Source organism: Numenius arquata, chromosome 9 (assembly GCF_964106895.1).
Source record: "Numenius arquata chromosome 9, bNumArq3.hap1.1, whole genome shotgun sequence".
NCBI classification, from domain to species: Eukaryota; Metazoa; Chordata; class Aves; order Charadriiformes; family Scolopacidae; genus Numenius; species Numenius arquata.
The window spans coordinates 28,014,154-28,084,160 of NC_133584.1; the positions used below are offsets into that span (position 1 = coordinate 28,014,154).

A 70,007-nucleotide genomic window follows, 5' to 3' on the forward strand; every position below is an offset into this window, starting at 1 on the left:
CACCTCGGTGGAATTATCACACATTCCTAGTAATCTCTCTTGTAGTCTCCCACCCGTTTTCATCCTGCACTTGAAATACTGAAATTGCCCGGAGAAAAGAAATATCTTTACAAGATGGGCCATCAAGCCAGCATGCCGTCTGCTGCATCCAGAAAAGCAGCCCACTCAGCAGGGTAATCTATTCAATGGCTGGGATTTATTTTTAACATTTTGGTTCTGCAGTCCTTTTAACTTGAGCAGGGAAGTGAACATTTTGATAACAGCAGCCTCCAGGTCAAATGTGATGAGAATTCATAACTCGCCACAGAGGGGTTTTGGAAAACCAACCAAGCAAAACAATTTCCCAGAATGAGACGATGAAGATTCACGTTTCTCTTCACAATGTCATACACAGAGACAGTATCTGTTGGAGTGTCTACTTATTCTCTCTCCACAATTTGCAAATAAAATGCCTCCCGGACTATTTTAAATTTGAACGGCTATTGCGAGCACGGCTTTGCTAGGCTGCTCGTAAAGATCCGAGACATCGGATCTTTAGGCCATCAAAGAAGAAATATTAATCCGGTAATGGGAATGTCCTGATGGTCCCAATTCTAATCAAAGCAAAGCCCGAGTTTTCTCCTTCGAGCAAAGGGAGTAGCATCAAGATTTAAAAAAATTGCAAGGAGGGAGCTCCAGTCCCTGGACTGCAGTGGAGCAGCAGAGAAACAGCAGCAGGCAGGGGTTAGGTCAGAGCTGGGGCTGGGGAAAAAAACCAAAGAAAAAGCCTGAAAATCTGGCCAAGCTGAGATTGGTGAGGGAGCTGCTAGGAGGCAACTTTTTCTTTCTGCTTTATTTCCACATGGCTGGAGTAAGTCAGAAGAATGCATCTGAGGAAGAGGCAGGAGGGGGAACGTGGAAGGAAGTTTTGTAGTTTGAGTAATGTAGTTTGTTTGAATCTTGCTTCGGCTGGCGTTTCCTGAGCCCTCTCGTGTGGGGCTGCATGCGGTTCACGCTGCACCTGGGCATTGCGGGGGCTGCAGGGCTCTGCAGCACAGGCTGCTTTATGGGCAGGCTTGGGAGAAAGTAATTTCCAAACCTCTTGTATTTGCTCTCCCTTCCCTGCCTTCCGTCCAAACTCGTTATCTGCAGGGAGGCCCTGGGCATGGGGTGCTGCCGCTCACAGCGGGGGCTCCTCTGCAGAGTGCTGGGGCAACCAGAGAAAGTGGGAAAACGAAAGGAAAAATAATAATAATAATAACCAAAAACAGGAGCATTCATAGAATTATGGAATGGTTTCCTCCTCTGCAGGCTGCAGACCTGCTGGTTTCGTCCAGCACATTGGTGCCTGGTGGCTATAGCATCGTCACCCACTTCCACGCCTGGCATCTTCTTCCACCGTGTCGTGGGAATCCAGGGTGTAATGAGAAACTGTGTGCAGCGGCAATGGAAAGCAACAAAATTTGCTGTGCGGCACGGAAGGCTGTACTGTTGGGAGCAGTCACTGCTTTAATATTTAATTCGATGAGATCTAGCTCTGAGAAATGGATCGGGAGCTGCTACAGCTTCAAGCGCGTGCCCAGCGCTTGCAGGGGAATTTCCACAGGCTTTGCTACGCTGCAAACTTATCTATATTCTGGCTGGGTGACATGGTAATGTGTCTCATTAATTAACCGAGCACACAGAGCCATATTTCCTCCCATTCCCTTTAATTAATCAAGATTTAAACACTTCCAGGGGTCACTTGGACATTGGGTTGTCATTCAAGGCGTCTCCCGTCCATTGGACCCTGGCTCGTGGTCTCTGCAGAGCAAATGTGGGCTGCTCAGGTGGCATTTCAGGAGGGAATTTCCTTGCGTCATGAGCCTGTCAAACAGGACAATGCAGATAAGATTCCACCTTGCCTCTCACTGGCAGGAATTCCCCGGTGCTGTACAGGCTCATGTCGTGGCAAGACCAGGAACGAGGAGCTGGGGTGGGCTGAAGTAGGTGTGAGATGGGTCTCACCTGAAACCTATCCCTTCTTTGTCCTTTTAGGTGGGTTCTATCAGCCCCAGACTGTTTCTGGGACTGAGATTCAGCCTGCAGCAGAGCCAGTTTTCCTCCGTGCATCAGTCTCCTGTCTTCACAAATCCCTTTGCATGCTCCAGACAGTTTGGGTGTCTTTACCAGGGAGCTGGGCTTTAAGGGAGCCTGCTTGCCACCGTGGTGGCAAACAAACAAGCTGGAAATGTAGATTTGTCAGAACTATAATCCAGGTAGGTGCTGGTTCTTCACTTGTACAAACCCATCCATTTTCTATCCTTACATCTGTCTCTCTCCAGTCCTTCTGCAGCCCCCATCCCTGAAGGACCCAAGTCCCTCATGCCTTTGGGGCTGAGGTGTGAGCAGAAGGGGTGAATTAGGAAAAAGGCTTCGGTGCCTACATGCTGATGATTTTAGCTTTTGCTGACACATCCCAAACTGTAATCAGGACCTTCCCCTCGCTGGGACTCACAGCCCCCTTGGCCACCTAATTCACTGGGTTTGCTCCTCAGATCCCCTGGACATCTCCTGCTTGTGGACAAGGCCATGTTGGCATGATGCCACAGTGTTTGGGAACAGTTTGGACCCCAAGGGTGGGCTTGGGAGTCCTTGCCATGGCATGGGGTGACATGATGCTTCTTGCTGTGCTCTCCCTGCTCTCTGCCTTGGTCTTTCCATCTCTTGCCAACCCAATGACTGTGTAGCTGTGTCATGAGATGCAGCTGCATGTCCCTTCTCCAAGACCTCCGCCTGCCTGCCTGGGGGTGAGGAGGTGGGACCCCAGCACTTCACCCCCCAGGGCAGAGCCCTCTGCACCATGGACATCTTGTCAGACTTGTCCTGGGGGAAAGGCATGAGCTTCACCAAACTGCCTTCATGCTACGCTGCTCAAAGCCACATCCTCCTACTATTTCCCGGTCCTGCTAAGTAATAACACTGGCACATATTTTTGCTGTTCCTTGTCTTTCCTTAGCGTCCATGTCTAAGGCATGACACCAAACGCCCAGGGAGAACAAGAATGTTGAAAAAAATCCATATATGCCTCTGCTTCTTCTTTGTCTCGGGCATTTTGTACGAGATCTCCCTGCTGTCCGGCTGCTTCTCCTATGTGCCTATGTCCAAACACTTCCTGACACCTGAGCAAGTCTTGAACCTCGGCAAAAGTATCATCTTTCTGGAGACGACGGAGCGCCTGGAGCCGCCCCCGCTGGTGTCCTGCTCTGTGGAGTCTGCTGCCAGGATTTACCAGGACCGGCCCATCATCCTCTTCATGAAGGGACTCACAAATGACACGGCGTTGGACATGAACTCCAGCTATGCAGCCTTCTCCCTTTTGTCTTCTATGAAGAATGTCTTCATTTTTCCTCTGCAGATGGAAACTGTCTTCCAGGAGACCCCTCTGCTCCAGTGGTACAACCAGGTGAGCATTATAATAAGGGGAAAATAGGGAAATAGGAAAATAGTTATAAATAAGGGGGGGGGAGGTCTCAAGTAGGCTTAAAACGAATGGAGGAACGCAGGGCTGGCTATGTGAAAACAGTCACTTTTATTTTTTTGGTTCGGAATAGATTCATTTTGGCCGTGTTTTGCAGTGTATTCATCTATCTGTTTATTGAACACATAATCAGAATTTTTCCCCCCTATCTGGAGAATCAGATTTTTTGGCAAATGGAACATTGGTAAAAATAGATCGCATACATGTGTTTTGATACAACATCGCTTAATAAGCTTTCTCAACAGAAACTGGTTGAACAAAACGTGCTGCCTGAGTGCCTGTTAATGTTGCCACACACCAACAGAGCCTGCAACAGATAAGATGTGGGGGCTATTTCAGATTTTGTAACAGCAATATGCAAAACCAAGGTGGCATCTTGCAAGGTCCACCCTGGAGAGAAGTTCCTGGCAAACTGCTTGCAAGTCACTTTTGTCAAACTCGTTTGGTTCTGTCTCTGTGCAGGGCAGGCGTATTTCCTCCAAAGTCTTCCTTCTGAGGAAAAAGTTACTCCAAATACCACAAATGTCAATGAAAACCCTTCCAGCCTGTTTCAAAGAGCTGGGAGTGATCAGGGAGTGTGTTAAGTGGGTTGTGTCCCACTGAAATAGCAGGCAATGATTCATGGTGTCATTGATTTAACATTGTAGGTTCCATCAAAACACCCGTGAAATGTTCCTGCGTTCATTTATATTAACAACGCATTGCTCTGCACTGCCCCCCTTATCTTATTCCAATAAAACTCAATAGCTGGAGGAAGAAAAGGCGGGCAGTGACATTTGCAGGCACGCAGGTGGAGTTTTATGGTGCCATTAGCAGCCCAATGGATGGATGTGGTCTGTTCTCTGCCGGTGGCATCACTGTCTCGCCTTTCCAACTCTGCAGGTAGTACCAGAGCAGGAGAAGAACTGGGTCCACGTCAGCTCTGATGCCAGCCGACTGGCACTCATTTGGAAGTATGGGGGCATCTACATGGACACAGATGTCATCTCCATCAGGCCCATCCCTGAGGAAAGCTTCTTAGCGGCACAGAAGTCACGGTTCTCCAGCAACGGGATCTTTGGCTTCCCTGCCCACCACAAATTTATTTGGGACTGCATGGAGAACTTTGTTCTCAAGTACAATGGAAACATCTGGGGCAACCAGGGGCCCTTTTTAATGACAAGGATGCTCAAAACCATCTGCAATCTCACAGATTTCAAAGGCACTGAGGACCACAGCTGCCAGAACATCTCCTTCCTCAATCCCCAGCGTTTCTACCCCATACCGTACCCGGCCTGGGGCCGGTACTACCAGGTGTGGGACAAAAGCCCCAATTTCAACCATTCCTACGCGCTGCACTTGTGGAACTTCATGAACCACAACCGGAAAGCCGTGGTCGCGGGCAGCAATACGCTGGCTGAAAAACTGTACAAAGCCTACTGTCCCACCACATACGAGGACCTGATTAAAAATGCAAAGCTGAGGGATTTCACACACACTGAGGATGTGGCATGACACAGAGTAAGGAGGAGGGGGGTGATCCTTCCCGTCCTGGGGCCAAAACACAATCACCGTTGGTGTCAGTAACTGGCTTTGTAGGAGAAAGACAGACCTTTTCATAACCATCATCCCTACTTCCTTGGGACACTAAGGAGCATGTGCAGAATGGTGGTGGGTATCCATCGGATGTAGCCTCCAGTGACACTAAGGACACCTTTGCTTCAGTTCTGTTTCCTATAAAGGTGCTCATGAACTAAACCGTCCTGAATCGAAAGGACTTGTGGGCCTTACTAGTGAGCTTTTCCAAGGGAAAAGTTCTGAAAGAGATGCATGGTCTCCTGGGAGGAATTTCAGATGCACCTCTTGGCAATATTGGCAGCTACCCATGTCAGAAAAATTGCAGACACAACGGGCTTTGGACTGGGCTGAGGCCTCTGAGGCAAGTGTAATGCAAATGTATAGCAGAGGGTGGATGACAGTAATTGCTAATGAAGAGAAGCCCAAACCCCTGTATTTTCATTAATCTGTGTTTTTGTCACATGAACTTTACACCCTACGTTTTTGAGAGGGACTTTATCAGTGCAAGTGAAAATAAAATGGTTAATAAACCACCACTCCTCTGAGCTTGCTTTCCCCTGCATACCCCTGGAAAATGAATCCCATTTTTCAAATATTTGTGCTCCTGCACTTCTACTTTGGCTCCTTACAGGAAGGGGCTGCACTGCCCCATCCTCAGAGGTCACTTCTGGCTGCAGAGTCACACTTTCCCTGGAGAGGAGGAGCTGAGGCACCAAGAAATGATGGGAACACCCCTCCAGGGCTCCCAAATACCTTTGAAATAAATTCACCTAAACTACTCTGCAAATGAGGTGCAGCAGCTCTAGAAAGGCCCTGGTCACCTTTGTCCAGCTGTGCCATCTATTTTTGACTTTTTATCTCCATTTCGGGTTTCCATGTTGCGTTTTTTTGGTTTCTTTCCCTCACTCTTGCATCCTACTCACCCTGAAGGTTCTGGTTCTTGCAGGGTTTGCTGCTGCCAGCACCCAGGACCTGCCATTCCCGTGGGCCACGACCTCCCACATAGAGTCATCATGGAACCATAGAATGTTGGAGTTGGAAGGGACCTTGAAGATCATTTTCATGGGCAGGGACACCTCCCACCAGACCAGGTTGCTCAAAGCCCCCTCCAACCTGGCCTTGAACCCCTCCAGGGATGGGGCAGCCACAGCTTCTCTGGGTAACCTGGGCCAGGGTCTCACCACCATCCTCTCTGAACTCCCCCTGGGGCTGCTCCATTTTTGGAGCCAGCCAGCCATCATCCGGAAGGGGACAGAGCAAGAAAAGAAAACCCCATTTAACCCCAGCAGGGCACCCAGAGACATTTTTTCTGCCAGAGGGCAATGCATCCCCTTGCATTTACTTTTTTTTCCCAGGGTAATGCCAACCCACCCAACCCCCTGAAAAGAAGCCCAGCTTTGCAAATATTCTCGGAATCTGTCTGAACAGCTGTTTTTAACTCGGGAGCAGAAAGGCGGGGGCGGATCGGTTGCCCGTCATCGAATGTTTGCCATCTGCACAATGCTATCTCCTGCAAACACAGCCGCTAATGAGCATGCTGCAATCGGCAGCCCGGTTTCTGCAGAGGGAAATCGCAACTGGGATTAATCGGGAAAAGAAAGCCGGGTTTTATGTGCACTTCGTGCTGTGTTCGGGCACGGGGCTCGAGCCTCCTTCCAGCCCTGCGTGTCCCCCCCAGTAGCTGCTGAAGCTGGTCGAGCTGCAGGGCTATAAGGGCAGGCAGTGCCAAACTGAGTGCTGCGGGTTGCCAGAGCGGCAACGTGGCATGGGGGAATATTTGCCACCCCCTTTCCCAGGGCAAAACTCTCGTGGCTCAGCCCGGGGCCATGAGTTTCACGCCCCAGTGCCGTCCACACTGGTTTAGCTTTGCTCCCTGCTCCGCCACAGCAGGTTTTTCCTGCCTACGGCATCGGGAGCTGCTTTTCCTCTATGACTTTAACTTTCCCGGGCGGTGAGGATGCAGGGGAGGAGTGTAGAGTTACAGCTCAGAAAGTCCTCCCTGTTTCCTTCTCGGCTTTGGACGGGCCCCCTGACTGCTCCCAGCCACCTCTTACCACCCACCTTCATCACCCCTCCACTCCTGCCCTCCTCCCCCCTCTTCAGTTTGTCTGTCTCTGGCAACAAGTGAGTATTTGCCTTTTTCTGCCCCGTGGCTCGACTCTCCAGGCAATGGCTGTGTTGGTAGAAGGGGGGGGACGGGCAGACCCATTTTTGCAGATGAGCTCAGGCGAGAAACATTTCCGAGGCTCTTGCTGGGTTACGTGGCGGCTCCTCTGCAGATGAGGTCCAGCCTCCTCTCCCTTCTCTCTCCTGCCTGTTGTTTGCTCTCAGGACTTCTAGCACCGCAGGGCTGATGGCAGGAACCACGGCTGACCTCAGCAAAGGTCCTCCATTGGGGGTGGGGGTGGGGGGGGTGGGAAGTTTCTCCTGCAGCCGCCTAAGCGAGCTGCTGCGGCTTGGCATGAGTCCCAAAAGATCACATTTTTGGCGAGAGGAGAAGCTGAGAAAGGGAGGGAGGTGATGGCTGCTTTTGGGAAGGATCTGGAGGAGGTGGGGAAGCTGCTCGAGTAGGTCATGAGCAAAGTCTGGGTCTCCTGGTGCCTCTCTACTTCATAGTAAGGCATCTCCCAAAGTTTGCAGCCTCCTTAATTGGCAGGGGAGCAGAGGGATGCAGAGGGGTGCTGGCACCCAGGGCACATTTAGGCTTGCAGGGAGCAAAGAAGCCTCAAGGAGTTCAGGAGGGTGAGGAAGGCCCCAAGGTGGTGGTGGAGAAGGAAACAAAGAAGGATTTCCCTACCAAAGGCTGAGGATTGCAGACAAATGGACCATGCAACAGCTTGATCCAGCAACTGTGAGCTGGGACAGCAAACACACTGCCTTCTGGCCTGGAAAATGAAAGCCCATCACACTTTCTGAGACCCAGCTCTACCAGCACTGGTGGAGTTGTTTTCTTCACAGCAGAGTGGAAATGGTGCTGGTGACCGCCTTCAGCTCGATGCTCTGCTGGGTGGTGCTAGCTGCTGCCTCTATGACAGCCCCTTGAGGCCAATGTTTTCATCACCCAGTGGGCAAAATCTCACTCCTAGTGAAGGAAAACCAACATTTCCCTTGTGGGTGATGAAGATGGCTTTTGCCGGCAGCTCTGTCGCATCAGCTGATGTTGAATTACATTGCAGTGTGGAAGTCAAAATACTTTTTCTCCTTTTTACACCAGCTGAGGATCCATCCTAGGCAAATGCAAGTAAGAACTGAAGAGAAGAAATAAATCTTCAGGGCTGGATTCTCAGGTTGCCTAACGCAGTGGTTTTACCGTACTATCATCCTGCTGAAGCCTTGGTTGCGTTGTCTGAGACATTATATAGAGCATTTTGTAGGAAATGGAGAAGAAACAGGTTGCCCAGAGAAGCTGTGGCTGCCCCATCCCTGGAGGGGTTCAAGGCCAGGTTGGAGGGGGCTTTGAGCAACCTGGTCTGGTGGGAGGTGTCCCTGCCCAGGGCAGGGGGGGGTGGAACTGGATGGTCTTTAAAGTCCCTTCCAACCCAAACCATTCTATGACAAAACCTCACAGGCTCCAGCACCCACTGGCACGCCTGGGGCAGAACATGGGGCAATCCCAACCATGCCGGCATTGATGGCCAGGTGAACCATGGCTGGCTTTGCTACGTGAAGGCCTTGTTAATATTAACGAGGTTATGCAACACAGCCTACCCCTTGGGGCATGCGGTAGATCGTTAGGGGAATTTTAATTAGTGGTCCCTGAAAGCCCTCCTCCTTAGGAGTAGTTAATTCATGCAGCAAAATGTCACCTGCAGGGACCACGCAGGTCTATATAACATGCAGCTATGGGTCAGGGCTATATTTTTACTGGTATATACACATATGTATATATATGTACCCTTCCCTTTTCCCCATGCAGTGAATTGGGTTGTTTGACATCGCAGTGCTGCTACCAGTATATATTTCCCAGCAGTTACAACAAGAATGATCTTTGCTGGCCATACAAGCCCGGAAGGGAAGGGGCTGGCTGATCTGGTCTTTTCAGGTATACACCAAAAAAATTAAAAATGGGCAAACCCTAGCAGGAAACTATGATTAACTACAATGTCACGCTGATCCGAAGCCATTCCCAGAGGCCGTGTCTGCAGCAGTGTGTGACCTCTTCCTAGGTTAGCTACAGCCCTGAATCCAGGCTTTCCTGTCTCCTCCTGTATTCAGGCAGTGGAACAAGAGGGGAAAGGGTGAGAATGAAGAGAGGGTCAGGTAAAATTGATGTAGAGCTAAAAAGTGCCTAAAAGAGCTGCCCAGGTTGATCCAGGTGGGTTCAGAGCAGTCGTTGACACTTACTGTTTACATGCAACAGGGAGAGGCCCTGGTGGGAGGTGGGACTAGAGGCAAAAAGGTATTTGGGTGCTTGATGAGCTAATTAAACAGACTAAAGGGAGGCACAGATGTAAAGGTGCTTATGCAGGGTAGGTATCAGCAGGGGAGGAGCAGAGCTTCTGCCTCTGAGAAGAAGAGGGCACTTTGCAGAGTTTTCAATAGATTTGAACGCTGCTGAGCTGGACTTGGGGCAAACCAGCCTTGGGATGCAAGAAGCGCCCTGCAGATGAAGCAACCTCGGCAGTGGAGGTAGCAGAGATCCTGGGGTGGGGATGGAAAGTGCTCGCGGGCTTGGGGGATGTCGCTGGCTGCAGTATCAGCATTACTGGCTCCACCCTGTGCAACCCCAGATAACTCCTGGGGACCCCTGTGATTGCTCCAGCATCCAAAAAAAAAAAGAAAAAAAAGGTCATTCTATCCCAGGAGACATGCAGGCAGGACAGAAAGTGTCTCTGTGAGGTTCTCCGTTGGAAAACCCTGTGTGCAGGGCTGGCTCAGCCTGGCAGCCCCTTGCCTGTGCCACCATCACCCTGTGTGCCTGCTGGGAGCCTCCCACTTGCAAACAACATTTTGGGGGACTGAAATTGGGGCAAAAAAAGTGGATTTGGGTACTCTTTCTGCTGCAAACAGGCAGTGATAACCACTGCCAGCTTTTCTTCTGAGTTAGTAGAGGAGAGCCTAGGAAAGCTTGGCTTTCTTGTGGCCAAGAAGGCCAATGGCATCCTGGGGGGCATCAGGAAGAGCGTGACCAGCAGATGGAGGGAGGTCATCCTCCCACTCTGCTCTGCCCTGGTGAGGCCCCATCTGGAGCACGGGGTCCGGTTCTGGGCTCCCCAGTTCCAGAAGGACAGGGAACTGCTGGAGAGGGTACAGCAGAGGGCTACAAAGATGATGAGGGGCTGGAGCATCTCTCTGATGAGGAGAGGCTGAGGGACTTGGGTCTTTTTAGTCTGAAGAAGAGAAGACTGAGGGGCATCTGATCAATGCCTATAAATACTTAAAGGGTGGGTGTCAGGAGGATGGGGCCAGTCTTTTTTCAGTGGTGTCCAGGGACAGGACAAGAGGAAACGGGCACAAACCTGAACATAAGAAGTTCCACCTAAACATGAGGAGGAATTTCTTTCCTTTGAGGGTGGCAGAGCCCCGGAACAGGCTGCCCAGAGAGGTGGTGGAGTCTCCTTCTCTGGAGACATTCCAAACCCACCTGGACACGTTCCTGTGCAACCTGCTCTGGGTGGCCCTGCTCTGGCAGGGGGTTGGACTAGATGATCTCCAGAGGTCCCTTCCAACCCCATAGCATTCTGTGTGATTCTGTGATTCTTGCACCGTGCCTGCAGTTACTCGGCATCTCCCTGAGTTGCCTGACCCTGTTTGTCCCCGTCTTGGGAGACCGAAATTAGCAGCAGGCTGTGCAGGAGGCATGGGCAGGGCGGTGGGGTGGCCTGGACGTGCGTTTCCACTGTACACAGCACACCCAGCAACGCACCAGCACGGCTATGTTCTGCATCCCGGGGCCCTCAGCCTCTGCAGAGCCCCATCCAAACACATGGTAAGTGGCCTTGCAGCAAAAAGGGTTTTTTTCTTTTTAAAAAATCAAATATCTTATAAGTGGCTTGTGGGTGAAACTGTAACATGTGGAGCAGCAGCAAATCCCTAGCTAGAGACTAAGAACAACAAAGGTCTATTTCATAGATTTAAAAATATTTGAAATAGAATTGTTTAGGACACAGCCAGAAAAATGAGCAAACATCTCTCTGGACATGATCTGGGTTTAGGTCAGAGCAGGGCACCGCGGAAGGCAGCAGGATTGTGATATTAAAGTGTTTACTGTGTATTGTTTGAAAACAGGCTGAATCCGTTTCCTTAAAACAGGTATGCTCAGGAGAGATTTACAAGTTCATTCAGAGCGAGTTATTGCAAAGAGTTCTGATGTGACAGTTTTACAAGTCTCCCTTAACAAGAGCAGATGGTGAACAAACTGGCAGATTATTCTTTTTATTATTTTTTTTTTTTGGCAGAATTTGGCAAGGCAGTAGATAGCAGTTCTGGATGAGGAGGGAAAAAGAAGGGATTTTTTTTTTTTTGTTTGCTGCCACATAAGATAAGCTCTGACACACTCCCCAATGCCCACGGGCTGGTGGAGATGCCAGCAGAGCCGTGGGCTCAGCCCTAACACATCCCTTCTGCCTTCCAGCCCTTTTTGGCAGGTATTTGCCACCTGCTGAACCAGCCTGGGGTTGCGAGCATGCCGGGGGCATCCCCAGGACTCACCATCCCGGTGGACATCCCCCCTTTCCGCTTCCAGCCCCGCCGGCTCCCCGTGGACTGGCGTCGCTTCAGCGCCATTGACGTGGATCGGGTGGCCCGGGAGGTAGACCTGGCTGCCCTCCAGGACCACATCGCCGCCGTCACCTTCTGCAACCTGGATGGGGAGCGGTGCCCCCACTGTGGGCAGCCGGCTGACCCCGTCCTGCTGAAGGTGCTCAGGATGGCCCAGCTGAGCATGGAGTACCTGCTGCATTGCCAGGAGCGCCTGGGGACCAGCCTGGCCCTGCACGCCCAGCGCCTGGAAGATGCCCACGCCGAGCTGGCTTGCACCCAGCAGCAGGCAGCAGAGCAGGCGGTCCAGCTCCGAGCGGCAAAGGAGGAGAGCAGGAGGTGGAAGAAGCTGCTTGCCGTGCAGCAGATCCTCCCGCAAGCCGGCCCCAGCGCCTACTGCAAGGTGCGTGGTGGAAAAGTGTCAGGGGTATGAAAGGTGCAGGATGCTCATTGCTGTATCCTTGCCTTTGTAGACCTTGGCCCCAGGAAAAGGTGCTGGCCAGCCCTGCTGCTTTCCCTGGCGCTGGCTCATCACCTTCATGGAGGCTCCAAAGTCCATGCTCCCCTTTTCTTTGTGCTAACTACAGGTAGTCACAGCCCCACAGAGTGTGGAAGAGGGGGGTCTGTAGAGTGTTGGCTGGAGAGATCTCACAAAATCCCTGTATCCTGGGGGATTCCTTGTACCAGGGACACTTTAAACATCCTCCAGACCAGTGAAAGATTTCTGGATGCTCCTGGATTTGGTGGTGATTTTGCTCCCCCACCCCAAGCTTTTCCCAGCCTTTCAGCAAAGCCTGCTGGCTGTGCCTCTTTGCTGCTTCGCCATCACTATCAACCAGATCACTCATTCCTGGAGAGCAAAAGCCACCCAAACCAGGTGATTTAGGTTCCAACATCCCCACAAGTGCAGCTCTCCCTTCCTCCAGAGCAGGACCCTGTTATAACCAGGACCTCGCTGCTGCTTTGGCCACCTCATTGCACTGCTTTGTTGGGTTGGTTTTTTTTTCCCTGAGCAGTATCCCTGCACCATCCTGGCTTCTGCCTTCTCCTGACCCCTAAAGGGGGTCTTTGGCTTTAGACAGAAGAAATTCCTAATACCCTCCATCTACATGTCTCCATCATGACAGCCATGTCTCTTCGGGTCTCACTTTTTGCTTTAAAGCAGCAAAGCTTTGTCTGCCAGGCAGAGGATTTGGGGACCACCCTTTTCTGCAGATCCCAGTCCCTCTGCTGACTTCCCTCCCCCCTTTTTCAGTGCCACCTCTGCAACAAAACCTTCATGAACGACTCCTTCCTGCAAGCCCACGTGCAACGCCGGCACACAGAGGCCACCAAGGCAGGTGAGCACTGGGACAAAGTCACCCTTCACTTTCCAGGCTGGGTTCTCCCCTATTGGATGTTGATGATGGAAACTAGAGAGCGACTGTAGGAGTTTAAAGAGAACTTCTTATAACTTCATGCTGCTTCTGTGAATATTTACTGAATGCTTTCTGCTTGCTGCCTTTCCTTCAAGCCCAGGTAGGACACGTGGCCAAATATGAGACTGTGTGAGCATTTAAGCATCTCTGCACCTTGGTTTCCCTGAGGATCTTCTCCACCCAAAGATTCCATGGGACTGTGGGGGTGGAGCTGCACTGGGGAGTTTGTGAGAGTGTTTTGCTTGTGGGGGAGAGGGGTTCACCTTCCGCATGCCCCTTTTTTGGCAAGGAATCAATGCTCCTTTGCAAAGTACTTGGAAAGCTGCAGGTGTAACGTGCTGTGTGAGAGCCACGGAGCCTCCTTACAGCTTCAGCTGCAGCCGGCACTTGAACTTGGCGGATAAAAAAAGTGGCTTTTGCTGTTTGCTGGCAGAGTAAAACCCCAGCCCAGGGCTGATGCAATGCAACAGGCTGAGCTTTGCTCCACAGGCACCTTCCCGGGTGCAGCCTGAAATGCCCAAGCAGGGCGCTTTGGCTGCTTGGGAGAGCAAGCCCCGTGCAAAGGCACTCTGCTCCATGAGCCACTAATCTCACCAAATTTATAAAAATAATAATAATCGGAGGCCACATGGCCACGTTTGCCATGGTTTTTCCTGCAGCTTGGCTGCCTGCTTCTCCACCCTGATACCCTACAGCAGGTTTTTCTCAGTGCTTTAGCAGGATTCTCCACCCCACCCAAAGCAAAACCCCGCTCGGAGCTGGCAGGTTGTACCCTTGCTCATGGCACCCCCGTTTTCCTGGGCTTTGCAGAGAGGTGGAAGATGAAGCCGGTGGAGCAAATGGAGGATGAGGTGGAGGAGCTGAAGGCGAAGCTGCGGGAGATGCAGCAGCAGCTGGAAGCAGAGAGGGAAGCGGAGAAGATGCGCAGGGAGCAGGTATGGGATGGGGGCACTGCTGTCCATTTGCAAAACATGGGGGGAGGAGAAGTGATGAGACAGAGAACATCTTTAAAGCACAGGTGAAAAAGATGCTGAAAAATATTTTATGGTGGGGTCTGTGTTTATTTCTTTGGAAAAATCATCCCCAAAAATTCCCGTGGGAAATGTCTCATGGAAATAAGGACTGTGTAACACACCCCCCCAGGAGGCTGTGCTACCTCGACCTCCCCATGGTGTGCAGGCAGGATCTGAGTAGCTGTGGGTGTAATGAGAGCGTTGGTGCTCATCCCACTGGCACCAGGGCTGAAGCCGCAGCCCTTGGTGGTTCTGATCTGCAGACAAGACGTCTCCTGCCCTGATTTTTCTGCTCTCTCTTTAGGAAACAGAGAGAGCTCGCCAGCGAGAAGAGGAGGGCAGGAGAAATTTGGAAAGGTGGAAAGAGGAGGAGAGGACGAAGCTGCACGAAGAGATAGATGGCCTGAGGCAACTCTTCCTCACAGCATTCCAGGATGTGGCCAGCAGGAACAGTGCCATGGAGGGGGTAAGTGAGCCCCCCACATACTCCTCAAGGCAGGTGAGGGGATGTCCAAGTCTGCTGTTTCACCTGGTCCAGGTAGCATCACAGGTTCACAGTTCCAGAGGCCCCATTTCTTTCTCCTGGGACACGTGTGTTTTGTGGTTGGAAGCAGTGGCTGGCCAAGGCTGGGCTCCCCAGGAGGAAAGTAGATCCTCCTATGGGATACACCGCTCCATCCTCTCCCCGCTCCAGAAACTGCAGGAGCTTCAGGCCAGAGAGGTGGAGGTGTCCAACCTGGGGACGCTGCGGGATGATGACACTGAAGAGGCACCGTGGCAGGTCCCAAGACCAGCAGAGCTACAGGGAGAGCAGGAGAGGATGGCAGTACAGGTGAGCAGTGCAATATCCTTATCCCTACCATGCATACCAGGAGGTGCGTTTGGATGGAGGTGGACCCATTCATGCACCTCTATGTGCATCTGCTTTGTGGACATCTGGTCTCAGCTCATGCTCAGGTAGCAATGGGCTCCTGCTGGTGTAGAGAACTGACAGTCTAAGTCCAGAAATGGGACCTGGTGCATACAGAGGGCACATCATGGTCTCTGGTCAGCCCTGCTTGTTGCAGGGAAACCCATCTTCGCTAGAGCAGTGAAGATGCTCACCACATGGAAAAGCATTTAAAGTACCAAATAAACAAATTCATTTAGCCACGCATCAACTGCCTTCTCAGCATCTAAAAACATCTGAAGAAGGCTTTACCTCTGAGCATGGAGTGTGGTGGGAATGGCACCACTGTAAAGGTACCAACTGTCCTTCAGGACCCAAAGGGAAATTGAATTTCTCTGAGTATGAATACAATCAGCTGCCCATGCCCACAGGAACCCTCTACATTGCAAGGAGGGAAACTCCTGTGTGTTTAATTTGGCAGAGGGCAAAGCGGAGACAGGCACTGGGGGGAGCACTGGGCACAGGAGGTCCAGGTGGGTACCAGATGTCCTTGGCAGCTCCCAGGCACCTTGCTTAAAAAAGGCTTGGATGTTTCCCTTATGGTTTTTCTCCATTTTCAAACCCCAGAGATGTTTGGTGTCTTCAGGGAAAAAAACAGGGATGCCCTCTCTGCAGATCAGCCCGATGAGTGGTAGCCAGAAAGAGCAGGGTCATGCACTTGAAATGAGCCTTGGCTGGATGTCAAAGCCCAGGGCAACGGAGTATAGTTATGAGGTTATTGAGGGGAAAGAATAAATGAAATGCAGTGACCAAAGCTGTGTCCTGTTGCAGCTGATGAGGAGACATGAGCTTGCCACCAGCAGACTTTGAAGCTGGCCATATATTTTCTGCAAGGCCAGATCTGCCCTTTGGAGGACTTCTCAATAATGAATAAAAATCAGAAGAGCTGCCCTTGCTGGTGAAGGGAAGAGTTGGTTCCAAACCCATTTTTACCATGTTCGAGTCATCTCATTCCTTTTTTGTCCCTCTCAGTTGATGAAAGAGAACAAGACACTCCATGCTACCCCATCCCAGGACCATGTCCATCAGCAGAGGGATGCCCTCGGCACCTGGCTCAGGGAGCAACGCAAGGTCACAAAGTTTCAGGAGAAGGCAAGTGAAATTAAAAAAAAAAAAAAAAAGGGGAAGCCTCAGGTTCATCAAGAGGGTTTAAGCAGATGTTTAAGCAGCCTTGAAACATTTTCTGCGTTGAGACTAAGCCTAATTCTGCAATGCTTTGCTAGGTTTGGCTTTTTTGCACTCATTAAACACAAAGCATTACATGAATATCATCGGCACAAGCCATGGCCACCGGGGCGTAGATCACCAGAGCAACACTTCACATTACAGTTTGGAGCATTTTTTACTCATTATCCGTTCCATAAAAAGCACGTGGGGCATAACAGGATGCGTCTGATGTGGCAGTGATCATATTATGGAAAGGAAAGCCCTAAGCTGACCCCTCACAGGTATGGTCTGCTTAAGGGAAGTAGCTCTTGGGGTAGTGTATGTGCCCACTTTAGGCTCTTGCTATTTTCTGCTCCCTTTTTGAATGCATTTAGTAATAATACTCTGCAGGGAGAGGTAAAATTACCCAAAATTATAGGCAAAGAAATGATCTTTGAATGATGCCCAGTCTATTCCTTTACAGATCCAGCTGCTCTCTGCAAGCAAACCTGAAGGTAATGATTGCATTTTTAAAGCGAATCAGTTTGGGTCTCTAGATCAGTTCTTCATCGCTAACAGCCCTTCAGACCACAAAGTCTTCTCTGCCTCCCCCTACAAAAGCGTGCCGTGGAGTCCTCTCCGAGGAGCTGTCTGTGTGTCCTCTCACACTAAGCCATGGAGTGGACATCTTCCAGCCCCTTGACTATCTACTACAACAGCCTAGACCACAGCTCTGGTGACTGGCACAAAACTAACTTGTCTCTTGAGTGGGTTTTGCACTGCAGCCATACCCCAAAGGAATGAGATTTCAATCGAGGGCTCGCAGTAAACTGATGACCTTGCCTCCTCCAAAATGATGCCGGTGGTTATTTGCATAAAGATTGCATAAGGAGCTGAGGCACGATGTGGTTTCTTCTTTATGCTCTGGGTTTTCTGTAAGTGCCAGGGAAGGAAAACGGGAACTTCTCAGTTCCCTAATGCCTGTGACACAGCTGCAGACTCAGCCAGGTCCTGCTCCTCAGAAAACATAAAAGGCCACAAACCAGAGATGGCTATTAGCAAATACCCAAGGGGTACCCCAGCCCTGAGGGGTAGCAGAGGACTATTTGCCTACTGGCATCCTCCAGCTGATGGCCTTGATGGGTGAGTGCCCCAGGGTTTCCCTTGGGGATGTTCTCCAAGGGCTGGTGCCAGACCTGGGCCAGGCTTGGATCCCCAAAGGGGCAGGTGTGTCCATACTTTCTGTGTAGGAAAACCAGGTGCTGATCAGCGCTTGCTTCTGTGCTGGGGCCTCACCTCCTCTTTGAACCCTCACAGGCTCCTTTCTTCCCTGCAGTGACCCAGGAGGTGACCAAAGTGGTGGCTGTTGAAAAGTCCTCAGGTGGGTATCAGAGTTGAGACCATCCCGGTCCTGAGAGCACCAGGATGAAGCTGACGTTTGGCTTGGGGTGTTGTGCAGTGAGGATGAGGAGTCCTGGGCAAAGCTGGAGGCGGTGAGGTGGTGGGCTGGGGGCAGAGGGGATGTGCTCACTGGTCCCCTCTTGGCTGTGCAGAGTATGACGGTGCCATGACCTGCTGCCAATGCTTCACCCGGGGAAGGTGTCCCAGGCAGCTGCTGGGCTGTGGGTGGGATTTTGGAAAAGTTGTGGCCAGGAATTAATCAAATTAGAGGAGGAAGTTCCCCCTTCGTAGAGGGATGTGGTCTGCTGAGAGCAACCAGTTGCTTGCTCTGGGACTGGTGGGACCTATGTCCCCAAAGAGGAGAAGGGTCCCACCAGCCCCCTTCCCAGGGCACAGCCCCTGTGTTTCTGTACCGGTACCAGCACCCACCTTTACTCCAGATGGGGAGGAGGCTGCCCGGGGTGGGAAGCAGAGGCTGCTGGAAGCCCTGCGGAGAAACCCAAACCTCCTGAAGCAGTTTCGGCCCATCCTGGAGGAAGTGCTGGAGGAAAAGCTGGAGAGCATGGGGGTCAAGAAGGTAAGTCTGTCCTTTCAGTGTCAGCATTTGCAACGTCAGCCCTGAGTCAGTGCAGGAACTAAAAGATTTGGGGAGGGGGTAGAACTGCTGAAACACTAACAGGCAGTAAAAAAAAGAAAAAAAAAAAAATCCCCATCTGGAGCAATCACACCCTGAGAGGCAAATGGAAAGGTGGAGGCAGAATCACACAGTAGCACAGGGAATAGATGACCGTGCTTCTGTCTCTGAGGCTGGTTATTAGTATCTCTCCAGCAAATCTTTCTCACAAGCAGCCTTTCATATGCTAAATTACCCAGGGCTCCCTCTCTTCTTGGGAAGGAGGGTGTTTGAGGGCACAGCAGCCCCTGTCACGGGGATTTCAAGGGGACTTTCAGCATCCAAGTCCTTTTCCTGCCGAGCATATTAAATAGTACCTCTGAGAAGTCTTCTCGAGCTCCCGGCGATGCAACACCACCACCTAGCACCTCGCAGTGAGCAGGCAGGCAGCGGGCACAGATGCTGGGGACCCACGTTGCTCTGTCGACCTGTGTTTCTGAGCAAGGCAGCGTTTCTGTTTCGGGTCCCGAAGGCACAAAGAGAAAGCAGTGACTGAATGACTTCTCGTGTGATTTGTTTCCTGGAGGTGCTTTCAAGCCTGGGTTCATTTCACCTAGGCTGGATCCCTGGCATGTCCTCCCTTTCCCCAGCATGTTATTTGGGAACAGTGAGGTGGTGTCAAAGGCAGCAGAGGTGGCCCAAAGCCAGACCCACAGGTGTACACCTCCCTCTACTCTTCATTTCTCATCATTTTATATCTCTACAAGCCCAAGACATTCATGGTCACAAAACTACCTTAAGCTGTAAATACCTCCCAAGACAAAATGCTGCACTTACCCTGTAGCTTAGAAATTGCCCCAAATAGCTGAGACTTACTCTTCAGCAGTAATTTACCAAAGCAGATGAGGGCTTTGCGAATGTGGGCTGATTGCATGGGATATGTTTTTCTGGGGAAATGATGGGTATCAGGGCTGGTAAGATCTTCCTTGGGGTTTGGACAGGGCTTGGAGCTTGCAGGAGGCTCTTGAGACATGGGCAGTGCTGCCGAGGGCTTGTTTCACCACCCAGCGCTGTGGGAGGACCTCAGGCCCCTCAACCATCCTCTGCTTTAGGTTGTGAAGGGGATCTCCACTCGGACCTACAAAAACCTCCAGGCTCTGGTCAGGCTTCAGCAGCAACAGAAGGCTGAGAAATTTCCTGGTCTCCTCCACCTGAGGGATGACTTGGTCCAAGCAGTCATGAGGAAGGTCAGGCGATGCAAGAAGCCCAGCAGTGCTTTGCCTCGACAGCTCTCCATCATCCCAGGTAAAGTGGCCTCTTGTCCTCTCTACGTACCCACCGTGGGGACCTGTGGCCACCCATCGATGGCCATGGGATGCTGTTCCCTTCCCAGTGAGACAAGAAGACAGAAAGGGCAGGAAAGGGCATTTAAGGTGATGCAAGTCTCTGTGAGTGCTCTCTGCATATTGATCTCACATAGGTTGGCCTGACATATTCAGGAAAAAACATCAGCTGTTCCCAAAAGCCCCAGCAGAGTGAAATACCTGTTTTGCAGTGCTTGCAAATCCCCTTTCCGCCCCTTTTTCTACATAACTCCATGTTGGGTGGGCTGTGTGGCTCCTCCAAGGATGGCCCACAGGACTACCAGGACGTGGATGGTGATTCTCCTTGCTCTCAATATTGCCTTCCAGCTCAAAGCCTGAAGACCCCCAGGTCCCTTCACGGGTCACAGCCCATGGCAATACCAGCCGCAGTAGAGCCTGAAGCCTTGGTGGTACCCCAGCCTGCTCCTCGGAGGAGAGCCCACTCCACCCACAGCCCCCCAAGGACTCCCTGGGGAACCCTGCAGATGTCCAAAGCCAGTAGCCCCCACCGAGGACTTGTCCCACGGTGGAGGTGAGTCCCATCACCTCCTTTCAGTCTCCAGGCAGGTGGGCAGTGCCCAGGACCCTCAGTCATCAACCACCCCCCAAGTATTCTGGGTTCTGCCCAAATATCAGCACCTTTGGAAACTGCCAAGTGGTGGGTGATGTGGCACCCCAGAGAGGTTTGTTTGGAAAAGATCTCCCTGACCATACAGGCTGACTGAAATAATTCAGCAAAGTCAGACTTGAGGGCTTGTATCCACCATGAGGTGCTGGAGACAAACACGGGGCATTTCCCATGGGTCTTCAGCTCCTTCTTCCCCTCCCAGAACCTCTACAAGGGGATGAAGGAGTTCTCTTGGGATTTTGGGGCAAAAGTAGTAAAGATGTAAAACAAAAGCTTAGAGAAACTGTGCAGAGAAGAAATAACATGGAGAGGGTATGAGATGGCAGCAGAGAGGAAGAGGAGCTCATCTGTGACAAAGACCAGGTGAGGAAAAGGAGTTACTTGTTTGCTCCAGGAGTAAGAGAAAGCCAGATCTAGGTTTTAAACCCAAGCAAAGCAATACCAGCCACAGGGAAGGTCTGGGTGTGAGTACTTGCTGGAGATGTAAGGCATTTGCAGTCGGTGGGTGTGATGGATCTGCCCATGTCCAAGGGGAGCACGGGGCTTCTCCATGGGCTGCCCTGCTCAGGGCTGGATCATAGCCCAGGGCTTCCTGCATCTGCTTCAGGAGTGGAGAAGGGGGACACCAGAGCCCCCCCCGCACCTGACCCACCTCTCTCTGCACCAGCCCAGAAGTGGTGCTGGGAGGGAAGAAGCCCACCCTGTCCCCTGTGAAGCTCAGCCCTCAGCAAGAGCCGGCTTTCTCTGCAGCGGTGCAGGGGGTTGAGACTGACTCCGATGGGTCGGACCAGGACTCGCTGGAGGAAACTGCTGGCTCAGGTACTCTTCTTGCTGTTCTCGTAGTAACCGCTGCGGGTCAGCGAGGTGGTGGGGACAGTCCTATTTACCACCATCATTGCCACTGTGTCACCTTCTTCCTGGGGCTGAAGCGGACAAATCTTATCCCACCATCCCCCATACCCAGCCAGGCACTGGTGGCTTTATCCATTGGCAATTTGTGTGCCTGACCCTGCCAGGTTATTTTCCAATAAATCCTGCGGCTGTTTCTTTGCGTAGAAGGAAAGCAGACTGTCTAGAGGATGCAGGGAACCCCACAGGACCCAACGGGCTGTCAAACGCAAGGAGGAAAGCTTGTTTTAACTGTTGGCTATATGCTGTAAAACCTGATGGGAACCATGTATCAGGAGGTGTGGGGACTACTCCTGGGCCCTTGGGAGAGTTGGGGGATAATGAGAGGCACCTCTCACCTGTGCATTAACTTCAGGCAGCAGCAGGCACTCCTTGCACGTGGCATGTGGTGTGTTCCAGGCCAAAAAAGAGGTGTTGGTGCTGTGTCACACACCACAAGCCCGGGCTGTGTGTGTGTATGGAGGTTCTCCACTTGTGAGGGGAGAGAAACCCCTGTGATTTCTTCTCTGCATAAAACATCTGCTTCCTGAAACAGCTCCTTTGGGATGCTAGTGCTAGGGAGTCTAAGCTATTTAGAAACCTACTTGGGCTGGTGGTCCTCTTCTTTCTCACCCATCACCGTGCCCCGGGGCTCCCTGTTTAACTCACTCTGCCCTGCACAGGGACAGCCACCTCCGCTACGGTGAGGCTCTTGGAGAGACACCTGGAAGCTGTGGCACAGAGGCCACCCAGCAGGGTGAAACGCCACCCAGCCCTGAGCTCAGCATCACCAAAAACCAGCCAGCCCACCAAGAAGCTCCAGGTATCTTGTGCAAATGGCCACAGGGATGTTTTCTGACATAATTTCAATTTATTTTTTTTTTAAAAAAAAAAAAAAAGGCATGTCATGCTCTCTTCTGAGCATCTACCCATCAGCAGTGCCACGGGGCATAGTCTGTGTGCAGGGGGTTCAAACTTACAGCAGCAGAGACTTGGCCCTTGGCCCCTTCATCCAGTTACAGACATCTGTCCTTCCCCTAATGTTTGTCTGTTCACCCTCTTTGGGGGGGGGGTGTGGGTGTGGAAATCAGTATTCATGCAATTGGGAGCAAAAGAGTAAGTGTCGGAGAATCGAATTGAGAAAAGGTCTCTGGAACAAATCCAGAGATAATTGGAGTGATGCAATGGTGAAATTATTAAATTACTAAAACGGGACTTAAACATAACCTCAATTTATGGGGGAGAGCTGATGTAATTAAAGTGGTGGCAGTGTCAGAATCAAATTGCTTTTTCAGACAAAAAAAATATATATATAAAAAGATTTTACCCAAGGAAGGCCTGGCACAAATACTGGGAAGATTTTTTTGTTTTGTTTTTTTTTTCTTATTGCAATGACAAAGAAATTCTAGGTCTTCATCTGGCAAAGTTTAAAAAAGAATAAAAAAAAGTGAAGTATGAGGTTTATGGGAACACTTGCAAGCCACGGAAACAGAGAAAGGATCTCCTGTGTGGTGCCCTGATGCAACCACATTTGGCCCTCTCTGCTCTAATTCTTACATCAGCCTGATGGAGATGAAATCCCTGTTGACACGGAGCAGGGGGGCCCAGGGTGCAAATGTGGGGTGTGGGTCTGGCCCTGCTGCTCCCCTTCACCCTCTCTGTGCTCCTCTCCAGTTTGCAGGTGACAGCAGTGACCTGGAGACTTCCTCCCTGGAGGACCTGGCCGAGCCACCACAGCTGGTGGCTGCTGATGCTCGGGGGACCACCAGGGCCCTGGGGAATCCTGCTGCAAGGGGATGCGTGGTGGTGACAGGGAAGTGACAGTCCTCTGCCAGCAACCACTGGATGGTGCCACAAGACCAGAAATGGGCAGCAGCTGCTCTGCAGCCCTCCCAGGGCTGCTCCTGGGCTCCAGCCACCCCTCTTTTTGGGGAAAAACCCAATACTGGGGCTCTCCCAGATAGCTCAGGGTGGTTGGGTCCTCCCTGGACAGCTGCTGTGGATGGCATCAAGGAGGATAAATGCTCTGCCGTTTGAAAAGGAAAGGGCAGAAAACAGCTTTCCTTCTCATTGCATCTCTTTTTGCCTCTTCTCCTGCGGGTGATGGAAAAGGTCTTGTTTTCTGCTCTGTAGGACCGAATGTGCTCGACCAGAGTAACAAGCCCCAGTGCCTGTCTCCTTCCTCCTTTCCTTCTTGAATCAGTGGAAACTCCAACCCATAGGATGATTTTTATTTATTTTTTTTAATGTAAACATGACCACATAAGCTTCATCTGTGTAAATTAAATTCATTTTCCTAATTCTCTCTGGGTTATGTACACTTGTTGCAGTGCATTTATGATCTCGATCCCTTAAATTTATGAAATTTTGGGAAACACAACAGGAAAAACTGGCAGTTCTCAGTTTCTCTTCTCTTTTCCAACCCACTGCGCCACTGGTTCAAACTTCTACCATTCCCTATTTTAACATTTGCGTGTGGATTTTAATGCCTGGGAGCGGAAAGCCCAGCCAGGGTTGAGCAGAACAGGCTCAGTTAATTTCATTTCATTGAACAGCACAAGTGCCTTCCACAAAACGTAGAAAACCCTCCATATTTTTTAAATCCCCATGTCCCCCAGTACGTGCATGTTTACCTGGGGGTTTATACCCACCCAAGTGGCATGGCTCTGTAGCTGCGCACCTCGACAAGGATTTTTTTTCCATTTTAACCATTCAAGTTTAAGAACTTTACCTGGCTTGCTTTGTTCAGTGCTATTGCCAGCTGTGTTACCTCAGGCTTAATTTAACAGCTGTCATGCCTTTTGGTGAGTGTCGATCGTTACAAACACTGCTTTTAATAAATGAAATAAAGGGGGGGATGTTGTCAACTCCCTTCAGAGCACTGGTATTGGTAACCAGGAAAAAAGAAATGAGCTTTTTACCTGTAAGAAAATACAGTGGGAGGGAGGAGCAAGAATTTGTCCCTGAGAGAGGGGTGATAGGAAACCTGTCCTGGCTCCTGCACCTCTGCCCTTGCTGCCTGCCATACAGCAGGCTCCAGTGCTGGCACAGCCCAAAACCAATGGGGAAATAAATTTCTGCCCCAAAGAGCAAACAGGTAGGAAAAGGGGCAGAAATCAGAAGCCTGTTTTGCCTTGACTACGTGGCAAGCTGGGTGCCAAGGCAGGTGCCCTGCCCAGCGCTAAAAACCTCAATCACACCCATTCTGCCGGTGGCTGACCAAACCCTGCCGGCCCCAGGTCCGGCTGCTCTTCTGCTCCTGCACGTATTCACCTGCCAACAAACACAGGAATCACTCTTATATTCGTTTTACCACCAGTTTTCATGCCTGAGGTGCTCCTGAGCCATTGCAGTGAACTTCATGCACTCACCACTAAGTCCAGATGATGCCAGAAAGGTGGGACCAAACTTCCCCAAAGTTTGGGAGACTCCAAAAATAGCTGATAGCCTTGTGCTAAGAGAAAGGTGGCGCTCATACTCTAACAAATAAATAAATATAGATACAGACAAAGCATTTTTATTTCAGATTGGACATCTTGATCCAACATGTTCTGTGGGAAGTTGTTCTCTGCGTGCTGTAAGCCGTGTGGCAGAGGATGCGTGGTGGGCACGGAGGAACCATGAAGATTCACTTTGGGTTATCCCAGGTGATGAAGAGGAGGGGGAGAAGCAACTCCAGCCATGCCAACTCCGTCAACGTGTTTTGTTGAGAAAAGAAAATTTTACTCAATTTTTCCCCCCTATTGTTCTAAGGTCTCCTTCCTCAGACAAAGCAATTGTTTGTGTAGCCCCTCTTTAGAGCACTGTCCTTTTCTTGATGACACCAACTGGGCCACATTGCTGGGTACCTGCCGGGCACTCGTGCTGTGCTGCCAATGGCATCCTAGCTTGTATTAGAAATAGTGTGACCAGCAGAAGTAGGGAGGTGATTGTCCCCCTGTACTCAGCACTGGTGAGGCCAGACCTGGAGTATTGTGTCCAGGTTTGGGCACCTCAATACAAGAGAGATATCGAGGTGCTGGAGCGAGCGCAGAGGAGGGCAATGAAGCTGGTGAAGGGCCTGGAGCATAAGTCGTATGAAGAAAGATTGAGGGAGCTGGGACTGTTTAGTATGAGGAAGAGGAGGCTGAGGGGAGACCTCATCATTCTCTACAACTACTTGAAAGGACACTGTAGAGAGGTTGGTGCTGGTCTCTTCTCACAAGCAAATAGCGATAGAACAAGAGGGAATGGCTTCAAGCTGCAACAGGATAGGACATTAGGAAAGAATTCTTCACAGAAAGAGTGGTCAGACACTGGAACAGGCTGCCCAGGGAGGTGGTTGAGTCACCATCCTTGGACGAGTTTAAGAGTCGTTTAGATGTGGTGTTGGGGGATATGGTATAGGGGAGAACTTTGTAGAGTGGGGTTGATGGTTGGACTCGATGATCCCAAGGGTCTTTTCCAACCTGAATGATTCTATCATTCTATGCCGAACTGGCGGGGAGCAGCAGGGATTACTGCAGCCAGGGGGAATACGAAAAAAAGTGAAAGAAAACAAAGGCAGCAGAGAGCACTTGGTGGAAGAGAAAGTCAGAAGCGCAAGCAGGGACTCTGTCGCACAGCTGAGGTTAAATAGGCAGACAGGTGTCCTGGTACTTCCTTGGCACAAAGATTTCTTTGTGACTCCATTACAGAAACAAATTCAGCTTCTCCCGCAGGAGAATGACAATGGAACAGGAGCTGACTCCAAAATTCATTTCCCTCACCTGGTAAAGATATGATGCTGCAAAGCCATAAGGCAACAGGGAGGCTGCTGCAGGCAGAGGTGGCCTGTGCAAACCACAGGCACCCTGCCCTTACACTGCCAGCCCCTCTCAGAGCCCAAGACCACATCCCCTCCCCCTCAAACCTTCACACCTTCTCCTTGGGTCAAGACCTGCCCACCAGCATGCTGTGGTTGTCCACCGCCAGCCCACTGCTTGCTAGAGGGTGGTGGAGCAGGCTCGGTCCATGGGCTGGAGCACACATGCCCATCCTTGCTGCTTGGTACCCAGAGGCTTTTCCTGAAAAGCTAAAAAAAACCCTGCAGTTTCATAAATGATGGGAGCTGCAACCCTAGCATCATGGCGTGATTTGGAGGAGCAGGTCCTGTCCACCACCCATGCTTTTTCCTGGGCATGACCCTTGCCATGGTTTTACCTCTCCTCCAGTGCAAACAGCCCAGTCCTCACCCCCCTGACCTGACCTGCAGCCCCCACCGGGGCATGTAACCCCATCCCTCCCACACCCAGACTGCTCCCCTTCAATTTTCATAGGTTTTTATTCTCCTCCCTCCAATTTTCCAACCTTGTCCTCAGTTCAGCACAACATGGAGAGTTTTCCATGGTCTTTAACAATTACTGAAACCTCGTATCTCCTACCAACCAGAAGTGTCTTCTTTGGCTTCATCCTCTCTGGAGTCTCTGGGAACAGCAAAACAAGTTCAGAGCCAGCAGCATAAAGAATTGGGTGATTTAATGAGGGAGAAGCCATGCCAACCAGGGTTTCCCCCTGAAAAAGGGACTTCTTTTGCTCTGCCATGGTAAATTGAGGGTTCAAAGAGAAACCTGAGGTTGGCTTTACGAACACTATTCCAGCTGATGCCTGCACAGCCAGCTTCCAGCATGGAGGAAGTGTGACAGAGCGGTACCATTTAGAGCACCCCATGGGGCAGAGGCATGACCCCCCCACACTTCCTGAGGGTGCAAAGCAGCACAGCTACACTGAAACCGGTGGTCAGACCCTCACCAGGAGTTTAATGCCATTGGGGGTCTCATGTCCTTTAAAATCTTTGTTTTTCTCAATGGCATTTGTCTTCTTGGGGCTCCATTTATGGGTAATACTTTGATAAAGCATGATTATGTGTGGGACAATTAGTAGATAACCAAACCCCAGCACTAACAATCTCTGAATGTAACGCAGCTCTCCCAAATAATACCAAGCTGAAAAAAATAAAGGAAAAGAAAAATCCTGTCAAATTTATTCAGCTGGAATATCTCACCCAGAGAGCTATTCTCCCATAATATTTGGGGCAAGCACAGTGTCATAAATCTTAGTGCTATTAATCCGTAGACTCATTCATCTCTGTTCAGCTATATAAAAGCAATAACCTTGTCACTATAGGAAGGAAGATTGGGCTTTTAATTGCATATAGATTTCAGGAGAGTTCTTATCTCATAGTCCAATTTGTAGCTTCAGATATGGGTCTTTGCTTCCCTTGGTCAAAGTCCATGCAAATCTGCCATGCTCTCATATACTTATAAGTGTTGCAGAAGCTCAGAAAGAACCTATATAGAGCTCTGCTGGCAGATAATACACACAGCCTTTTCAGCGTTTGCTTTATTAGACAAGCCTATATTTAATTAGCTCCTCTGAAACAGGATATGCATTTTTCAGTGGACGATCAAATTTATGGAAACAAAACCATTTCTGAGTGAGTGCACACATGCACACACAGGTTGCCAATCACAGTTTCCCTGACTCCTCTCCCTTGGCTCTGCAAGTTCTACCCAATGCATCCTTTGCCCTGCAGTTTATTGTCAATAAAGACAAAATAATTGGCCAGGGGTCTTCCATCCCTCACCAGTAACAACCGTAGGAGGAGACGTTGGATTTATCCATGGGGCCAAGAGATCTGCAGTATCTGGGCTCCCGTTATTCCCAGTCTTTACTCAGCCAGAGCCTTCTAGAGGCACTAACCTCCTTGGTGCTGTGCAGTTGGTCAAACCAGCAAGCCCGGTTCAGCCCAGCAAATATTTAACTTTTCCTCCCAAAGGGCAGCCAGGTAGGATGATGCGGGCTCTGCTCTGAAAGCCACCCTACCCTGCCTGCGGGGTGACCACATGCATGAGTTTCAGAGCCTAAATTCACACCCTTTAGGGTAAAGTTCTGGGGACCCAGGCACAGGGTGGGATGCCAGAGGCTGTATTTGGTGTCCCCAGGGCGCTCCCCAGGCAGCATATGGGCTGGGTGTCCTCTCTCCCTGTGCAGCTGCGACCATGGGATGTGAACGTGGCACAGGGGTGTGTGTCCTTTGCTTGTGGGCATTGGGAGATAACAACACTGGGACACAATGAGCAGCCACCAGGACAACATTGGGTCACTCTGTGAGGGCTTTTTGATCTCACTTTTTTCTCAAAGTCCAAGAAATAATTAGGGTATCCTCATTTATTATTTTTTTTAGCCTGGGGGGATGCAGAGGAAAGTCTGGAAATGGGCACTTTGTTCTCACCAAACACCCAGCTCTTTCCTTAAGCAGGTGGTTTCAGCTGCAGAGCTTTTAGGAGACAGATGAGTTCAGCTTGAAAAGGGGATATTTGGGTGGGTGTCCCAAGGCAGGGAAACCACCAAGTGGTTTCAGCAGCAGGAACTGCAGCGCCGTGGCTGTGGACGCTGGTCCTCCCCACTCCGTCATTCCCCCGACGCATGATGCTCACCACTCACAGAGGTGCCCACCATGAGATAAGGTCCACAATGTCCAGAAAAAGAGGGGAGCAGCCGTAATATCAGCTGTTGTTACACAGCAAACAGGCTCATAAATAAATGATTCTCTGCTTCAGAATTTGATTATTTTTTTTTTTCAGTAAAGTTTCCTGCGTTAAAATTTTTCATACCGCAAGTTGTTGGCCGAGGTAAGGAAATGAAAACCGATGTTGGAAGATTAGAAATCCAGGGAGGGCAGGAATTCCCGGATACAGCTCTGTCTCAGCTCTCTGCCGCTCTCTGCTGCGCTCCTGCCCGCAATCTTGTCATCTACACGCTTGCACACATCAAAGTGAAACCGAGAGATAGCTGGCTCAGTGGGTTTGTCGGAGTATTTGTGTTGCATAAAAATAAAATGTAACTTTCAAAGGCGCTTCCTCGTGATTTGATGCGCACGCCTGTTTTTGTTCTAATGCAGTCAGAAACTTGTATTTCAATTTTCTGTGGGTGTTTTTCCTCTATTTTTTATCACCCTGTGTACCTTTACCTAACCACCACTTACACATTTCCTATCTAAATTAAACATTCCCGTGCCTTTTCAGCCCCTTACCAGTGGAGGCTGGCAGGAGTAAGAGCATACCAGCGTTTTTTCTGCCCTCCTAAGAACAGTGAAGTATTTAGAAGTGTTTAATTGCTACCTTGAAAGTTGGGCAGATGCTGGACTCAAAGTGGCCTCAAAACCCAAAAGACCCACACACTTGCTTGGACTGTACTCCCCAGCAAGCTCAGGTTCCCAGCAGGACCTCTGGTTTCATTACATCAAGGAGTTGGGGTCCCCTGATGCTTATTCATCTATTTTACTGCTATAACTATGTCTTATAAAGGGAAAAAAAAAAAAAAAGGCTCATCTTTCATTTTTTTTCCCTCAGCCACACATACTTGTTGCAGAACCTGAAGTTGGGGTGATGGGGTGAGTTTAGCTGAGCAGGAACGCTGGTAGCTGCTGTTTGTGACAAGGAGAGAACAAGTGAAAACAGTGACTTTGGCCTTAAAGACTTTTTTCTTTTTTAATATTCATGTAAAAAAAATAACTAACAAAACAAACAAACAAACAAAATAAACCCAGCATGCAATAAAGAGGCAGAAAAGCTAAGTCTATACTGAGAGACAGGGAAAAATCCATTGTAAAGAATATTGATATTTTAAAAATAGGATGGGATTTACCTCTGCAAAACTGAATGGTTCTCCTTAAAACTGATCCTTAAAACAAGTCCTTCGCTATTACAAAAAGAAGAGCCAGAGCTGACATCCAGCAGAGGTAGCAATTTACCCTCATGTGGCAGCAGGGGCCAATGTCCAGCCTGAGATGGGACCAAGAGCTTCTGTTGGATGGAAGCTCTTGCCACCCCTCTGCATGGTGGTCATCTCCTCCAACCTGGTGCTGCACCCTGCCAAGAGTTCCCTCCTCCTCTCACTGACCTGCCCGAGGTGCTACCTCTCTGCATCTCCTGGACCTGTGCTGGAGATGTGACACCATGTGGTGGTGGAGAGCCAGTGGTTATGGAGAGGTGATGGTTGTGGAGAAGTGATGGTTATGGAGAGCTGATGAGTACAGTCTGTGCCCACTGGAAGTGCTCATATTCAGTGGTGCAGCCTGCCCTCACTGTTGATACAAGCCACCGGAGATGCCAGCTAGGATGGTAGCTTGACCTACCAAAGGTCCAACTCTGGAGAAATGTTCAGCTCTGCTTCTACAAGTATCAGCATTTCACCAAAACAATTTTGCCAGTGAACTCCTGCAGAGAACTTATAACCACTAAAAGTTCGTCTAAAACCTATTGCAAATATCTATCAAAATGGCTACTCTGGAGGTTTTGGACCTCTTTTTTCTCTCGAACTTATCCCTTACCCAGAGCTTTGCTAGGATGTGCTCTGAAGCCAGGTGGGAGGACCTGCTAACGGCACACAGGTCTCCCCTCCCATGTAAGCTCTTGTCTCTCTTCCTCTGACCCCTTCAAATAAAATTCCTCTCCGATGGATTGTCTAGAAGAAGCAATGTCCCACTAAGGAGTTAATCTTCACATCACTGGGGAAAGAATTAACATGAGAAAGTCCCAATGTCAGTATGGAGTTACACATCTAATGCTCCCTGGGATTTCTGCTCCAAATGTAACTCTAATTAATTCTAAATGAGAAATTCTTCTGGCATCATTAAAGATGGCATCTGCAGGAACACCGGTTGCACACAGAGGTTTTCAGCTATTACAGCAAGTATCTAGCATAGGAATAACAATGGATTATAGATATTCCCTGGAGAGATCAGAAGAAATAAATACACTTTGGTATCACGGGTTACAGCAAATGTCTAAGTAACATAAATCAGATTAAATATCACAGCAGATCAGCAAAGCAAAGGTGTGTCTGAGTAGAAAAAGTCACCGGGGAGGAAAATGCCATGAGTATGGGGTCTGTATGCACTGGCTACAGCCAAAAGGACACAACTGAATTTACTTAAAATACACAGAAAATTAATATAGGGGACCACTAGATCATAATTTTTTGCTTTTTGACCTGTTCTAAAAAAAAAAAATTGGGTGGCAAAACCAGAGCAAAGGCACGCTATCATTACTGCGAAGCACTGTTTTTTCTGATGATCAGAGGGCAGCGAGGTCACGGGATGCTGTTCACCTCTCCAAACTCTAAGAAAGTAGGGGGGCGACATTGCCTAATTGCATGAAAGCCTGCTCAAAGGGAAAAAGGCAGTGGGGTAGCATTGCTTTTACATCTGGGCTATTTTAAATGGGAATTTTAACCTATAAGAAGAACTAGAAAAGGGCACAAGGCACAATCCTGGTCCTGGATATCAGAGTTTATATGTAAAATATAAGCAAACTGTTCTACTCTGAGAGCATGAAAAGGCATTACTTTCGTTACAGGCCTCCTCATGGTAGGCATACTAGCAGGCAGTCGAATAAAACCGATGTTGATAACAAGCTGGGGTACAGCCTCAGAGTAGGGCAAACATGATAGAAAACACAATCCTATTTACAGACTGCTCTGTTTGCATATACTTTTTGCTTCTGAAGTGAAAAATATTTTATGAAAGATAGCGCATCTCAAGCCCAGAAAGTCTACTAGACATAGTCGTATTTTGAAGGGTAGGAGCGTCTTCCATCCTCGCTTCGAGCAGCTTCTTCATACCCTACACCTTTCCTAGTCTTCGTTTCAGGTTCGTACCCAGAACCAACTTTATATGGCCCCGTTCTGTAGGAGATATTCCGCCCCGATGCATTGTAGGACACTGCTTTGTAACTGAAAGAGACGCAAAAGATGGCATCAGCCACTGCAGGGTCTGTGACTACCCAACGTTGCACCCAGTGCTCGTGTTCGCTGCTGGATTTTAGGCAACTTCGTACTGTGTCATCATGTGGAGCCACTCAATGAGCTCAGAATCAACCCTCCATGGACAAGCAGCAAATCTCTTTCCTGTTTTTTTTGTAAACTTATCCTTTATTTCCCATGAGCGAATCCTTGGTTGAGAGAAGGACCCACCTACAATAACCAGCTACGTAGGTGTACAAAGACCTACCTGATGTAAATCATAGCTCAGCTGATGCAATCTACACCTGCTGATGGTCTGCTATGTAATTTGCAATCAAAGCAACAATTAACAGGCCTGGCTTCGCCAGCACATTGCAAATTTTAGATTTTGAGGTTGACTTTTCCCACCCTCTCTATTTGTTTGCAAGTCACGTAGACAGGGAAGAGAAATGGTCACTTTTGACCCATGATACAGGGCAAACAGATGTATCACCATGATAACTCTTCCAACAGTGGTATTACACATAGACATGTTTTGGGGTGAGCTGGCTGTACACTATCCCAACACCCAAGGCTTCATGCAATACCTTCCCATGTCTACAACAGGTAGGCTTACCGGGATTCTTCTGGAATCAGACCTCTGCAAGCCAGGCACATCATGATGCCTCCTACAAGGGTCAGGCCACCTGCCACCCAGCCAACAAAAAGGGCTGAGCCAAAGGTGTACCTACAAAACATGGAGATGTGGCTGATTAGTGCTGTCACAGTGGTCCAGTCTGCTGCTTCTGAAACATGTTGAACATTTTCATTCTCTCTCTGGTCCTGCAGAAGCTCCTGTGAGCACCATCCCACCTGCAGGCTTGTCCTCAGTGGGGTCTCTACCTCACTCTTGAGCTGCGTGAACAGAGACATGCCAGCCAATTTGCTTGGACAAATTATCTCTAGTAGAGATAAGACAGACTCAGTAAATCTTCCAAGTCCTGGGGCCAGACTAACATGCACCCAGAGTTTGCCTTTCCTTCAGCTGCAGCACATTCTGGCCCTGAGGGAGATCTGCACTGTGGAGTACCCTGAGCCAGATGATCACCTACCTGTTCTGGACATTCTGCATTCCCTGGTACATGTTGGTTGTGGACATCCAGAAGTTTGTGACCAGCATGTTGGCAAACACCGACACTCCAGTGATGGCACACAGACCTGAGATCAGACAGAAGGGCAGATACACATGGTAACTATGGACTCCAGTTTTTCTGGGCACCCCAAGTCTTATTTATCCTCATCACGCCCACCAAGACCTCTGAGTCTTTCCTGAAATCCAATTACTCACAACACTGGGGAGGGACTGAGCGATCAGTGTTGCTTCTGCCTCAGGTCCCCATATAGCCATCACTATTGTGGTACTTCAGTGTCACAGTCTTTAAAACTTCTATTCTGAAAGCAGCCCTTATTTTAGGAAGAAACACAATCCCCTGCTCACAGAGATGTGACCAAGGGCCAGGTCCACCATGGCACGTGGGTACCCAACTCCTCAACTAGCTGGGACTAAGAACCTTGTTTTGAAATGAGTCAACTCAGCCAAGGGATGTCCCATTGCAAGAGTCAGCCACATCATCGTTTTAGACATCCTCTCTTTGGGAAAGTGCGGTGGGCTTTTCCAATAGCCTCATTGGTCAAATTCTCAACCCACTGACTCAGATCAATAAAACAATAGGTTTTAAGTGCAAAATCAAAGCAGTGTTGCAGAAGGTGGTTTCCTTGGTCCAGCTTGCACATCCTGAAGTTGTGTTGCATGTTTCATATTCCAGCAAAAGTAAGTGCTGTTCAACTGTAAGGATTTTAGATGGGGCCATTCTACTTCGCTTCATTAGGATATGGATTTGATTTGATTACTCCTCTGCAATAAAGTGTGGGCAAACCTGTAAGTGTAAGTTGATTTGTAATTTTGAGGTAGCTGAGCAACAGTAGGCATTCCTGCAGCCTCCCTGATAAACCAAAGTATTAAAAAATTACAAGCTAGGCTACCACAACTCTGAGACTCTTCATAAAATTATTATGTATAAAGCCTGAGACTCTTCATAAAACCATTTATGTATAAATAAAGGATATAATAGTATGTAACAACAATATACACATAACAAATGAAGAGATTTAATTTCTTTTTTTCCATGGGCTGGTTTTTTCAGCCTTCCATGTTCTGTTCCACACAAACTTCTGTTTTTCTTTTACTAAGCAGAGGTAGAAGCCACTTGTCCCCAGAAGCGCAGGCTGGAAGACAAATGCCAATAACTTCATGCAAGCAGCAACGCTTTGGGTTCCTCCAGAGAGGCTGCTACCTATGACCAGAAGCACATGAAGACTTCCCCGGTCGTCAATTCCAGGTAACCAAGACACCTCGCACATGAAAGACACGACACCACACACTTACCAGCAACAATAAACATGATGCCGGAGGTCAGAGTCATGTTGGCTTTTGCAGAATCCTCCATGCTGCCGATACGGATGCATTTCAGAGCAAAAATGCACACAAGGAGGCCAAGGATGCCCAGGACGATACCCACGATCATGAGGGCCCGCACAGCCTGGAACATCGCTGCAAAACAAATTGACAAGAGATTCGTAAGACCCTAGGAAGTTTTTAAAGATTTTTTTCTGTCCAAAAACAAAAAAAGAAGAAAACCCTGAACATATTATGCAATTCATTTGTCGAAAGCAAAGACTATGCCTTGGAAAACAGGCACCAAATCTATTCTCAGTGTTTTTTTATGGGGCACCTCTGGAAATGTGGCTGGTTTTTTTCAACTATTTAAGGTGTTTGACAGCTTCAACATAATTTTTATATACGTTCATCAGCACCAGTAATGATTTATTCAGCTGTAATTGAGCTGGTCTGTTTCCTAACTACAATGATTGAGAAAGCTTTTTTTTTCAGCAGACAACTCCATCCAGCTATCCATGGTATTTCCAACTAATGTGCGACTCAAAGCGAAGCTCTGTATGTTCCTGCTTTACAGGAAAACTCCTGGCACAGGAGAAGAGGAAAATTGCCTTGATAAACATTACACATACATCAAGGGAGAGCAGCAAAGCTTCAGCAATGACCTCCCCCAGCATATCCTTTCCGTCATTACTTGTAATATCAGTCCTGCCTACATCCACCCACATTCATTAATACAATAAACAAATACCTAGCCCTGAGTTTGCTTCACAGGCTGCTGCCAAGGTGGGAAAGCTTGGTTGGAGGCAGATTGTGATGCTGGTGGGTCATGCTGGTGGGAGCTGAGCGTTGCTGTCAGCCAGATGAAGGTAGCAAAAACCCTACAGGCTCCTCTTGGCCACAATAGAAAAGTAGGGGAAAAAAAACAAAGGGAAAGTTGCACCTTTTAAAATGGAGAAGTGAAGTGAAAAGGCCATGCATTTGAATACCGAGATGATTTTCTAATAAGGTGGCACAAATCCCATCTCGCTTGCAATTCAGTGCTGGCCCCAGCCACTTCTCCTCCCCACCTGTACATGCGTCCCCAGCAGAGACAGGAAGGCGGCAGGGCTGGCAGAGCACTGGGAGGGGGTGGTTGAAAGTATTTCAAGGGCTGTTGTGATCTGGCTAAGAAGAATCACAGCCTCTTCTTGCCCTCCCACGAGCTCTTGCAGCCCTGGGTTTGGCTTTGATGCTCCCCCCAACATGACTGTCCATCTTCAAGGAAGATGACATGGGCTTGTTACCAACTGAGAGGGGAAGGCAATGTATCCTGCAGCCCCAGGGACTTCACTCAGCTTGCCTGTCACTCCTTTTGCTGGGCTGTCCAGGATGGCCATGGGGCCCAAGCGTCCCGTATGGCCTGACTGGAGCAGAAGGCACTGGTGCAGGAGAGCGAGGAGTAGACCCTGCTAGTCTTGCACAGGGAGGGAGAAGGGATGTGTTTATAAACCCTCCACAGGAAAGCATTTGGGGTGGGTGGGTGGTGAGGTGCCCATGCGGGTCTCCTTGCTTGTGGGGTACCACGAAAAACTTTCCTATGAGGGTGCCAGAGCCCTGGAACAGGCTGCCCAGGGAGGTGGTGGAGTCTCCTTCTCTGGAGTTATTCACAACCCCCCTGGATGCATTCCTGTCCAGCCTGCTCTGGGTGACCCTGCTTTGGCAGGGGGTTGGACTAGATGATCTCTGAAGGTCCCTTCAAACCCTGACCATTCTGGGAACCTGAGAAGAACCGTGCTGGCACCATAACGCGCAAGGAAGCCAGTGGTCTGCCATCCCACAGGCTAGGAATATACCACCTTCTTCCATCTGGCAGTCCCACCAGGGCTGCTGCTCTTATGACTCAATTTGCCCTTATCAGCTGATAACAAGTGCTAACGAGCCTGGGATTTTCAATCTCACATTCATCAGCCCCCAGGTGCGAGCTCATTAGTTATTATTCATCAGAGAACAAGAAGCTGGCGGATACGCCTTATCAGCCCTCAAAGGTTGTTCATGCAGCACCTTATGCAAAGCCGAAAGCTGCAAAGAGAAGAAAATCACAATACTCATTTGTCTTTACAGTTACTTAAGTTTTCTTCCAACTGCTTTTGTTTCGGGGCAGGCAGGAGAGGCTGATACTCCAGGACAGCACAAGACACTATGGATCCTGATGGTCCTGAAGGTCCTTGTCCCCAGAACAGTCCTTCATTCCAGGGATGTTTCCTACAGACCTTATTGTTCCTGGGTACCATCACCGTGGTGGTCTCAACCCTTACAGAAGTGACCCTAAGCTAAGACCTCACAGGGATATTGTGGGCTCTCAGGAGAGATGTTCCCAGTGCCTTGGGTGCCCGTGGAAGGACACAACAGGCAGGCCAAACCAAGCAGTTCCTGGGATGTTGCATTTCTGCTAGAGCACTGAAGTCCAAGGGTGGTGAACCTCCATTGAAACAGAGCAATCTGCAGCTGTTGGAAAGGGAAGAGAGAGGAACACAGCAGGGCACAACAGAAAAAATGCAAAATAGTCGTCAGCAGTGATTCCTCTCTCCATGAGGCTGACTTACGCACCATCTCCAGAAAGGCATGGAAAGGAGGAGAAAGTGCTCCCAGGTCTGCCGTGCCATGAAGGCCTCTTCACTTGGCTCATGGGACTGAAAGTGGGAGCTGTTTGGAAAGAGAGAGCACTGCAGTTTCGAGTGAATTTTGGCATCCATTAAAAGTCCTCTGTACAGAGCTGGTATCCAAAGGTGAACGACCTCCCCTGGAAGGAAGGAGCGGAAGGGCTTAGGCAAACAAAATAGGAGACTAATGAAAAAAAATAAAAATTGTATCAGGAGCACTGGTTAGCAAACAGCCCTGTAATTAAAGTCAAGCACAGAAACTCCCTGCCATTTTGCATACCCCGTTTGCATGAGGTAGGATGACTTTGCTTCACACTTGCACACGCGTGGTTGCTCATTTTGCACACTCGATTTTCATACTAAGGGATGATGCGCACAGAAAACAATAGAAATGTTTATTTCTAGATATAGAAATGCAAGCTTATTCACCACAATAAATGTCAGTGATACGAAACCACAGTTTGCATCACTCTCTCCTTCAGACCTAAATGAAACTGGAGAGTTGTCTTTCCCCCCAGTGTTGCTGTGAGTAGTGAGAGGCGAGTGAAGTAAACCAACTTAAACTCATCTAAACCAACATCACTGGCATTTCTGTCAATAATACACAATACAAAGGTGGAAATCTAACTTCATGACCAGTTATGATTAATGGAATATAAAAAGTTTAGGGAAAAAAAATGAGGTTTTATGTTAACCAAACAGGGGCATTCCTTATATTTTAAGGTACTCATCAACTAAACTGACACATAAAGAGAACAAAACTCTAAGACACAATAGAAAATGCCTGTGACTGCTTTGCATGGTTCCTTATTGCTATATTATCTAAAAATAACATAAGAAGTAAAATCTTGATTCTGATAAATTGGCATCAGTGATGGTTACCATTGCCTCATTGCTCTTTTAAAGCACAATCACCTACACACATCATTATAAGGATATGTAGATATATTGATCACCATTTGTATATATAGTTTAATAAATATGTTTTTTATTATTTAAAACAAACGATCCCATAGTAGAAGTGACTCCAAACATCAATTTTGCCCTTCCGAATGAAAGAGAAGTTGCCCAGCAGCTTCGCCAGGCTGGGTACACAGAAACACGTTGGTTCCATTGCACCCCTCGGGACGGTCACGGGCTTTGCTCAAAGAGCAAACATTGCAACCTATGCACTGGTCTGCACCAGAAAAACTCCCTCCTGCCTCACGATAGGGAAGTAAGGTTGGCATCTCTGAGGATACAGGGCTGAGAGCCCACCTCGTGCTCTCTTCCACACCTGTCAATGGAAGCAGAAGGCCTATGTGCAGCACTGCTTTCTTGTACCTATTTGCAATTGTGCACCAAGAACAAAAAACACGCTCGGGTCCATATTTATTGCCAGGTGGCAGGGCACAGGCATGGCAGGTCATGGGGAGGCTGGCTGTTCCCCTCCCATGGCTCCAGATAGCTTGGGAACACAGAATACCCTCACTTGCAGTGGGGTGGGAAAAAAAAAAAATCTCTTTTTGTAAAGCAAGCAAGCAAGCAAATGAGAAAGTCATATCCCTCTGCAATCTACTAATGCAGCCACTAAAACTCACCAGGTGATGTGAAGCAACTGAGCCCACCTTTCCCCTTCCCACCCTTCCCACACACACTGCTCGCAGGCAGATTTCTCCAACTCCAGTTTTCTCTTTGGACAAAATATTATTTCAATTCTTTTCTGTAAAAACCATTATTTTGATAACAACACAAAAATTACATGCGGCTATTCTCCTTGTCTTTTGATCCAAAAGGGCAGAATATCTGGGAGTTTAAACATACTCACTCTCCTCACATCAGTGGAGCTGGGCTGATTTATGCCAGCAACGGGGCTGAACCCATGATGCTCATCCAGAGAGCACCTACACGTGTTCCAAGTTGTAACCTCCACTGAGTAAAGGTATTATTTTGGTAAGAAACACGCATGTCTCTTTAGACTGAGTAGCCTCAAAATTTTATTCCTCACAAAGTGCTTTAAGATATCTGCTCCTGCTTTGGATGAAAACTGTGCAGAGCTATAGAAGAGCTCCTGGGTTAAAACTGGTGTATCTTTTGTCCCTACCTGGCAGCCCAAGAATGGTGAAATATGGTCGGCACTCCGTAAAGCCAGAGCTCTGCCGCACGCAGCTCCTCCACAGTCCCTGATACTGGAAGACGGCTGTGACCGGGTTGTCATACAAGTCCTGCGTGCTCCACATATCCATGGCAGTGGACACCATGCACCCCGCAACACCCAGCGACGAAACGATGAACCCCATCACCTGGCAGATGGTCGTGGACATGGTGTCTCCCCCAGAGTGAGGAGGTGAGACAGCCCTGATGAAGCCGCAGACCTAATGGGAGCACCGAAGTCCTCTTGACTGAGCCACCAGAAATGCAGCAGCTCTTATCAGATGCTTTCCATTGAGCGGTGTGTTTGCTCAAAGTGTTTTTGCAAGATAGTCCAGTTTCACTCTCACTGGGTAGGTTTGTGCTGGCAGGGCCGGAGATATGAGCTTTTGTCCTTTAGAAGTGCTTGTCCTTCCCCAGCTAAGCAGCCACATTCCATCAAGTGTTAGGCAACCCACTTGGAACATGCGCCGTCCCCCCACCGAAACCCTTTGCTGTCCATCGGCCTTCTCCTGCGTGCTTGGCATGGTGCAAAGGTGCTGAGAGGGGCATAGGGAAGGACCATGTTCCCAGGTGAAGTCAGCACCTAGCCCGGGTCACCACCTCCCCAGCCCTCTGCTTATGCAAAGGGCGGGTAGTAGATCTACCATCAGACCAAGTCAGGGACACCTCTACACTCGACCACCCATGTAAGCATCTGCAGAAGAGGCACCGTGATAGACAGGGATGCCAGCGGTGAGCTCTGCGGGAGGATGCGGGGCCACCAGCTCAACCCAGGGAACAAACAGGGACATGGCCACCCTTTGCAGCCACTTCGAGCATCACCAAGGCTGCCTTGGATGATGACCATGGCATAACCCTGGGCACCAAGCCCCAAACTGATCCAGCAAAGCTCCTGCAACCCTGTTCTCCTCCCACCCACATCCCCATTATCCATCATGTGGCCCCACTAGAAACCTATGTGTGGAGGAGGAGAGGCCACATGGACCATTTGGAAGGTGCTTGTCCATATTGGCTGGGGGGATGGTCCTGGAAAAAAGGGTGAGTACAAAAATTAGGAAAGTAATTACCTCTTTGCACAGTGGAGAAGTGCTGGGCACAGGGGAGCGATATAAATTCACCATGCCACTCTGCTGACAGAGCACGGTGAGTTACAGGGACCTTCCAGCCTTCACACTCATCCATTCTCATCTAATGCCCCGCTCTGACTGATTTACTTCAGCCCTGACCTAGAAACAAATTCCCGCTTTTCCCATCCCGACACCGCTCTGTGCACCGTCAATACCATGGGTGATGCCATGTGAAAGCCACCAGGAAGAGGGGAGCTTCTTCCTCCTGGAGAACGACCACCCAAGACACTCCTTTTGCTTTTGTGGCTGTGACACAAGCTGGTGGGCAGCAGACAGAAATGCTTTTGCACTGGACTTTGCTGCAGCATCCGGGGCACAATTCACATGTCTGGTAGACACAAATCACAGCCACCAAATCCCTCCTTGGTCAGGCCCAAGATGTCTTTGCTTACAGCAATTTTATTCAAATTTAGTCATTTCCACTGACTTGGCAAGTTTATACTAGGGGAAGGGCTAGCTCCAGCATATCTAAAATTTGCCAGCAAAAATAATAGTGTGAACAAAAAACATAGAAGTGAGTCATCAAGAACCAGAGATGGTAAGAGCTGGTCATCCTCCATGAGGCAGAACAGATATCTCATCTTGGATAATGTTTCGTGAAAAATCAGGGCTGGGGAGAGCCTAGAAGCTGGGAGGACAATAAGTGCTAAAACAAGTAACATGGCCAGCTCTCCACCCCATCCTTCACTGCCCCACAGTCAGAACTGTGTTCCAAGCCTGAAAAGCTGGTTGCACCCAAGCCCTGATGCTCCCCAGCCATTCTCCAGGACTCTTCGCCTTCATGCCCCAGGACTTGCCGCCTTCTTGCCATCTAGTGGTAAGAGACCACATCACTCTTTTTCCAGATGACCACTTCAAACCATGTCCCAGGGACAGATGTTCCTCTGGGACATAACACCTATTCCTAAGGGTGGTGTCACCTGGCAGCATTAGCGTACAACTGCTCACAGGGCTGCAGAGAAAAATGGACCCATGGACTGGTCACAGCCCAAAATAACCCCTGGGGAGGAAAAAGAAAAGGTGGAGGGGGAATACAAAGGGCAAACATTGTTTTTCCAGATTTTTTTCCAAAAATTTCTACCACTTTTTAAACTACTGGTGCTTCTGCTAAGTTAGACACCTGGGTGGTTGAGTGAGTACCAGTGGAGGTGGCCCTCCCGTGTACCATGTCCACCTGTTTGCTTTGCTGGGAGGGGAGCCACCACTCCTTCCTCTCACCCTTTCTACTGGTTTCAGCTGTGTGTGCTGTTGGAGCGGCTCTTCAAGCCACTAGGGATCTTCTCTCCTCCTCCACCATTTCACACTCCCAGGCCCCATTTCTCCTCCCCCCCGCCCTCCATTGGAAACAGGGCCATCCCCTGGATTGCCCCTAATTATGCCCTGAGCTGAAGGTTGCCATTCGGGCAGTGCTGCTTCACCTTTCCTTGGAGATACGGTTTTCTCCTGCTGATGGGGAACGCTGCTTCTCATCATCCCTCTTACTCAGGGGCAGCAAAACCTCAGAGCAATAGTGGAGCCATCATATATCATCAACAATCTCCAGACATACAAGAAAGCCCAGATAAACTGATCTATCTTTGATTTTGAAGGCCAAATTGAATCATGTCTCTGAAGAGGACTAACCAGCACGGGGCTGCGCATTCCCTCCTGAAACCTCATGCATGCTCCCCCAAAAAATGAAGCTGAGCAAGCAACTTCAGCAACAAAGATCATGCTGCGGTCCTTAGCCAAGAGGCAAGCAGTCATCCAACCATGCTTAGCACTCCAGATATTGCTGTATTTGAAAAATTATTGTGTTTTGGAGGGGTTTCTATTTGCTCACCCCTAAGCATATTGCTTAAGGTGCTATCCAGCCATCCCAGCATTAGCTGCCTGCCATTTCTCATGCTCTGATTAACATCATGCTTTATACACCGGGAACTCAAAGCTCCCATAAATACTTTCCTCAGTGGTTGGTTGAAGCAAAGTTCTGGAGAAAAAACCACAAACTTGTTTCCATCCTAACCCTTCTCCTAGCCCATATTCTCGGCCTTTCTGAAATGTTCTTACTTTAAGCTTATTGTTCATGGTTGTTTCTGAACCGCTCATGACAGGGAAAAATATGTTTCCCTTTGCAAAAAAATTATCGCCTCATTTTCTCAGCACCCAGCCAAATAACAGGAGATCACATGGCAGCTCTATCCGAACTGTCAGCTCAGAGCACAACCTGAAAAGTGGTCAGGTGACACGATACTGTAGAGCATGCCTAAGCACCTTTACTACAACCTGACACTCATCTCCAGCCACCCCTGGGAGATGCCTACAGCCTGGAGTTGTTGAAGGATGGTGATCTCTCTCCAAGTATGTGCCTGTTGCTCGGTCTCCAGCAAGGTGCTTGAGTGCTTGGGCCAGAGGTCTTGCCACGCCATGTGGTAATGCTGAGCAGCATCTAAGGAAGGGACATGATGGGGAGACGGCTCTTACAAAGACCAAGCTTCCTCACCAAGGAGCAGAGAACAGGGGTCCCACTCTGAATATTGGGACATCTGTAGTGGTTTGACCAAACTAGGAAAAAGAAGGGTCCTTTGTGACCGCTCCCCTCTACAACCTTTATTTCAGCTCATACTTGCTTTATCTACCCAGGCGTTGACTCTATATTATCTCAAAACCGTTCACTGGGCCCATTGCAACTCCTGAATGTTATCACCGCCTCTCCCATAAAAATTACCTACAGCTCATGTTTACTTTAAAATTTGCAAATATAGCTCACACCCTGCCAGTCAGTTGCAGCTTGTTCAGACCGAAACAAAGCAAACCCACCCTTCTCTTTCTGTTCCTCCATTGCTGTGGTGACCACAACCTCCAGGAGCATATGGTCCACTAGTCCATAGCATGAGAAGGGCTTACTTCTGAAATTCAGTGGGGAAAAGGGGTCATGGAAGGCCTCCGTCCCAGCTCAGACCCATTCTATCCTATTGGTCTTCAGGTGGTCCAGAGGAGCTTTGGAGGTCCCTCAGCAGAGCTGGGGTGCATGAAGCCGCGTCCTTCCCTACATATCCATAAAGCTGTAGCCCAGCCCCATAACTCCACAGCCTCTTGCTGTTTCCCTTGCCTTGCTCTTCTTCTGACCCTCAGCCCAGTTCCTTTAGGATTATTTTTCACGTCTCTTGTCTTTTCATGGTGCAAAGGCACGAGACAGTGGCAAGGATGTGATGAAGGTGTCTAGCTTCCTGACATTCCCCGCTGGGCTCTCTGCCACCTCTGCCCACCCTGAGTGTCACTGGGTACCGGGGTGCCCGAGACCTCTCTAAGGGTCTCACATTAGCTCTTTCCCCATCTCCACACCTCCTTCCGCTCCTGCTGTGAACGCAAACCCACTGCAGCCTCATGTACCCCCTTAGTAGGTTACATCAAGTCTGCAACCTACCTGGGCCACCTAAACCCTTCTGTGCATGAAACGTAGTCTCAAAAGACTTGAAGCAGTTTACAGCAGTTGCCTGAAGACATTTCAAAATTTGGAGATTAATTGAGGGGGTCAAAGCATTTTAAGTAGCAAGCAGAGCTTGGATGAGACTTTACTATGGCCATTGCCAGTGGAGGATCATGACACGGCAATTAGCAGTCCCCATCCTTACAAACTTTGGGCACAAAGCAGTTCCATGCTGTTTCTTTGGCCAAGGGACTACCTTTTCTCCAAAATCCTCAGAGCAAGGATTTTACTAGGCCTATGCCACTAAATGTGCGTTGGTTGTACGAAAAAAAGAAAACCTAGTCATTGATGTAGAAGAAAAAAATCCAGAGACTGCAATATGGATTCTCCTCGGGGAACATCTGCTCATCTCCGCCACCTTGCACCAGCAAAACTGAAAGCAGTTGTTTTATGCAAAAGTCTTGACAGCCACGATTACATTCCCATGGGCTAGTTTTACTCTGACCCCTCTAGGAACACATACGTGTTTACCAGCTGCAGAACTTTACCAGGGTGCTCTCAGACTTTCAAAGTTTACTGTTGGAAAAGCAAAAATATTCTTATTTTTCAAGTCACCAGCTTTTTGTTCCATGGCAGAGAGATGCCTCAGCCTTTTGGGAAGGGTCAAAAGGGGTTTTGACTTAAGCACAAAATGTCCTTTCAAAAATGGCTGAGCCAGTCTAGCTGAAGAGGTCTGGAAATAAGAGACCAAGACAGACAACAGGAAAATTACTGCACGTGTTGTTGTAGTTCAGTAAACTTGTAAGGAACTGAAAAATGCTCCTTTTAGCAGAAAGTGCCTTGTGACTTCCACACTAGGTGAAACTACCAGCCTTGCCAGAGCCCAGCTAGTGCTATTTGTCTATTATTTGTGTGTTCAAATTCAGACCATGTCCTCCAGACAACCACAGTAAGGTTCTGCCAATACACCAAAGCCAGCAGCAAAAAAAATAATAAGAGAAAGCAAAATCAGAACAAACAAGCTTAGTTCTCAAGTGACATATTTCACCAGAGACTGACTGTTTATAGCTGAGCAATGAGGGGGAGAGCCATAAACTACCTGTGTTATTTCTCATTTTCATCTATTATCTTGATTTTCTCCTCAATCTCTTTGAAATTAAAATTCCCAACTAAATTGAAGATAGATGATGGGCAAGACAAGTTTAATCTTTGCTATGGGAGCGAGGGATTGAGGAAAAAAAAAAAAATACCCTCGGAAACCAAAACTTCACTGATGTACTCAGGTCACCTCGCTGCTTTGCTAGAGTCCTATTATTTTTATTCACTCCGGCACTATTGTTCCCAATATAAATTGCCATTGTCAGAATAATAAATAGGGGTTTATAATGGAAATGCTGACAAACCATTAACTATGGTGTGGTTAGCACGGGGGGTTCAATGGAGATCAAGGTGCGGCACGGTTAAAATAAACACTGCGATGATCCACTTAAATAATATCTTTGCAAATTAATAATTTGATTTTTAGTACTGTTTTCCACCCTCCCTCCCCCTGGTTGGGATACAGCTGCCCTTCGCTGGCGGCGGGTGGGAAGAAATGCCCCTAGGAGCAGATGAATTCGGGAGACGGAGCCAATCTATAAAGCACAGCTGTGGGGCCCTTGGTTTTGCACCAGCTCCTCCAGAGACTGGAATTGTCAGACAATATATAACAGGAGGGGAAAGAGGGAGGGAGAGCAAAGGAGTGACTTCAGAAGAGCAAGCCCTGTTATTAAAAAAAAAAAAAAAAAAGGAAAAAATATCCACCTCACTTTGTAGGGCAGTGCTGATAGAGCCGGTCACAGAAATCATCTTGTTGGGACAAAAGTACATAAATATTCATGTGGGCATACACCATCAGGGAAGGCACTGACTCTCCAACACCACCGAGGATGAGGATAGCAACTTCAGGGGGTTCACCCGCTTCTATTTTTAAAGCTTATGCTTCATCCTTTGGGCTGCTTTTTTTTTTTTTTTTTTTTTTTTTAAATCCCTTTTTGTAGGCGACTGCAACAAGCCCAGAAAATCACACATGGTAATTCCACTCCGAGGTGACCGATTCATTAGAGACCCTGACATTTAGGAGAGGATGCCCCTTTCTGTCCGCAGAGCTTGCTGGATGGAAGGAAGGACAGACTGATCTCCCCCAGCCCATCTGTGAAATGAAGGATATCCATCCCCCCAACGCCGCTGTGTGTTTCCATTTTAGGAAATTAATACCCACCCAACAGACACCAGACTGGAGGCTTGGGAACTGCAAAAGAAAAGCTGTAGCTTTTCACTGTAATGCTGACATTAGCAATGGAGGTATTTCGAAAGAACAAAAAAACCTCCCAAATCTCCAGTATTCTGGTTTCTTCAAAGATTAAAGTAGTTCCCAGAGCTGAATACTTGAAAAGTTTAATTGCTTCTTCTCTAGAGTTACATTTTCTGTAATTTTAAGCTTTCAGAACTGAAGAACTGAGGGAGCTCTGCAGCTTGTGATGGAAGTATGTGTGCGGGGAGGAGGATTTGCTTTTTACACCTCTCTTTTCTTCCTCATATGGCAACTTTAATCTCTTTACCTATAAGCAATTAGCCTGCTGGAGTTTCACCAACCTGTCCTGCCGCTTGCCGCACGCATTTTCCCTGCTGGGTTTTGCTGACTGTGATAGCAGCGTGTGAACACAAGCCTCGCACAAACATCCCTCTTCAGACCTCATCCTTCATTCACTTGTACCCACCACCTCAGGCGGGATCAGGCCCACCCCCTTCTAGGAGAATGCAGGTCTGTGCCCCAAAGTCTGTGTGGACAAACAGGGGTGTTCAAAACCAGGGCTCCAGCAAGAGGAAGGTGCTCACAGGCATCACTGGCACCTGCACGGGGATGCTGCAGCACAGCTAACACCAGAGGCCAGTTGGGAACGAGGATCCAGAGATGAGTGACAGAAATACAGCTGAAGGGATGAAAAAAACCCTCCTATGGGTGTCTGAGGCCCCAGCTGCATCGCGTTATACTGGTTTGATTTGCACAGAGATAGGCTACTTGTGAAAGAAGCCATTTTTGTGCACAATGCCTATTTCTCTGTGTTTTGGAAATGCCATTTTGCAGGAGTTCTGCAATGATTTGCTGATACAATTGGCTTCTTCCCTCTATTCTTGCTGTGTCAAAGCACAGAGGCTAGATGGATATAACAGTCTAAGTGCCTTTTTTCTCACTGTATTAAGGCAAGAAGAAAACCCAGATAATCCTGTTGTAACCTAATTGTTTGCACCCCTAGATACTCTGGGCACAACCAGGACAGGAATGATACCCGTGGAAGAAAAAACTGGAACCAAAGGAGAATTAGGGAGAAATCCAGCCTGGTGGTGTTAACCCGTACAGAAATACAGTGAGCTGAACTGTGACATATCCTCTTAGAAAAGGATCTTCTCTGATGCCAAGAATATTAGTGGTTTCTGGTGGGAAGCCACGCACAGCCATGCAGCTGGGGTAGGAGCATATATACCCAAGCCAGGCACGGCACAGTGGACAGATCACCCCACGGAGCAGCTCCTACCCCAGGTGTATTGCCTGGACAACACCTCAGGAACCTGATGCATTATCAGCTATAATGAGTTTTGCTGAACCTCAGCTTGGCCATGAGAGCAGGGCTTGGGTTGAGATACTTCCAAGGGACCTGTCATCCAACCAGGGTGAGCAACTGAGGTCCCTTTTGGCTGAGGCTTGGGTTCCCTTCTCTGCACCGAAAATTGCTGATCACCACCGCTCACGCACAGCTTCAGACAACGTAGGTGGGATGCAACGTGCCTGTGGCTCTGCCCTCCCACCTCTTTGCCCTCGTGTCAAGCCCTACCTGGCAGCCCCAGGATGGTGAAGTAGCCACGGCATTCGGTGAAGCCGGAGCTCTCCCGGACACAGGTGCGCCAGAGACCCTGGTAGTTGAACACTGCTGTCACCGGATTATTGTACAGGTCTTGGGTGCTCCACTGGTCCATGCATGTTGACGCGATGATGCCTCCTATTCCTAGAGCGGACACCACGAAGCCCATGGACTGGCATATTGTCACAGACATGGCGCTGAGCACTCGCTAGGCAGGTCCTCGGCACGCACAAGCCTCCACAAGCTGGGTCTGGGGCAGGCAGCCAGGGCAGAAGGGACTTTTAGCTAGAGGCACAGCCTACGTCACAGACGGGAGTCAGGAGAGGTCCGGACCGCACCACACAAACCTACCCTTTCTCTTTATCTGTTTCGGTGAGATAATTTTCCTCGGTCGGTACCAAGAGCCATTTGTTACACACAGCATGAACGCCTCGTTCTCTGTTTACCTTCTCCCTCCAGACAGAGGTGCAGCCAGTACAGGCAGATGGGGACCAGTGGGTCCTTCCAAAACAGCTGGGGCGGAGAGCTGCTGCAGAAGCAACTGCGTACTCCAGGAGGCCAAGTGCAGGGATGCTTAAATCAGATGAAGCAGATAAAAAATTATGGGGAGCTAATCCTTTCCTTGCAGGGATGATGCTTTTGAGCCAAGTGGAGAGGCTTTTATTAGCATGCCTCTACCTGGGCATGTTTGTTCAAGCAAAGGATAGTGTATAAAAGAGGATAGTGTAGAGCACCACCGCAGCAGATGCTCGGGTGGACCTGGCTGCTTGGGGAGGTCAGGCTGGGAGCCCACAGGAAAGGCAGCAGTTGCTGAAGAGTGAATGGTGTGAACCTGCAGTTTGCTGTGGGAGGACCAAGACAGGCAAAGAGAGCAGGGAAAAAAGAATAAATGGAAGTAAAGGTATATCCTCATTCGCTATTGCCTTTTTCATCCTCATCCAAATATGAATTTGGACTTGTTTAGATGGACAAAGAAGGAGGGCAGAAATGTCACTATGTATTACTGTAAGACAAGAGCACCTTAGAGATCTAAACTTATCCCAAAAAATTACTTTGTTGGGTAGTGTCTTTTTTTGTCCATTCTGCTCCATCCCTCACCACTTCCTTCCTAGCCCAGTTTTCCACTGGTGCCAACCTGTTTGCAGTTGGAGAGTAAACAGGGATGTTGCTGAGGAGCTGCTTTCCTTCAGAGGGGGGGAGATGACAAGCCCTGTTTCAGCAGTGCTAGATTCACACTTGGCATGTGGAGGGTCCAGGAAGGGAACATCAGAAGAAGTGGAGCCCAGTGGGGTGATGTTTAGGTGGTGGAGGTGGAAGGGCATCAGGGAGCGTGAATAACTGGACCAAGACCACCTGGCCACATTCGCCCTTGCCTAAGGACCATTGAGTCTCTCACAGACACTTGGTCTTGTGTGTACGCAGACTTCCCTGTGAAGCTGCTTCTGAAGAAGATCCAACCTGTTGTGTGAACACAGTGGTTGGCTCCAGAGATTATTTTGTTTCTGCATATTTTTTTTTGGAGAGAATCAAGCAAGCTGGAAGGGACCTTGGAAAGTCATCCAGTCTCTTCTCATACCCAAAACAGAGGAACCTTTCTTCTCATAAAGCTCTGACCTGCCATCAGAGAGCATCCATGAGGGAGATGTTGCTCTCACCCAGTATAGTTTACCCCAGAGTATCAAACTGAAGTTCATTACATATCATTCATGAATAGTAGTGCCTGAATGTAGATAATGAATCAGGGAAAAGTTAACCCCATGAGTCTCACCAACAGTCCTCTGTTTTAAACATAATACAACCCCGGTTTCCTTGTGTTACCCAGAAGAACAGCAGTGCTGATTCATTGCCACTTTCATAATTCACTCTGTCTCCCAGAGACCCTTTTTTGGGCATGGTGATACCCGGTCCCGGTGACACACCTCACCCACTGCATGTCGTGGCTGTAGTTACTTTTGGTATCGGTCAACATAGCTTAATCACGGAAAGCTTTCCCCGTATCACATCGCTAAATATAGAGCCTGAGACTAGAGCGCAAATACACTCCCTGTGTTTGTCACAACCTGGGTCACCCGGTGATGGGAAAGACTCATGACAGCCAGGGATTGTTTTCAATAAATTAAATAAAAGGATAAACTTGCCTTGCATTCAATCAACCTGGGAGGCCTGAAAAATTAATTTCCATTTTGGTACACCTCGATCCCTGGGTGAGAAGTGCCATGGACATGCAAAGGGACAGATCTTGGACAAGTCATCACTCCCTTTATTTCAATGACTGCCAGTTTACAGCAGCCAGAAGAGTAAGGTCCTGGTGTGTGAGCAGTATCATTCACAAACAGAAATTTCATAGCTGTAACCAAAAGGACAGTTTTTTCTACTGACAGCTTTTCACAGTGAAAATAATCAAGAACTGAACTCCTTCATCCACCTAAACTTACCAACTTGACGTGAGAGTACCACTTATTTCCCTCATTCAAAACTCCCCAGCACCTTTAACAACTGTTTCTTCTGTTGAAGTACAATCTGTGGCTCTCACCGAGGTCATCTGGGAGGATCAACCACCATCCTGGGCTCTTACCTTTTCTGTTTCCCCTCCTCTGCCCACCTTTCACAGCTCCTCTCATCTAAGCAATTCCTCCTTGATTTCCCAGCATTGAAATAAAACACACCCTGCCCTTCTTAGGTTTTCTGTAAAAGCATATTCCTAGACTGCAGGTTTCCCCACAGCAAGGACTGGTCCACCCTCTAGTGAACAGTGTCAGAATAAGGTTTGGTAGGAAGTACAGGTGCTTTTAATCAGCGGGATTTGTTCGTTGTAAGGGAGCAGATTTAAACAACCAATAGAAAAAAAAAAAAGGAAAAAAAAGGAGGGTGAAGGATGGCTTTTCTTCATTTTTTGTTATTTAAATTAATATCTTAAATAGGAAAATTAAACTTGCCCCAATCTCCTCCCTAGGTTTGTTAAACTTCTGTTATAAAACCAATAATTACATTTTTTTCCCATAAACCTGAAAGAATGCCTATGCAAACCACCTCCAAATAGCTGCCACCTCCGACATGAAAAAAACAGCAGGAGATGAAAATATCCCCATCAGGTCAAAGATCTCATAGCATCTCCTGTCAGGATAAACAGAGCCCCACCAGAGATGAACTCCACAGGAACATAGCTGTAAACATATTTTTGATGCTACAAATAAGAATAAAGCATAAATATACACCTGTGAATATTCATGTGGTTTGTGCACACCACCAAACCCCCGCAACAGCTTGATGCATTTCCCCACCACCTCGAATAGCCCTGGTGGCCCTGCAGACAGGAGGAGTGCTCTGACTATAAGGCAACACAGGGACACCCTCTTTTCGTACTCTTTCCCTGGGTGTCAAACCCATGCGAATTTTGCAAATTGACACCTTAGGAGGTAGGAAAAGGGACACTGAAGTTGAGGGAGATGTTATAATGGGCAGATGACCTGGAGTCTGTCTGTCTAAAGGAGTTAATGGCCTTATGTTGTGGGAAGTGTCGCATGAATCACAGAATGATATGGGGTTGGAAGGGACCTCTGGAGATCATCTAGTCCAACCCCCTGCCAGAGCAGGTCCACCCAGAGCAGGTCCCACAGGAACGTGTCCGCGCGGGGTCTGAACGTCTCCAGAGAAGGAGACTCCACCACCTCTCTGGGCAGCCTCTTCCAGGGCTCTGCCACCCTCACAGGAAAGAAGTTCTTCCTCGTGTTTAGGTGGAACTTCTTATGTTCAAGTTTGTGCCAGTTCCCTCTTGTCCTGTCACTGGGCACCACTGAAAAAAGACTGGCCCCATCCTCCTGACACCCACCCTTTAAGTATTTATAAGCATTGATCAGACCTCCCCTCAGTCTTCTCTTCTCCAGACTAAAAAGACCCAAGTCCCTCAGCCTCTCCTTGTAGGAGAGATGCTCCAGGCCCCTCATCATCTTTGTAGCCCTCTGCTGTACCCTTTCCAGCAGTTTCCCTGTCCTTCTGGAACTGGGGAGCCCAGAACTGGACACAGTGCTCCAGCTGTGGCCTCACCAGGGCGGAGCAGAGATGTATAGAGATCCAACTTACCTTTTCTAGGACAATACCCCTAGATGGACCTTGGGAGAGACAACCTGATGCTTACTGGCTGCTGCTCATCAATGCTGGCCACAGCACTGCCTGGCTCTGCTTCACCCTCCTGTTTTTTTTCCAGATTGAAGTGGAACCAGGAAAATTCTTCCTTGTGTTGATAAAACAGCCCTGGAGGAAAATAATCTACCAACGTTCCTCGTAGCAGTGGGGTTCTCAGCAAATGATGCTGCCAGTGGGTTTGGTATTTTCTGTGAAATGGGCTCAAAATGGCTATGGAAAAGAGATAAACAAACTGTAAAAATGAAACAAAAATTGAGTACATAAATATTGCAGTTTCACATTAGTATAATGCAATATATCAATACCAATAAATTATTATAATGAAAGAAACAATAAATTACACATAGCTTAGAAATAAAAAGTTCTGGGAGAAGACCAATTTTAAAGTAAACAGAATGGAAAAGGAGGATACAGCAACAAATCCAGATCTGCAGTTTCACATGTGCTGGGCCTAAAATGACCGTTATTTATGGTGAAGACTAAATAGCAGTCTCTTCTCAGTTATTTCCCACAAAATGGATATGGCAAGGGAAAAGCCTTCCCTGGGTGTTTTTCTAAGGGCCTCGTCAGGGATGATGCCACCAGCTGCTCCTGTTAGCCCAAGTTGTTAGCCCAACCGCCAGCTGTTCCCACTGCCCACCAGCGATGCCATAACTGCTTAAGTGAAAAATAATACCCATTTGAGAGTAGAGTTTGTGTTGTTCTCCATAACTTTGGCGATTTAGACTGGCTTTAATCGTCACTGCTGCAACAAGGTCCCTTCACAGGACCCTGCCCAGAGCCTTCAGCCCCTCACCACCAGCAATGTCCACTCTCCATCTAACACATCTCCTCACCAACTTCATGATCCCGTTGAACCTCCTTCTTCCAGCACAGTGGAGAGGATTTCTCCTGAATACGGAATTTGTCCCTGCCAAGGAGGACGCCTTGACTGCCTAATTATTTTATTCATAAGCCAGCCGTCATTTCAAAGGCATCTAGGTGACCTATCTAAAGCTAAGTGAATCCCTCACCCCGGAGGAGACCCACTCTTCTTGATCCCTCTGGGGAGCTGGGGTTGGGTGGCGGAGGAGCTGCCAGGGGAGTTATGTGCAGCCGGACAATGAGAAACACATTGACAAAGTGTTCACATTATTGGCTGATAGGTCTGCATCAGTCACTCATTCACAAGCACAAGGTCTAAATTGCAGAACCAATTAACGGCACTAATAGCCCTTGCCTGAATTAATCTTTGAGACAAAAGAGGAGAGAAGTGGAAGAGCTATTAGCAAATCAAGCTGTACCATCCCTGCTTTATTGCGGGAATCTAAGTGTCTGTATTTGGCTATTATGAACTGACTGCAATTACAGCCCTCATTTAAAATGATTAAGTGGTTATAATTATTTTTCAATTAAAACTTAGATCTTCCATTTATACAACATTGCAGGCTTCAATTAAAGTCCTTTTTCCTCCCTTTTTTTTTTTTTGGAGGAAAAAAAGTACCACTGTGCCAAAAGAATCTTGCATCTTTTCTACCCATTAAGAGCCAAATAACATGCTAATAATGCTTTTGTTTGTGAACCTCCTTCCCAGCCTCACTGAACTCCTACATGGCAAAGGAGATAAACGGCCAGGCGCAGCACTCGCAGTACCTGCCAGAGGTCAACAAAAAACGAGCTTGGAAAGTGGTACCCAGCCTCAGCTGCTTCTCTGAAATTAGATTTGCCCAAGTGAAGCAGTGGATTAACCATTTTCAGGGCACCGCGGTCCTGTAAGTGTTATTTATAAGGGGGGTTAGGTTTGGGGGAGCCAGGGGAACACGGTTTGTCTGGGATTTTTTGCAAAGAGACAATACGTTGGAAAACACAGAACTGGAGTGAGTGTGGCTGCAGATGAGGTCAGGATGTGTTTCTTCCAAGTCTGGTTTTAAAAACTAATCTGAGGAGTGAGAAGCCAAGATCTTCATATGCAAATTTCGCAAAGAGAAAGCTTTTTCTACTTTTCATTTCAAAGTGACATTTCTGTTTCTAACTTTACTTACAAGAGCATAAAGATATTTAAAAGAGAAAAGGAAAGGGAAAGGAATGGATGCAAAAAAAGAGGTTGAGAAGAAATGTGTTGGTCCAGCCAAAATGTATTTTCCTGTGTCTTTTTTTAGCCACACACCCCCAAAAAATTGTTTATGCTTTTCATTACTTACAGGAGGCTAGAGACCTCTAATGTTTTTACTTGCCCATGACTTCTAGTGCCAAGTTTGACTTGGGAGTGTTAGTCATGAGGCGAGAAAGGCAGTTACCAACAAAAGAGCCTGGCCACACCAAGTTACTCCTTCCATCACTGACTGGCCTCTAACACAGAATGGCACGGTAAGCTCTGCCCCAGAAATGCTGGGTACACCAGGAAAGTTTATATAGAGTACATTTTGCAATTAGCCAGGGAGGGCTGGGTGGTGGTGATGGTGACTCAGAGAAGCAGGATCAGGAAGGGTTTGTAGCCCAGGAGGGTACAGGCAGCAGAGCTGCTCTGTGCTTTTTTGTTTTCCCAACAGTCAGAGCAGCAGCCGCAGCTTCATGCTATCAGGGCCTTCAACAAGGAGCACTTTCCATCCACAGGCTCATTAGCTCAACCATAACACCTCCCTGTACGTGCCCAAGCAAGATGAGCTTCTTAGGAAGGGTGAACTTCACACAAATCTCTCCACTACTACAGCCCTGCATGTCCCCAGGAGGAGGAAACATATGGGCAGGAGAGCTTTTGTCCACCAAAAGAGCTCAGGAGAACTCATTAATTGCTGGGGTTTTCTTTTTTTCACAATCAGAAAACACCCCAACGGAGCAGCACACAAGAGGTAGTGCTTGAATATGTAGGAAAACCCCTATTCCCACTCAACCTCAACTTACTTCTACGGCCTTCCTTTTTTCTACCATTGACTTTTTGGTCTTAAAACTAACTCTCACCGAAGTGTCCCCAGACAAGGTTATTGTCAAAGGAAACAGAAAAACCAGACCAGCGGACAGGAGCTGGGACCTTTGCATGGGTCTAGGGAAAGGGTGAGTGACATTAGCCTCCCCTCCAGGGGCTGCAGTACCCTGTACTGACACAGAGACACCTTTATAAACTAAGGTGGCAGGTCTCTTGCTAATATTCCTTCTCTAGATTTATTGGTGTTTGGGAACAGGTTGTTTAAATCAAGTCCCTGGCGGGAGATGTCCCCTTGAGCTCAGTCTGGGACCCCAGGCAGAGACTTCTGCAAGCAAGGAAGAACCAGCAATAGGCTGCAGGTACAGGGTCTTGTCTTACTAGTACTAAGACAAGCTAAGAACATGTGCAATTAAAATACGTTACTGAACACTTGTATTCTCCTGGATAAGAGCTTTGCGAGGAAAGATCTGAGTACTGGATGGAGTTAGCCTCGACATGGTGACTTTGAGTGACAACAGAAACCCGTGCTGTGAAGCGGTGGGAACCAAACGGCGCAGGTATTCTCCATGAGGCAGGTGGGATTGGTCCCCCGGGACGAGCTCCTATGAGCACACAGTGCCTTTTCATAATGCACTCGTCCATAAATCGATGCTCTTGCTGACAGCCAGCCTAGGTTCCCTTTCTTTTCCAGGTTTGGATCGATAGGCCTTCTTTTTTTTCCACCTTAAATAATTTCTTGATCACTTTTTGCTGTTTCCACTCATGCATTTGTATACAAATATCTTGTGTGATGTTTTTTGCTGTCTTCCTTCTAGGTGGCATGGGAGTTATCCTTTCATCTCACTGCATGAATCATATTCTCTAATCTTGGGTTGTATTTGCTGCACAACTTCAGCCCCCTCCAGTATATCAATGTTTCGTTATTGTTTTTACAGCTCGCTACAAACCCTTCCTTTTGTGCTGATACAATGCTGAGATTGCACATTTAAGCACTTAAAAGCCAAGAAATGCAGAAACTGAGGTTAAAAGTAGAATAAAACTGCACTATCTCGTTTGCACGTTCATAGAATCATAGAATCATTCAGCTTGGAAAAGACCCTTGGGATCATCGAGTCCAACCATCAACCCTACTCTACAAAGTTCTCCCCTACACCATATCCCTCAACACCACATCTAAACGACTCTTAAACACATTCAGGGGTGGTGACTCAACCACCTCCCTGGGCAGCCTATTCCTGGGCAGTGTGTTGTGACACACTCGGACCCTACGGTCCTCAATTAAGGAGTGCTTGCCGGAGAGATCAGCATGTTCAACGTGCATAAGGACTTCAGAGGCGATGACGTGCTGCTGCTCACACATTTCCAGGCAATATGGTGTACTGAATCCTGCTGCCTTCATTTATTTCTATAGTGGAAGCAACCCACGAAAAGTTTTCTGCTTGTAGAGAGGTAGACAGAAAGAATTTGCATCCTGTGTAAATTAAAATATATTAATTTGATGTGCAGTGGTAAACTCCATTTAGCGTATCAATCAGAACAACTTTGGGCCACAGAGCAATAAATTTTTCAGCTTCTATGTATTTAAGAGGTCATTAATGATTTCTCAACAAACTGGCTTCGGAAGTCGATGTCGCACTTTGACTGGGCGAGCGCCAGGTTGCGGAGAGGCCGCAGGGAGACCGGAGCACGCGTGTTCCTGTTGCCATACCCAAGGCGCGAGTAGAGCTAACACTGAACCTTATCGCAAGGATGATGGTCTCTTTTCGTGGTTGCATGATGCAAAACAACTTTCTCCACTGCTCACAGAAGGCACAACTCAGTGTTTTGTGGTATCAGTTCTCATCAGTACGTCCTGCTGCCCTGCTTCTCTGGAATTTGCCAAAAGCATGATGTTTTTCAACCTCTTGAGCACCACCACCAGAAAAGCTCCACTTTAACCCCACTATCCATCTCTGTATCTCAGGCTCAAATCCCAACCTGAAGCCTTTTTGGCAAACCCTCTCTAGCCCCAAATCCCCCTTTGCAAACTCTCTCTATCCCCAAATCATCCCATGGATGCTCACCAAAGCAAGAAGGCTGGAGGATTTGGAGAGGTTACCTGCGAGGTCACCCAAGGTAACTGGAGGGAAATCTGTGTGAGCACAGCCACACCTCAGCTCCTCTCACCTACCTGCAGGAGCCCTAACACAGATCAGTGTCCCCTCAGAGCCAAGAGCATCACCTTTGTGCGCTCCCGTGTCGTATGGCAGGGGGGCAGGTGTGACCTCCTGCAGCTTCATCCCACCCACCAGGATGCTGCAGCCACAGCAAGGAGGTCTCCTGGGCACAAGCGAGCGAGTTACTGAAATACCATCAGTGCATGTGCCAACCACATCGTTCTTATACACAGGAACACCGTATTAAGCCTATTCCACCAGCACCAATTAATTTTGGGGGGAGGGAGGAGGGTGATTTTTAACATCTAAAGCCCAAACAGATGGTAAATTCCTGCTTCAGGTTTTGTGGCCAGAATCTAAAGGCCCAGACGCATCTGTCACAAACACCATTTCAAGTCTTTTTCTCCAAGCCTTTGTTTCCTTCTCATCGCTTTGACACCAACAGATTCCCTCTGGAAATTCAGGAATTGTGCTTGCAAATAATACAGCCCCAGCTTTCTCCAGACCTAAAGCCTGGCATTGGAGAGAACAATTGTGCCTGTCTCCAGTTTCTTTGGAAAGACAAAATTTACTTTGGCAGGACTCCTCTGCATTGGTGGGCAGAAAGCGCCTAGGACACTCTTCTAAATCATCCTCTTTTTAATTTTATTATTTTTATTTTTTTTTACTTTTTACTTCCAAGAAGCCTGTGTGAACCAGACAAGAAGACATCTCAGCCCTGTTTTATAGTGCTCTGGGTAGAGCAAGAAAAACAAAGGAGGGGATTTCATGAGTCTTTGATTTTAAAGATGAATGAAAGAGGGAAGATGCAGTGTGTGAGGAATGAGGACAGATGTTCCTGTAAGACTCCAGCAAAGTCCACTGGGGACAAGGGGCGAGGAATAAACTCTCCCACCATCCCCTGCATAAGCTGTTAAGAGTCAGGATTGATTTCTCCCCTCTGGGGCAGCTTTCTACACAGCCCAGGAATTCAGAAGGTGTGGTGGTGCCACTGGTGAGTCCCAGCGCTGCAAGGGAACACCCTCGCAAAGACAGAAGAGAAGTACCTAGCCCATAAGGGGATGTGCCTGCTGATCCTTCGCATTGTATATTTGTATTTTAAATTCAGCATTAATTAATTTTGTTACTTAAAAAAATTCAGATTTACCCATTGCTGTTGCGTGTAGCTAGACAAGAAAGCCACAAGGAAAAGTGGAGTTTCACCCTAAAAAAATACACTTTTTCTCTACTTGCTTTTGTCATGTCTGTATCCTTTGCTGCTGTCTCTTGCTCTTCCAAGGAAAACAGATATTCTTTCTTTTTTTTTTTTTGTAATAAAAAGCTGAATTTTCTATTTAAGAACTTCTTTAAGTCAGTTTTTTAGGGAAACTTTGTTGGAAAAGCAACCAAAATGGAGCTGGCACATAATTCTGGTGTGCAGAGTATAGATGTTTCTGTGCAAGGCCATTAACAGAAGGCTGCATGTACTCCCATTTCAGAGTCACGGGGTGTATAAAGCATATTCTGGGTTGAGTTTTCAGAAAAAAAAAAAAAGGATAAAGGTAGAAATGCCAAATTATTGCATTTGTATTGGTCAGACCTCCCTTCTTGGGTGGGAATTTCAAGTTTTGTGCAGAGCTCCAGTCTTCTCTCTTCCAAGTTACTTTTCACCCATCACCTTCTCTTCATGGGGCAAAGCTGGGTAAAACTCCGGAGTCCCCCCTGGGTTTTCCCATTCTTAAGTGTTGCTTTTTCCCCCACCCCCTTGCCCTCTTTTTCATCCGTGTTACTTTCTCAAGCTGCCACCTGATATGGCAGGTAGTGAAAGTGTTAAAAATGATCACAATCAAAGCAATGACAAAGTTTTAAGGTGCATGCCTTACTTCGAAGAAAAAAAAGCCCTATAAATATTGTCACTAGTCGTACCAAGAATATTTCCAGGGCTCTGTGTTTTCAAAGCAGCTCACAAACATTCAACTAATTAATTTCTACCGGAGGCGCAGGCTGCAGGAGGAGATCCTGCAGACCCTGGAGCATGTGGCGTGTACCAGAGCCTCTCACTTTGTCCTCCTGTCACCCTAAGAGCATCCTGACCCTGCACAGGGTGCCTGGCTGGTATTGGCTTTCAGAGTGTTGATAGGCCTATCGATCTGAATAAAAGCAATATCTGGGCTGCGACCTGAGTACCCGAAGATTTATAATCACTTTTTTCTTGTTGGGAGTTGCAAGATCTCTGGATTTTTTCATGATTCTGCTGTTGCAGGAACAATGGGAACGCACCTACGCGACTCGGAAAATTTACGGTGGAGAAGGGTGCACAGATTGACCCTGGGGATGTAAACAAGGGGGAAACTTCCACAACAAAATATTTTTTTTTGCAAAACTGTCAGGTTGGCGAGGGAAAAGCACCGAACGTTTGCATGCACACGGCAGGGAGATGCCACAGCAGCAGTGTGGATGCAGGCAGCTGCCCAGGGGACACGAGGGACATCTGCCTCCACCTTCCTCAAACCAGAAATGTCTCAAAAAAAGAGAGATACTGAGCTCAGGCAAAGCAACGTGGACCGTGGCCACAGGATGGCAGCAGAAACTCATCGATCCAGCGCTGGCCTGAATTCTTCTGCCCTGCTATGACGGACTTCCTCTATTATAGGCAGTAGATTGAATCATTTTATTGTCTGGAGGAATTTTCTGCTGTTTTCCATCCAGAGACCTGCTTCGGTGCTTCAAAGAGATGGTACGAAGATAAAGGACGATGGCGCCCACGCATGTGTCCTGTGCCCCGGAGCACATGGGTTTCCCCCAGCAGGACAGGGGCAACCCTCCAGGGCACAGTGCAAAGGGCTGGTGGGTTAATTGATGGGAGAACTCTGCTACTTCATCTGAGACACTGCAGAAGCACTGAACACACATTAAAAATAAAAGTAAAATTAAAAAAAAATACATAAAAAGGCTGTTCCTTGGCCTTGTCTACCTCCCCCCTCCTCGCTGCTCCCTCCCTCCAGGACACTGGTTAGCCAACCTTTACATAGTCAGGCTTTTCAGTCTTTCCAGCCCATTTCAGGTGCGTTGTTGCTCTTCTTCGCCTTCCCTCCTTTTTATCGACTTGCTGGGCTGTGCTGTCAATAGTGGCTGGTTGGCTGTACAGCCCGGAACGCAAAGCCAGGCGCCTGCAAACCTGCTCAGGGCACTGGAAGAGAAAACCACCCTCCCGCTCCCCCTGCCTGTCCATCCCTCTTGTCATCCTCCGACTCTCCTCCCAAAGGCAGGGAGACCAGCTTTCGGCCACAGGACTGTGTCGATGTCCCACCTGCTTTTCCTCCTCTCCATGTGCTTCACCGCCCAGGGACGGCTGGGTCTCAGGACTTTCCAAACTTCAAATCAGTGCTCCTGCCTCTGCCCTGACCTTTCTGCCTGTTCTCTCTCTAATAATGTGGCTATGGTTTTTCCTTTAAAAGTCAATTATTAGATGTTTATGCAGGCGACTAAAGTTGGTAGCCCTAGGACTTTTTTTTTTTTTTTTTAAATTTTTTCATGTTTTGGTGAGCCTGAATTGCCTGCCAGTTGTTCAGCCAGTGCACAAAGACATAAATTATGCACACAGACCTCCCATGATCAGCCCCTAGACTAATATCCAGACAGAGAGTTGGTTTGATTGTTTTTCTAGTTTAACTGCTTCATAGTGTTGGCAAAGGCAAACAATGTGCTTTTTCTGAGGCCAGATTTGGACTTTTTGGTTAAGACCTTCACCAGCCCCACTGGAGCCTCTGACACTTTACTTGGATGCACAAGGAGACAATGCTCCGTATCCAGCCCTGCTCTTCTCCAAGACATCTGCTCCTAAACCCAACCACCCCCCTCTAGCTCTGAGCATCCCAGCCTCCAGGTCACACCCCCAGGGCTTTGCACAGGAAACAGCATGGCAAAAGAGGCCAGTCCAAGGATGTAATTCCCGTTTCCTCCCGAGAGGCTCTGGGTTTACCTGGAGCAAAATTCTGGCCATTCAGATTTTGCATCCAGAGCTGACAATACTCCCAGCTTAACTTTTCTCATGCTGTTTTAATGCCTGCAGGTGCAGAGGCTGGAAAGGAGATGACATTCAGTTATGAACAAGTTATTTGGGCATTCCCCACCCCCCAGTGGAGGAGTGCTACTTCCTCTTCACTCAGTTGAATTGTCTCCCTTTGAACTGCTTTTCCCATCTGCTTTTCCTGTTCCTCAATTTCCATAGCACCTTTCATTTAAATAGTTTGCTGCAGGTTTTGTAAAGAGACCAAGGAAACTCTTGGGCCAAGGAGACCAAGGAAGTCTGAAGCAGACCACATGTTTCTTCAGACCATATGAACAGCACTGTGCCCTCATGGCACCCCTACCCCAGACCTCAGGCTCAGGCCCGACAAATGAGGCTGGAAAAGGAAGATATAGAAGCAAGAGCTGGTGGTTGGTCAGGTAGGGTGCCCAGATAAAGCTCCATTCCCCCATGCTGACCACTCTAAATTAATCTTACCTAGTGCTGTTGAGCAGCCATAGAACCAGAGGACTGATGGGGAAAGTAACTGGGATGCAGTAGCACTCCCTGTCATCTTTCAAGTGAAGGAATAACTCAATATTTGATGCTTGGGGGAAAGAATGACCCCACGGTAGCCATCCTCCTCTACGGCTAGAGGTCCCACCGGTGGGTCCATAGCAACTCCTTGCCAACCGCATGCAAGGCGGCTGGTGGATCCAAATCTGTCCAGACTCACTACTGTTGTGAATCAAGGTCTATCATCTGTCAGAGAGGTTTCTACACCATTGGGAGTTTTTTCAACTCCCTGTTAAGAAAGCCCATCCCCATCCAAATATAGTTTAAGTCCTGTTTCAATTGAGCAGGAGTCCATATCTCTCTTTAACCAACATTATCATCAGCAGAAAGGCCTACGACTGAAAGGGTGTAGAGATTCAGCTAACCACGTCACTGAAAAAAGTGGTCCTGTTGTGGTCCCTTTGATTTGGCCCTAAGAAATCCCATCAAAAGATGCATTAAATTGCTGGCTCATAGAAAAATAGAAGTCCTTTTATCCAGGCTTTGGGGAAGATACATTTCCCCCTTCAATACAGTATCTAGCTAGTCCATAACTTAATTGTTATGTTTTGTAGTGAATACGATATCTTACCAATATTTTTGCCAGTGGTGGGTACTTTGAGCTTCTTTCACTTGAAGGATACAAAACCAAGCAACATCATATCACTACACAGTTACCAAGGTAACTGGAGAGAAAGATACAACCAGCTGGGGTTGCACACTTTGTGATCTCACTTCATTAGCTTATTTCTTTACATCAGCTTGCTTTTCTAGCTGCATGTCTCCCTTTGCCTTGAAAGCACACAAGAACTGCGAATCCCCTAAGTCTCTTACGAGAAAGGTGATACTGCCCAGCAGCTATTTCACGAAAAGCAGAAAAACCGTTCGTGAGCCCTTTGCTGCTACGATTTCATTCTGGAAGACACTCGTTCACCTGGAACGGGGATGATGGGGGGAAGTGTGTCATGCAGAAGGAACTAACGATGCAGTTGTTGTCCCTCTACCTTGGTGGTCAAAAATGTTGTTTGTAAGGCTCATAAAACCTCCATGTCCAGAGACTGAGCCATGATGTCCATCCTCCTCCTCCCGTGGCTGGCATTAATTCATTCTCGGGCTCATGCTATGAGGCAAAGCAAGAGCAGTGGGGAAATGGCCCAGCTGTGATTTGCAAGGTGTCAGCTGGGATTAGCTCCTCAAGGATCACAGTTTGAGCAGATCCTGCAGAGACTTGTCACAGCATTACAAAAGGGGGTGCTAGTACCAGTACCAGAGGAAAATCAAACTGGGGATAGACCCCACATTCAGAAGAATGCTGCATAAAGGTGCAGCAAATGCAACCCTTCCCTAAATTCAGTATTTAATAAGCACCCAGGTGATTGCAATGCAACATAAATAAAATGCATTCAGGAACATATAGCTAGAGGGTCAAGGCTTCTAACAATTTGGATACAAGGTTCTTTTCCAGATTTTTTTAAATGCGTTTGCATGGCAAAGTGTCAAGATAAGTTGATTTGTGATAAAATCAGTTCTGAAGTATAAACCCAAACCTCAAGCCAGGCACTAGTTTCAGAAGTTACAACACTAGGATGGACAGCTGCAGACCAAAGAGCAAAAATGCTGCTGCTGAGACATAGATATAAGACCTTCAGAAACAGGTACCCTGCCTTAGTCCCTCCCCACTGTAAGAGAGAAAGGAGGGTGAGAGACGGCAGGAGGTGCTGCAGGGTGCTGTAACCTCTGTAGCACTCAAGACCTCTCCCACACACAGTTTTGATGTTCATCTTCACTTACAGTGTGGTAAGTGGTCACCTACATGCCTAGAGGCTGCTCTGGCAAAGTCTTTACCTTGGCATCCCAGGTGCTTTTTGTCCTCAGGACCTTGCACTGGTGGATATAGAAACGCCTTGGGTATTACTTTGGGGATCTTGTAGAAAGTGGTTGCCATTGACTTGTGAATCACCCTGACTTCCCCTGTCTCACTGTCCTTTTCCTTGTTGCCTTTAGTTTATAACTTCAGAGCCTAGTATATAGTGTAGTAGATAACAGTCATTCACATTCAAAGAGATGCTACCCAATACTGTACAAGCACAAAGCTCAATATCCAGTTTGTAACACCTGCATCTGATCGTGCATATTCCAACCACCGCTGAAAGCAGAAGAGAGAACCATACCACACAGCATGAGCAGGTCCTGATGAAAACCACTTACTTACTGCAGGGGAAGTCATCGGTGAGGGGGATGCACTGGAAAGAAGCCCAGAGGAAGATGCTCACCTGGGGACTCCCTGCTGGCATCTGAGCTACCACCCCAACTGCCCAAGGACGGAAGAAGAACACCTCCAGCCTTCGTCATCTGTCCAAGCATTAGGACTTAAGTCCTCCTCATTATCAACCTCAGTTCCACTTCAGCCATCTCTGTGTCGTGAAGGTAAAAAGTTGCTGGATGCTGCTGTCACTAATAAGCTAGGCAGCGATTTCAGAGAAATATTGCTTACACAGAGGTGGGCTTGCATTGGGTTGCAGCAAGTGCCTGTGTCAAATCTTCCCTTGCCTGGCTCAAGGCCCCCACCAGATATGCACTAAAGGCAAAATGCAGTACAGAAAACAGCCAGCCACAGAAAAATTATGCCCAAACTATCTGCGCCACCCTCCCACCCCCCTCCCATTTTACTATCTCTTTCCAATCCCAAAGACAAGATACACTGATAAACCTGGGCAATTTGAGCCATGGAGGATGCAGATCCTGGGTATTAGAATAATCCTCACACACACACTTTTCCTTCCCACCAAGCATTTTCCACCTCTAGCACCTTGTCATAGCCAATTTGTGGTGCAGACGGGTGAAGCACCATCCTGGGGACGTTAGTCCTCCTGCCAGCTTGTTCACATGCCAGTGTTTGACTCGTTCCAAACACGTGGCAGACTCGAGCCTTGCACAACCTCCTCAGCTGCACACCGCAGCTTGCAGTGCCCAGGAAGGGCGTGCAAGCCAACGGGGACGACACCGTGAGCATGGAAACACATCCCACAGAAAGAAGGGTCCTATAGCCCCACAGGGACAATATTTCTGAAATAAGGGGTTGGGTTTGTCCCAGTGGTGGCTCGCTGATCTCTTTTGTGGCTTCAGTACGTGTTTGGTGGCCCATACTCTGGTGGCTTATTTCCAGCAAGGTTGGACAGGGTTGGGGGCAGGCAGGAGCAACAGCTACCAGCTCCATGCTTTCCTTACACCTTATGACACTGTTATACCTAAAATAAAGGCCCCGGGGACAAATTCTTTAACATAGGGACCATTTGCCACGCTTCCTCCAGGAGAGAGCTGAGGCATGCTGGCTGTGCTATGGGGAAGGGTATGAAAGACCTGGGAATGGGATAGTTCTCCTATTACACCCTATGCTTGTTATTACCAAAAGATAGAAGATATATCTTTGAATATATAAGTTACAAGAGCCTTATATATTCTATTTCAGAGCACATCAGCCTATCACACTGCCCACTGGGAAGAAAATATGTCCTGGCATGGTTTCTAACTTTTTCTTTTTCCTTTTCTTTTTTTTTTTTTTTTTTTTTTTTTTAAATAATACAGCTTGTCTCCCAAGCTGTGCATGCCTGCTTCTCTTTCCATCTTCTCCCTTTGAGAATGAAAGCAAGGACAGGTCAACTTGCCTTTTTATATGAGCATCTCTCTGAGCATCTCCAAGAGGGGGAGAGAGAGAAAAGGAAACTAAAAAACACAAAACAAAATGAGAGAACATTTTTAATTGGAAGTGTTTTGTTTTCTACAGGATTTTAACTTTAGAGAGCATCTCACAAATACTCTCTCAGGGTCCACTGCTGAACAGCTTTATTCTGCCACAGGCAGGCTTTCATGGTGCAGCACAATAGCTTTTGTTTCAGAAGTATAGGGCAATGAGGACCTTGAATGCCAGAGGTCTGTATTATATCCATAACTGTAGATTTGGATGGTGGAACGGAGGTTGGGGGAAGGTGAGAATGAAAAATTTCTCCATTGTATAGATGGAGTCCTTCCAGCAAACACTGGCACAATAGGAAGCACATTCTTAAGAGCTGAAGCAGACTCTGGATAAAGACTCACTCATTTTGTACATAATGGTCCCTGTGCTTTAACCTTGTACAGCTGCTATGACACCTGCTTTTCAAAGCCATTGTCGAAGAACAAGCAGAGCTTTGTCTGCTGTATACATTCTGCGCCACACATGTTAACATTTCTCTTTTTGTATTTACTTTTGTTTCCCCCACCTTCTCTCTCCCTCTTTTTTTTTTTTTCTTTTAGAAACATAACAGTTATGAATGAATGGCTGAAAACTAATTTCAACCTTGATTCCAGCAACATCGTGTCCAGTCTGAAAGTCTCAACATATTGTAATGCAGAATAAAGGGCAGATATTAGATGGGGGAGTGCTATTTTCCTTTTCTATCAATCCATCGGTCTTTGTGACTCTGCTTCCTCCTCTTCTTTCCTGCTTCCCTCCCTTTCCATCTTTCAAGCTCTGGTTTGAAAGGATGGGCAGAACCCATCAGGTCGTCTCCCTTCCAGCAGAAATAGCTGGAGGAATCCGTGGCATTGGCTCGTTCATCACCGTGACGCATCTGGGATGGATGGTGGGAAATCCGAGTCCCTGGTGCTCGTGATGAGATGGGAAAAGTTTGGGGCACCACAGTCCTCAAGTGGCCTTTTCTTGGGCAGGGATCCAACTGAAGACAAGAGGAAAGAAAGCCTGTAGCACATGGGATCTCTGTTATCTTCTTCTCACTTTGCGATCTGCAGTGGAAGCAGGGCAAAGACATTGCGTCCTTCTGAATTACCTCAAAGATCCCCCATTTCCAAGTTCCCTTAGGTAGGTGCTGGCTTCAGGGGGCAACAGGAATAAGAAAAACTGCTACTGATCTATCAAGGAATAAATGAATGATGACTCTGGCCAATGGAGCAGCTACAGTCCAGGCCCCAAGAACTGATAAAGAACTGTATAATGACAAGGTTATTGATGATGCCCACTCCATGGAAATATCTGTGGACTAGTGAGCAATCTTCCAATGCCTCACCCCATGTGTGATGGCCTCCATGTCATACAGCAGAGCATCTCTATAGGGAGGAGGTTCTGCTTCATTTTCTTCAATGAGAAGAATTAGAATTGATAGCAGCCACCAGTCTGGGTCTGCTTCTTCTCTGACCAGCACACATTCCAGCTCTAGCAGAGGCTTGAAGCTGTGGTGATGTTGTTAACTATATCCTTTTATGATCACACACACGGGAACATCAGAGTAGGAGAGGGTGGCCAGAGGTGAAAATGAGTGATTTGCTCACACAAAGGTTGGTTATTCCAAGCATTGCCCCTGAGCGGTACAAGTTGACAGGTCCAAGGTGCAGCAAAACCCTTAATAACTACCACCATTAAAATTGTCTGGGCTTTGTGCTTGCATTTGTTTTTGCGGCTTGGGAGGTTTCCTTTGGTTTGTGGCTCCACTCAAAGGCAGATTTTGAGGGCTGCGGGGAAATGTCTCCTTTTCGGCTAACCTCCCTTCCCAGAGCACAAGTACAGCTCCTGCAGAAAGGGTGGGGAAGATCCCCAGTGCCCAGGCTCTCCGTCAGATTCAGCCCCTTTCTGACACTGGTATGGGAAGAGACATCAATGACAGTGAGAAGTGTGGGGTAGGAGTGGTTCCCAGCTTATAAACACTAGACATATATTTTTCTTTTTTCAAAGAAAAAAAATAATAATAAAAAAAGAGGTCAAAATATGAAATTAAAGGCAGCAGGCTGGTTTCTGAAAACCCTACTTGAGTTTCAGTTTTTCATGAGAATAACTCAGACTTATTTGTTTCATGCTTGCTTTCATTTCTAATTATTGACGGGAAGTGTCTACCACATTCACTTGATCTCTAGCGTGTTCGTACTTGTTGGGGAAGGGAAGAAAAACATAATCCATGGATATATCCAGAAGACATCCACGGTCTTCAGAATGTGAGCAGCTGGCAGGATGGCAGGCAAAAAAGAGGGGCCAGCTGGAGGAAGGCTAAACACTGGGCACAAATCTTGGATGCCAGGAGAGATTAATTGGCACAAATCCTGCCTTAGGACTTTGTTTATCAGAGCTGCTGCCCAAGATGGGAAACTTAAACAAGACTCTCACTAGATCAATGTTATTTCTGAAACATCACATCCTTTACCGACCTGAATTGAGGTGTTATTCCTTTTTTTAAGTGTGTTTCTCATTCGACCGGTTTGGTGTGAAGCTTGGACATGTGCACCTTTCAAGTCCAGACACTGGGAGCTGAATGAGAAACAGTTGAATGAGAATGATGAGAAATTATAACACAACTGTCGAAAACAAGTCTCAAGGTTTTCGTGCCAGCCTCCTGAATTAAGTAGCCTAACTCTTAGCAAGGGATGCGTCGGACTGCTGGGCTGTGTGAGTCCTTCCCAGGTATGTTGCGAGGGAGGTGTGAATCCCAGTGGGCCGAATTCCATCATATCTGTAGAAGTAAGAAATATTCTTCGATTAAAAAAAAAAAAAAAAAGACAAGAAAAAGAAAAAAGGCAAAGAAAAAGCCAGAGTGGGTGCAACTTGCACATTCAATACTCAATCCTCTTTCATGTCAGACCCCCAAGATCAGTTCACGCCTCCATATCTAGGCTGTTAATAGAGCATGAGACAATTCAGGCACCAAGCCATCCAGAGCATAATCCTGCCATTTGAAAGCACATAAAGGCACTTCATAGCAGCAAGTGTCAATAGCCACTCCCCTATTGATATAACATACCTTCCCTCCTCCATAAACTCCATCTGGCAAAGAAAACAAACAAGGGTTATATGAAATCTAACCCCATCATAGCTATAAAAGATGCTTCGTTAAAAAAAAAAAATAAAAAAAAAAAGTGATATTTAATCTGCTAATTCATGCTCAGGTCCCTACTCCTTGTCTAGGAAGCGTGTGCACAGAACAGTTCCAATCAGGGCAGAGGGGGGAAATACAGCTTGTAGCCTCCACCACAGAACCTTCTGGGAGACCTGTCAGAGAACAGATAAAAGATCCAGCGGGAAGGGGAAGAGGGAGATGCTGAAGGAGCCCCTTAATCCATAGTCTCATTGCGTACCATTGGGCATCCCTGCATCCCATGCATTTCTTACCTCCCCAAGTCACTGGGGGATACAGCAGCAGAGCGGAAAAGGAGCTTGGATCAGAGATGTGTTGCCAGAGGACTTTGGAAGGGAACCAAAACCCAACTTGCTGCAGACACGTAGCTTGCACTGGGGCTCGCTGCAGCCATGGCTGGGATCCAGGCGGTGCTCAGCCCACTGAACCTGCCTCTCACACCCCAGCACCCTGCCCCGCGGGTGGAGGCAGCAGGGCTTCCTGCAACAGTGGGCTCTCTCTGCCGGACAAAAAGCACCAAAACACATCACCGCCTCTTTCAGAACGCCTTGCAGTCACCCTGAAAGAGTCTGGGCCTGTGCTTTCCTTCAAGAACAAGGAGTAACAGGCAGAGGGTAGATCTGAAAATCCCCAAGGAGTGATCAAGGAAGAATTTAGGCACCTACATCAAGAAGCATCGGCCATAACATCTCTCTTTTGGCAGCTGAGTGTCTGCTGGCATCTAAATCCCTGCTGGAGCACACATGCAGAAGTGCTACCCTCGATGCAAGGGCTGGCCAGTTGGGATGCCACACGTTCTGTGACAAATATCTGGGCCAATTCCTAGGAGTGTCTCAGGAGAAGGCCTAACTTGTTGGACATCCCTTACCAGCCCCATCCCATGGTATAAAAAGGAGTGTATCTTCCACAGTGCCCCAGCAGCCCAGTTAAGCATGTCCAGCAACATGTCTGAGATGTGAATACCAGCCTCCGAGCAGGTCCTTATTCTGGGCTGCAAGAAAATGCCACCATGAGAGAGTCACCATTTCTCTAGCCCCAGTTTCAGTGTTTCCTAGGCTTTCCCTACTGCCACACTTCTCCATGCACTCGCTGGAGGGACTCTCTTGCCTATGAGGCTCTCTCACTCTACACGAGAAGGGTCAAATCCACCCATATTGAGCTCATGAAACCCATTCTTGGCCCCACATCAAGCATTGGGACACGGAGCATCACCAAACCTCTGCCCTTGTCTGGATCCGGGACTGATTTAAGAGAAGGGTCCAGATTCCTAAAACTCACAAACCTTTCCCATCGTCCTTGTAGGAGTTAAATCTCCCTCCTACCCATCATCCTAGGCTCCTGCAAGTTTTTCAGAAGGGTTTTTCCCTTTGTTTCTAGGAGCTGGTGGTTTGGGGATCTTCTGGTACCTGTCGCTCCCAGGAGGTTGTGTGGGTAATAGAGCATCTTGAAAGTAAAAGCACAAAAGTGTGAGTTACTGTAAAACTGGCAAAAGGCACCTTTGCTGTCCTGATGGGGCACAAAGATGTACTTCGCTTGCCTGGAAGCAACCAGAAGATGTAACCAGAGACCTTCAGAGGCCAGAGACGGGGTGAAGCAGAGGTGACTTGGCTGCGTCCACTTTTTGCATCGGTCAAATGAAAGATGATTTGCAAAGAGAGCGACCCTGATTGGTTAATGAGCATCTCTCAATTTACAGCAGCAAAATGCTGGGTCCCATCAAATGCAACCCAAAGTTAAAGCTATGACTGCTTTAATAATCAATGACTGCAGAGTATTTAAAAAAA

At 48.1% G+C, this 70,007-nt stretch overlaps 3 protein-coding genes across 4 annotated transcripts; 2 read left to right on the plus strand and 1 right to left on the minus strand.

Moving 5' to 3' along the window:
- The first annotated feature begins 2,120 nt into the window (after positions 1 to 2,120).
- On the plus strand, positions 2,121 to 4,993 carry A4GNT (alpha-1,4-N-acetylglucosaminyltransferase). The gene is made up of 3 exons (XM_074153614.1): positions 2,121 to 2,237; positions 2,978 to 3,424; positions 4,382 to 4,993. The coding sequence occupies exons 1-3, from the start codon at positions 2,121 to 2,123 to the stop codon at positions 4,991 to 4,993; spliced, it is 1,176 nt and encodes a 391-aa protein (XP_074009715.1).
- Positions 4,994 to 11,681: 6,688 nt separating this feature from the next.
- DZIP1L (DAZ interacting zinc finger protein 1 like) lies at positions 11,682 to 23,478 on the plus strand. Its single transcript, XM_074153789.1, has 15 exons — positions 11,682 to 12,158; positions 13,011 to 13,095; positions 13,984 to 14,108; positions 14,491 to 14,652; positions 14,881 to 15,018; positions 16,108 to 16,227; positions 16,766 to 16,796; positions 17,618 to 17,646; positions 17,745 to 17,774; positions 18,134 to 18,259; positions 19,408 to 19,600; positions 19,987 to 20,191; positions 20,955 to 21,106; positions 21,859 to 21,998; positions 22,850 to 23,478. Exons 1-15 carry the CDS (start codon positions 11,682 to 11,684, stop codon positions 22,994 to 22,996), a joined length of 2,160 nt encoding a protein of 719 aa, XP_074009890.1. The 3' UTR covers positions 22,997 to 23,478.
- Positions 23,479 to 31,752: 8,274 nt separating this feature from the next.
- Positions 31,753 to 47,776, minus strand: CLDN18 (claudin 18). 2 transcript variants are annotated; one of them, XM_074153760.1, is made up of 5 exons: positions 47,557 to 47,776; positions 34,365 to 34,529; positions 33,031 to 33,136; positions 32,556 to 32,666; positions 31,753 to 31,930 (listed from the first exon to the last, which is right to left on the minus strand). In XM_074153760.1, exons 1-5 carry the CDS (start codon positions 47,774 to 47,776, stop codon positions 31,753 to 31,755), a joined length of 780 nt encoding a protein of 259 aa, XP_074009861.1. The 2 variants fall into 2 exon arrangements, with proteins under 2 accessions (XP_074009861.1, XP_074009860.1); XM_074153759.1 differs by lacking the exon at positions 47,557 to 47,776 and adding an exon at positions 39,099 to 39,318.
- Positions 47,777 to 70,007: the final 22,231 nt, after the last annotated feature.

What these genes read in the sequence shown, in the direction of transcription:
- A4GNT (XM_074153614.1), top strand. Translation starts at nt 2,121, where the DNA reads ATGCTCCAGACAGTTTGGGTGTCTTTACCAGGGAGCTGGGCTTTAAGG. An exon ending in TTGTCAGAACTATAATCCAG is followed by an intron (nt 2,238 to 2,977) that starts GTAGGTGCTGGT and finishes GTCTTTCCTTAG; the next exon opens with CGTCCATGTCTAAGGCATGA. An exon ending in TGCTCCAGTGGTACAACCAG is followed by an intron (nt 3,425 to 4,381) that starts GTGAGCATTATA and finishes CCAACTCTGCAG; the next exon opens with GTAGTACCAGAGCAGGAGAA.
- DZIP1L (XM_074153789.1), top strand. Translation starts at nt 11,682, where the DNA reads ATGCCGGGGGCATCCCCAGGACTCACCATCCCGGTGGACATCCCCCCT. An exon ending in GCCCCAGCGCCTACTGCAAG is followed by an intron (nt 12,159 to 13,010) that starts GTGCGTGGTGGA and finishes CCCCTTTTTCAG; the next exon opens with TGCCACCTCTGCAACAAAAC. An exon ending in AGGAGAGGATGGCAGTACAG is followed by an intron (nt 15,019 to 16,107) that starts GTGAGCAGTGCA and finishes TGTCCCTCTCAG; the next exon opens with TTGATGAAAGAGAACAAGAC.
- CLDN18 (XM_074153760.1), bottom strand. Translation starts at nt 47,776, where the DNA reads ATGTCTGTGACAATATGCCAGTCCATGGGCTTCGTGGTGTCCGCTCTA. An exon ending in ATGCAGAATGTCCAGAACAG is followed by an intron (nt 32,667 to 33,030) that starts GTAGGTGATCAT and finishes CATGTTTTGTAG; the next exon opens with GTACACCTTTGGCTCAGCCC. An exon ending in CTGATTCCAGAAGAATCCCG is followed by an intron (nt 31,931 to 32,555) that starts GTAAGCCTACCT and finishes CGTCTCTTTCAG; the next exon opens with TTACAAAGCAGTGTCCTACA.